The 72,089-nt window shown below is 38.3% G+C and overlaps 1 protein-coding gene across 1 annotated transcript; it reads right to left on the bottom strand.

Moving 5' to 3' along the window:
- Nucleotides 1–12,701: 12,701 nt before the first annotated feature.
- Nucleotides 12,702–48,616, bottom strand: MAL2 (mal, T cell differentiation protein 2). The gene is made up of 4 exons (XM_012753805.3): nucleotides 48,348–48,616; nucleotides 34,453–34,623; nucleotides 26,400–26,555; nucleotides 12,702–23,576 (listed from the first exon to the last, which is right to left on the bottom strand). The coding sequence occupies exons 1-4, from the start codon at nucleotides 48,477–48,479 to the stop codon at nucleotides 23,505–23,507; spliced, it is 531 nt and encodes a 176-aa protein (XP_012609259.2). The 5' UTR covers nucleotides 48,480–48,616; the 3' UTR covers nucleotides 12,702–23,504.
- Nucleotides 48,617–72,089: the final 23,473 nt, after the last annotated feature.

Consider the following 72,089-nt stretch of genomic DNA (forward strand, 5'->3'; position numbering starts at 1 on the left):
CTTTATATATATATATATATATATATATATATATATATATATTGCCTGACATCTTCAAACACCTAGAATCTCTTTCAGACTGTTTACATCAGAGTTTTTTCCTTTCCTAGTCTAGATTTCCCACTGAACTACACTCATCATTTTTTTTTTAACCTGGCTGCTTCCAATCTCAATGTACAGCTACTCAGTTTTAAATTGTCCCCTAATTTATACTCTATAGATTGGCTCTCCTGATTTATTTACAACCAATTTCCTGCTCCATGGAGATACAAAGCCTAATGCTATTTTCATTCATGACACCCAAGTGCCTGTGGGCTAAATCACCAAAGCCTTAGACATTTATTTATCTTTACCTTTTCCTGAGAGATTTTTAAAATAATAAAGCAAAAAAAAAAAAATTAATCTCTACAGTAAAGTTCCCAAGAACAAAACAAGCCTAGGCTGGTATCCTGACCTTTTATATGGCAGCTTTCACCAAGGAACACAAAGCATTTCATGGTGATGTATTGTGGTAATTAGGCTTGGCACTACGGGCAAGTCCTGTGAGGCTTATTTTTATGAAGGGATAAAATATTGAGCCCTGGACGTGGGTATTTCATCCAACACTTACAACCAACTGGCAGCAGCATAGGTGGTGGATTCTGTCTTCTGACCTCCATTTTCCTGCCCTCTTTAAGTGTTCAAACCACTCACCCTTTTTTGAGATTATCTGTAGGTTGATAGCCCAGAGTTGAATGTTTCTGAGAAGTCAGCAGAGAGAAGTCTTTGCCCCCTCTTGCCTTCCCTGACACAGTTGAATGAGGTGTGGCAGTAGGTTATGGAGTTGCTGGTCATTGGCTGTACTCAGAAAGTGGACTACAATTCATGTTTGCAGCCGGTTTGTTCTTGTTCTCAAGGAGACAGGCTATTTTTCTTTTCTCTTCTTTGGTGAAGTGTGCTATATTATAGGCACTACTTCAAAGGGAATAGTTGGATCAGGCTTACCCTGAAAAATCTCTAGTAACCTGTCATAAATTTAAAACTTTTCAGTACAGTCAATATTTTTCAAATGCTAAAGGAGAGGAAATGTGGCAATTTTAAAAAATTCAGCAAATGTATTCCCTAAGGATAACTCTTGCCTTCTCCCTACTCCCAGCCCTGGCTTATTCTAAGGAATCTTTCTTATCTTAAAAATGTTGACCGTAAGAGTGAGCCAATAGGAGCTAGCTCCAGATTGACAAGATGGATATCCAAAGTGGGGACCCTAGGATATATATCTAAATAGACCCACTATTGTGTGTTTCATACCACTTGGGCATACTGGACCTATCTAAGAGCATTAGTGTACCAAGAACTCTGTTCCTGTTTTCTTTTGTTCTTCCTACAAATATTGCAACCTAATAATTCCAAAGCAAATCCCTTCTTATTTTCAGATAGAAAGTGATTAATAACATTTATGTCCACCAAAGCAAAGTGTGTAGGCATGGAGAAAATCTATCAGATGGTCACTGCAGAGATGTAGTTTCTTAAATTTAGGTAAACCAAACTGAGGTTGCATAAGAATCACCCATACCTAGGAATCTTTCTTAAAAATACAGATTCCTTGGCTTCAATATCTAATATTTCAATTCAGTGATTCAAATGCATACCCAGGCTAGAAAATCTTTACCTTTAAGAATATGAAGACTGAATTACACTAATGGTTCATTAATTTCAAAAATATCTTTTGTTTATTCATCCTGTCATCTATCTCCACCCACCTGTTCATTCAAGATATATTTATTAAATCTTTCTATATAAACTCCTTCTGTATGTTAGGAATGGAACTATGTTCTGGGTGTTACATGATTATATATTTTGGTGTTATATAATGATAGGCTGAAGAGATATTCAATTAGAGGAGAAGATGTACAAGAAAATAGGTAATATTTGTGGTCTATTAAAAGTAATTTTAGAGACGTGTACATGGTAAAATGAAACACATAGCAACAGCACTGAATTCAGCTTTGAGAAGTTGGAGATTTCTCAGAGAAGATAAAGTCTGATCCAGATTCTAAAGGAGCTGATAAATCGGAATTAGCTAGGTGAAGAAAAATTGGTAGAGATAAGTGAGGTGATGAGAAAGTGTATGTTAAGGACCCAGCAGTGAAAAGAACATGATGCAGAGAATTCCAGTAACTCAGTATTTATAGAAAAATACAAGAAGGCAATGGAGGAAGTGGCAAAGGGTGAGGTTGGAAAGCTAGGAGAGTCAGGAAAAGTTCTATAATAGAATGATCACATGTCCCTATTCGCCTATGATGGTCCTGGTTATTTCCTATTGACCAGCTTAATTTTAATAGTATTCTCCTTTCACTCTCACAATATGATATAGTTTATGATTGGATGATGCACTGTAAGGTTGGCCATTCATAGTTAATGCCAAGGAGTCTGGCTTTTTGGCCAGAAGAAGATGTATTGTCTTTGAGGAGGTTCAGCAGAAGAGTAAATTGATCTGGTTTCTGGTTTGACAATATCACTCTGGCTGCAGTATGGAGAATAGATAGTAGAGGGACAAGAGTGGAGTCAGGGATATTGTTTGGTGAGCAGCTGCAGAAATTCTGGCAAGAGCTAATAGTGGGTTGAACAAGAAGATAGCAGTGAGGTCGACAGAAAAGAAAGCACTCTGAGAATACTAAGGATCAGGCTGGATTTACCACTTAGCATGTGATCTTGGACAACTTACTTAATGTTTCTCCCTTTGCTTATAAAATAGAGATTAGAAAAATTCCTCATCAAATTCTTCTAAGAACTAAAAGAACATATTGATTAGAGCACCCAGCACACACCCTATGAAGCCCTCAGTGATTGTCTTCCCTTTCTCTACCAAGCCCCTCAAGACCCGTGATGCTCTTTATGTCACCCTTCCCAAATCTATCTCCCATGGTTGGTTCTCCATTCTTCCAAATTACGTGGCCCTAATTCTATTCCCAACTTCCTAGTCCTGCTATAATCACTTGATGTCCAGATCCCAGGTGGATGCCACCAGTGATAGCCTAATCTACTGGAAGATGTGCTTGAGATTTATAGTTGCTTCAGGGATGTGTTGACAAAGCACAGTAACAAAAGGACAATTGCAAAAACACCAGCAGGCTTTAACTTCAAAGCATGTACCTTGAAGACTATACACATAAGCAATGTGGCCTATGGACATAGTGGCTAGGATTTCCTACTACAGTTTGGTCAGGGGTGCTAGTTTGCTTGGTTCAGAAAATACAGTATCTTTAGAAAAAGACGAGTATATATTTGAATCAGCTTCACCCTTCACCATAATCACCTTGGGTTGTTTTTTTTTTTTGTCCACTTTTCTTTATCACCTTTATCAACCTCTTATTCCTCTCTTCCTTCATTTCCTTTCAATATTTTTTCCTTTTTCTCACTTTGCTCTTCTTCTGCTATATGCACATGGCCTCTAATCATACCCTTAGGGACCTTGACTTCTTTAGTTTGGTTTTAAGATATTTTGAAAACCAGCTCCTTTCTACCAGGGTGCAACCTTTGTCAAAATCAACCCCTTTCCTGAAGCATGGCATCTTTCCCTCCTTGTCTCGGTATTTGTTTATCCTGAGACTTTACCCATCAAATCTTTGTGTTCGAGTTGATTCTGCTGAGCTGAATTTCCATCTTCTCCAAGGAGTGCTTTCATCTTATACTCTAGCTTGAATTTGGCAAGCTCCTTCCCGACCTACCCACAATTCCTTTTATTAATAACAATTATGATCTGGGTTTCCTTCTACAGTATGCAATTATGCTTTGTACTGTTATAAGACTTTTGATAGCTTCTGGTCAGGAGATTTTTGTCTTATATACTCCTATTGTACCCACCAAACCTGGCATAAACTTTAGGTACAATGTTATTGATTTATACACTTTTAAGTACATGAAAAAATGTAAAGAAAAGTCTCTTATTACCCTTATTACACAGTTCTACTAGGCTTTTCTTTCCAGTTGGCTTCTAGATACCATTATTGGTCTGGTCTCTAAGTAGCTCCCTTATGGTTTTGGCATCAGGATTCCTAGGTTGAGGCGTTGGGAGAGGTTAATTTCTCACATATGAAATGGGGATATGAAATATCTATTATGCCTGTCCTCTGAGTGGTCTTAAAGTCAAGTGGAACAATGTATTATGGTTGATGTTGGGCTTCTTTTGTGAGTACACACAAATGTAAGCTCAGTCAATATATATTATTTAAAACTTGACCTCATCATGGACAATATCCAGCCTGTTTTTTTATTGTTACTGAATTACTTCTTTTCTGGCTAATTGGTATTTGTCCTTAAATCTAAGGGTAACCTGTATTCCTGATTCATCTCTGAGAGACCAGGAAGAAAAAAGTTTAGAATTCATTCTAATAGCCTAGAATTCTGGATATTTGATTTTTTTCCTAATTTGTAAAGATAGTTAAACAGCTACTGGTGGAACAATTCAGTGTGATGTACTTGATACAGTTCGAATGTGTTCCCTCCAAAATTCAGGTGTTGTCAATGTGACAGTACTAAGGGGTGGGGCCCTCAATAGGTGATTCAGCTATGAAGGCTCCTCCTTCATCAATGGGATTAAGGCCCTTATGAAAGAGGTGTCATGAAATGTTCTACTAGTTTGCCCTTCTGTCCCTCTGCCATGTGAAAACACGGGGTTCCTCCCCTCAGGTGGATGCAACCTTTACTGGACTACAGAACTTGCTGGCACCTTGAATTTTGGACTTCCTAGAGCCTTGAATTGGGAAATTCCCAGCCTCCAGAATTGTGAGAAGATACATTTCTGTGCTTTAAAATTACCCAGTTTTGAGTATTCTGTTATAACAACACAAAACAGATGAATGCTGTATTCATTTTTTAAAATGAGGCTACACATCATAGAGACATCGTACATGCTGCTTTGCTTTTCTTTGTTTTTAAAATACTTTGCGTTTTAGAGCAGTTTTAGGTTCACGGCAAAATGGAGCAGAAAGTACAGAGATTTTTCATATACGCTCTCTCCTCACACATGCGTAGCTCCATTGTCAACATCCCCCATCAGAATGGCATATTTCTTACAACTGATGACCCTACAGTGATATATCATAGTCATTCAAAGTCCACAGTTTACAGTAGGGTTCACATTTAGTGTTTTAAATTCTATTGATTTCGGTAAATGCTTAATGTCATAGATCCATCGTTCTAGTATCATACAGAATATTTTCATTGCCCTAAAAAAATCTCTGTGCTCCATTAACTTATCCCTCCCCAAACTCCCTAAATCTGGCAACCACTGATCTTTTCACTTTTTTGACAGTTTTGCCATTGACAGAACATCATATAGTTGAAATAATACTGTATGTAGCATTTTCAGACTAGCTTTTTTACAGTTAGTAATATGCATTTGAGATTACTCCCTGTATTTTTACGGTTTGATAGCTCATTTCTTTTTAGCACTGAGTAATATTTTATTAGATGTGCTGTACTTTATCCGTTCACCTACCAAAGGACATCTTAGTTGCTTCCACACTTTGGGAACTATGAATAAATAACACTGCTATAAACATTTGTGTGCACATTTTTGTGTGGTCATAAGTTTTCAACTCCTTTGTATAAATACCAAGAAATGTGATTGCTGGATTGTAAGGTAAGTGTATGTTTAGTTTTTTAAGAAACTGCCAAACTGTCTTCCATAGTGGATGTACTATTTTGCATTCCCACCAGCAAGGAATAAGAGTTCCTGTGGTGTTGGCAGTATTTTGAATTTTCACCATTCTAATAGGTGTGTAGTGGTATATCATGGCTGTTTTAATTTGCATTTCCCTGATGACATAGGATGTGAAGCACCCTTTCATATGCTTATTTGCAGTCTGTATGTCTTCTTTGGTGAGTGTCTGTTAAGGTCTTTGGCTCATTTTTAGTTTGATTGTTTCCTTATTTCTGAGTTTTAAGAGTTCCTTGTATATTTGGATAACAGCCCTTTATCGGATGTGTCTTTTACAAATTTTTTCTCTCGGTCTGTGATTTGTCTTCTCATTCTCTTGACATTCTTTTTCACAGAGCAAAAGTTTTCAATTTAAATGAAGCTCAGCTTATTAATTACTTCTTTCCTAGACCATCACTTTGGTGTGTGTAAAAAGTCATTGTCAAGCCCAAGGTCATCTAGATTTTCTCCTGTATTACCTTCTAAGAGTTTTATAGTCTTGTATTTTATATTTCAGCTTAGCATTCATTTTGGGTTTTTGAAGGATGTGAGGTCTGTGTTCTAGATTTTTTGCATGTGGATGTCCAGTTGTTCTACCACCATTTGTTGAAAGTACTATCTTTTCTATATTGCATTGTCTTTGCTTCTTTGTCAAATATTAGTTGACCATATTTATGTGAATCTATTTCTGAACTTTTTATTCTGTTGCACTGGTTTATTTTTATATTTTTTCACCAATATTACATCATACTGATTACTAGCTTCTTATAATAGTAAATCTTGCTGTCAGGAAGTGTTAGTACTCCAACTTCGTTCTTCTTCTACATTGTGTTGGCTATACTGGGTCTTTTGTTTCTCCCTATAAATGTTAAATTCATAGAGATCCATAAAAATAAATTTCTGGGGTTTTGATTGGGATTGCATTGAATCTATAGATCACATTGGGAAGAACTAACATCTTGATAATATTGAGTCTTCCTATCCATGAACATGGAATCTCTTTCCATTTAGTTTTTTTCTTTAATTTCTTTCATCTGAATTTTGTGGTTTTCTTCTTACAGATCTTGTAGATCTATTGTTAGGTTTATGCCTAATATTTAATTTCTTGGGGTGCTAATGCAAAGAGTATTGTGTTTTTAATTTCAAAATCCAATTGTTCATTGTTGGTGTATAGGAAAGCATGTGACCTTTGTATTTTGAAGCTTTGCTATAATTGCTTATTAGTTCCAGAAAGTTTTTTTGTTGATTCTTTCAGATTTTCTATGTAGTTAGTTGATCATGTCATCTGTGACCAAAACAGTGTTATTTCTTCCTTTCCAATGTGTATATCTTTTCTTGTTGTATTTCTTTATATAGGACTTCTGGTATGATGTTGAAAGGGAGTGGTAAGAGGGGACATCTTTGCTCTGTTCCTGATCTTAGCGGGAAACCTAGTTTCTCACCAATATGCTGCTTTTCTTAGTGGAACTTAATGAAAGCTAAACAAATAAAATAAAGCCTTCTTACCCCAACCTTAGCTTGAATAGTAATCATTTAAATACACTGACATTCCTCTGTACATATAATCCTTTAGGTAAAGGGAAATCTTTGTGAAAAAAGATTGTAAAGGAGCATATTTGTATAATAGCATTTCTCATTCCTTCAGCTTCTTATTTATTTTATAGATATCTATCGTTCGTATACTATGTAGTAGGTACTGTTCAAGGCTCTGAGATACATCGGTGAACAAAAAAGGAAATTATATCTGCACTTTAGCTGCGTGTACTCTAAAAGGTATAATGGGGGAAAACAGTAAATAAATAAGGTATGAATGGTCATTGTAACATCTGTAAAGAAAGTTAATAGGATGATATGAGGGAGAATAATAGAACATGGACTACATGAGACTGGATAAGCAGGAATGGTCCCTTTGCAAAGAGCTGTGGAATGAGCTTTCTAAGCAGAGGGAACAGTCTGTATAAAGGCCCTGAGGTAGGAAAGCACTTGACAAGTTCAAGATACAGATAGGGGAATGACATAGCTAAATAGGAATAAGAAAAGGAGAGTGGCATGGAGCAAAGCTGGAGAAGCAGCAGGTCAAATTCAGAAATGAAAATAGAAATTAGCAGGCAGGTGATTAGAAACTAAATTAAAAGTGAAGTTTCAAAAGAAGATGGACATAACCAGTCACTGTCGATGTCTATAAGCAACCTTGTCCTTTACTCCTAAATCTGAAACTCCCTTGTAAGCTTCGGTTTGCCTTATCTGAGCGGCGGTACACAAGCTTTCTTGTCTCAGACCTTCCTCCATTGACTTTACTCAGGCAAACTCTCTGTTTTGGAGGCCATGAGAAGACACTTTCCATATGCAAATAAGGTATTTATTCAACAAAAGTGGCCTAATTTAGTGTCGAAAAACATGTTAAATATTATCCATTCCCCCATGGGGTATTTTACAAATCAAAAACTTTCTCTTTGGTATACAAACTCATGTGGTTCTAAAGGCAAACAATCTGGATGGTTCTGATTCATTTGCACTAGACTCATTACCATGTCATTTTTTACAGTGGTTTGAAGTTTAAGAAGCCTCTTGAGACTTATTTACTTAAAAAAAACCTTATTTAATTTTAAAAGGCTCTTTTAACTCTTTTTGTTCATAAGAACAGGAAATGATGATTTTATAAACACAAATAAACAGAAAAGCCCAATTCTAAAGTTCAGTTTGCAGCATAAAAATTTATGATGCTTGTGTAAGTTTTGAATTAGCCAAATAGATTCACACATTCGTGATAGAATGAGAAAATCAGACTCTGGTAATATGAGTACCGGTGTCTTTTATGTAGAATGGAAAACTCTAGCATATTACTGACAGGCAAGAGTTTCCCTCTGCTTACTTCCTTACTTCACCTCAGTTCAGCAAATGCCGAATTTCAGAGATTCCTGAAATACAGAACTTTAAAGAAAAATAAATCATCAAATCACAAACTGACAGTCCTTGAAGAGACATTATAAAAGGTCATTTTACTGGTTATGGCTCTTTCGGTTGCAAATGACAGATAATTCACCCGGACTGGACTTAAAAAAAACAAAAAAGAAAGAAATTGGTTTGTGTGACTGAGAAAGTCAGAGGGTAGAGGGGGTTTTAGGATGGGAGAATTTAGAGACTTAAAAAACGTCATCGGAACTCTGTGTCTTTCCACTTCTAAGCTTTGTCTTTCTCTCCTGCCTTCAAGAAGTAGCAAAATGGTTTTAGGTAACTTGAAGCCATGTGCTCCCAGGTTCCTCTAAAGTCCAGTGGGGGATTAAAAAGACATGCACAGGCTTCTATCTCAGTAATTATGTCACCCCTCCCACCCCAACCCCAGATCTCTGATTGGGTCAGAAGTTCATTTCTGAGCCAATCACTGTGCTTAGAAGATGTGGTCCTCTCATTGCCTAGGCCTCAGGTATGTGCTACCTGGCAGAGTGAGGGTTTTAGTGAATTTTGCTTTTAACCACTGGGAAAGAGATGGGGAAGTGATATTCCAGAGGAAACATGAGGTATTTTCCCAAGAAGAAATGACAATAAATATTGGATAGTAAAACAACCCAACAAACAAACGAAGCCAACAGAAACGTCCACTACATAACCTAATGCACCCATTCTTCCGATGTCTGAATCCCTTGAATTGGTAGTGAACTAGCAGTCTTAGCCTTTGTCATAAATTACCTAGGTAATGTGGCCAAGTCCCTTCACTTCTGTTCCCCTCAATATCCTTATTTCTAAAAGGCGTGGATTGAACTCAATGCTCTCTCCAAGTTTGCTTCCAGCTCCGAAATGGTAACGATCCCAAGCTTGCCAAATGAGAATGGGAAGATTCTCCTGGCCTAAGATTTCATGGAAAAGAAAACGGAAGCAGGCCCAGGTGCAGGGCAGAAAAGGAAGCCAGCAGACCCTGGGCCATAGAGTGAAGGAAGCAAAGAGAATGCTCAGGGGAGCAAGGTCAGCTCCAGGACAGGACATCTCTCTGCAAGCCGAGGAGCACCCTCTGGTCCCGGCTGACCACTCTGTGCGCAAGTGCACTGGAGCAGTGGTGATAGTTGCCATAGAGAGGGATAAATAGACTGTTGTTTGGTGCAATAACTTAGTTTCTGCCAGAAAGTTTCACACTCAAAATAAATATTATATATGGCTCCAATTAGCAGTGCCTAATCTGGAAAGAAAAACATATATTTTCTGAGGTGTTATAAATGTATTCGTACTACATGTCCATAATTTCTCATCTAGAATCTTTGAAGTCATATGTGGTTGAGAATTTAATTTTTTTATTTTAAAATGCAAATACAAAACATGTATCACATCCAAATGTGGAATATGGTGCAGCACCCTGTAATCATGTATATATCTCAACATTTCTGCAGTAAGCTATATGAATGCTTACATTGAGACATAAAGATTACAAGTAGTCTACCTTTAGTTCAAGTCAGATAAGATTTTTGTACAAACTCATTTTCAAAGCTTTTTGGATTTTGGAGTGGTAGATAAAGACCTGTAGGTTCTAGAGTTGATTGAGATGATTTTACATAAGATGAAGAAAAGAGATAGAATCTAGGATGTCAATGAATAAGTTGAATTTTTTTTCTGTAAAAATGTCAAGACACATGGACTTTACCTCCTGTGCAAGTCTACAGTAGGTGTTTAATAACTGTTTGTGAAATGAATACTTTCTATCCACTTTTGGCTCATTGCCTGTGTTCGCATCTCGTTTTCCCAACCTCTCTACTGAATGATCTATGTCAAGTTTATGAATGGCCTCTCCAGCATTTGATGGTTTGAGCACTTTTCCTGGATCTCTCTTTTACTGATTTTCATCAAGACACCACGTATCTAAATCTCCAGATGGTTCTTCTTGATTTCTTTTTTGAGCTACTACTTTTCCTTTTCTTACTCCTCATGTGTTAGTGTTTCAGTTCTCTTGTTCCTCTGCTCATTTTCCATTAATGAGCTAATAGATCACCTACCCCTTGTATGCTCACATCTCCAAAGCTGTATCTCTGGTTCATATGAATCTTCTGAGATCAGGAGCTCATTTACCAAAATGACTGTGCTTTTGAGTTTCAAATCAAATTTATAATGTCCTCCTCCTTCTTTCTTCCCATCCTCCCTCCCCATTGTCACACACACAGCTTTTTTCCCCCACCGTTTGCTCTGTCACTGTTCTAATTCTGAACTTCATCATCTTTGCCTGGATTACTTAGTGACCTCCTAACTCACTTGTTTCCAGTTACCACTTTTTATGATCCATTCTCTCCATTGCTGTTAGAGAAATTTTTTTCCAAACAAAAATATGATCAAGTCATAGCTGTGCTACAAGTCCATAGCTTTCCTCACCTTCAAGATAAAGTCTAAACTCTAGTGTATTCATACTACACTCCAGGTGATCTGGCCCCTAGCATCTAGACTCGCTTTTGGTTCCCACCATGTGTTCCAATCACAGAAAACTATTTATCATTCTCCCAACATGCTCAAGACATTTTGTCTTATTTCTTTGCACAGGTATCCTCATTTTCTAAAACTGCTTCATCCTCTCAAATACCTAATGAATATATATTTATGATTCAGACTCAGCTTAGACACCTACTTCTCCAGGAAGTTTTTCTGATCATGCCCAGCTGGGATCACTATTCTCCTCTACATACCTATAGCACTCTATGTAGAATCCTATTACAAATATGTCATAATGTCCATTTTCTTTCATAGAATTGCAAGATTGTTGTGAGTGGAGGTCAAAAAGTTCATATCCTCATTGACCCCAAAATTCCTTCAACAAACTGGTTGGATGAAGGAACGAATGATCACACACACATACACACACACACACACACACACACACACACACACACACACACACTTCCCTCTCCCACTATTAAGTCTCCCATAAAGCATTCGATATGTTTTTACTTTTCTAAAGTGTTAGATATTGGCCTGTTAACTCTAGGAAATGCTCTTTTGATTTTTCATGATCCAAACTATGAGTCTATCATTCAGGATAAGCAAAGTTATTCTGCAGTAACAAATAATCCCTAATCTTAGAGCCCATATGGCCTCAACTCATCACATGGGCTCCAGGCATGAGAAGCCCATCCATGCCTGTGCCCAGATCATGGAACGTTTGTAATATTGGATGACCAGCAGAGTTATAATATGAAGACTTTTAGTTTGTTCTTCTACACTTAGACCTTCACATTTACAAGAAAAAGCACACCATTTAACATCACAGGTTGATTTTTAAAAAGAAACTCCTATATCAGTACGAATTTATTTTATTTTTTATCTCCTTCTACATCAGCATCCAAAGCCCTGATTCTTTGAGCCTCTAAATCTTGGACACACTCCTTGACCACCACATACCACATCATCTATGGAATCCTGCCTTCCTTCCTCTCCCCACTCTTCGTATCCTGCCATCATCTGTGCACGTCTAGATTATTGCACTAGCTTGCTGGCTACCCTCATCCTCTCTCCCTTCACTCTGCTCCTACACATTGCAGCTAGAATAATCCTATGAAAATACTCCTTTAGGTTTCAGTGTTTCTCCAGAGCTTGCAGAATAAAATATTAAGCCAATAGCTTATCGTCCAAGGCCTGTTATAATTTGTTCCCCACCTCCACTGTGACCTCATTTTCTCATTATCTCCTTGTGAAAGCCTTTGGCTCATGCAAAGGGCCCCACCTTGAGCTTCCCTTTGTTATCTGTACTGGTTTAATAATGACTGTTCCTATCACAGAGAGTTGTCATGAGGATTGAATGAAACAACATATGAAAAGTCCCTATCATGCAGCCCTGACACACAGTCAGCCTTGATATTACTGTGGCACCAGCGAAAAATACCTGTTACCCTTTTCTGGCACTCTCATTAGCAATTTCTTATTAATTACCAGTGCCTATGCAGTATCCTAGTACTTCCTTTATTCTTTAGGATTCGCTGAGAATAAAGAGTTTACTAACAAACACACCAATGCCAATCATTCATACTGAAAAACTAGATAAAGACTATAACTCAGTTCTTTGCAACAAATAATTCCAGTCTTATCATCCAAATGATGGTGTGTTCTTTTAGTTCTTTGTCTTGCTGAGTTTCACTGTGACTACCAACAGTTAAGCAGCCTATCAAAAGTGTTGCTAGCTTGAAGATCGAAGAATCTGCCTTTTTAGCTGCCAGGGTCTCCTCATGGACTAACTCCATTACATCTTTGACATAAAAATTTGCAGAGATTTTTGGTTACCTCTGGGATGGGATGGTGAATTATAAATTCATTCTACTTTGTAGTATTAAAGGTGGTCAAAGGATATTATACCAGCCACTGGAGTACTTTCTGAGAACAAGGGTGGAGGGTGGTACAGTTGCCAACTCCTTATAAATAACATCCTTATTTAAATTGCTTGAAGTTGGACTCTGAAGATGATGTACTAAATAAAACATACTGGACTATGAGTTTAGAAACCTGGCTTCTGAGATCTGTGTACAACTAATGGTGTGATCCATTAGCATCACTTTATTTTTTGGTAGAAAAGGAATAATATCTGCCTTATTAGAGGACTGTTGTAAATAAAAAGATTATGTTTGTGAAAGTGTTTTGCTGAAATTGATAGTTTTATTTATGCATGAAGTTTACATATATAAAATGCAATGCAATATACAAATCACCTAAGAATAATTTTTTTATACTTGCAGTATTTGCTGAAAATATTGTTTCTTTATGAAACAGATCAGGTTCCTTTCTAAGAGGTAACTGCTATACATACTTGGATTCAGCTGCAACTAAAGTAATGAGAAGATGTTTTCACTACTATTTCTTATTACTTTTGGTGTTGGCATTCCTGAAGGCATATATAAGAAAGGATTTTATATAAAAGAGAGAATTTGAGGACTATGAAAATTTGGGGGAGGGGTTAAAAACCCCAAATTCAAATTCTGATCCTTAATATTAAACACTGGCATTTAGGTAAAAGCTAGAATGATTTGAACTTATAGATATATTACCAGAGCAAAGCCAAGGCTGAGCTACTCCTTGGAGGGCAGTCACTGGTTAGTATCTGGCTAATTTGGTCGAAATAATGATAAAACAATAGCAGCAGCAGTAGCTGCTCTTACTTCATTCTTACTGCTCAGTGACATCAGAGCAATGTATACCTTGCTGGGGGAAAAATTGACCTAGAAATTATATAAGACTTGCCCCAAAACTCACCACTGAGCCAACATATGAAACAAGTTCTACCTGGCTCCAAACACTGTCTTCCTTTTATGGAATGACCTGACAAAACTGGTTGCAGGAATAACTGTGACTTCAATCAAGAAGGCAAAGACAAAAATAGAAAGTTTACTACAAGATGTAGCCTGTTTGCTTTTGCTTCTTGTGTGAAATACCTGACAGCCTTAAGCCTGTGTTGTTATTAATAACTCAAACACAGCTAAAGTTTTTAGCAAAGGGTGAAAAAGCTATGCTCAGCATCAGCAGAAGAAGCAGCCAAGTTTTACAAATGGAGCCCAGTTTATAGGTTCCAAAATTGTATTTTGATTAACAGTGAAAGATATTGCAAGGTGTTGAAAAGATAACTCTTAATTGTAATGTACTGAGTGTCTCAAGGACATGAAAGACACTGATGTTTTGTCTTACAATCCCACCAACCCCTGCTCTGTTCTGATTACCTTTTTGCTTTAATTTAATTCTGATTACGTTTATTGCTGTTGGTGCTTAAAATGATTAAGCTTTGGCTAGTGCCTTAAAAGGGGCCATAGAACTCAGCTGTTACTTAGAACAGTATGTTACATATGGCCTTAAAATTTGGGTTTTCATGTTGCTCCGAGGAAAAGGGCTCAAGACTACATCATATTAAAATGGAAAATCTTTCTGAAGTTTCCCACCCTTGAGCAGCTGCCTAGTCTCTAAAATGTTCTCTGACTGCCCTCTCCTGGTTGAATGCAAGAACAACTAAAGGAACAGTTACAAACACTGGTTTTAGCATTGCAGGCTCTTTGACTCTACTGAATTTAATAAAAATAGATATTATCATGTGATCGAAAGAAAAAAACAATGGGCCAGACAATGAACCGTCATGTGTAACTTTGAATTGCAAACATAAATCCTGACTCACCAGATTCCATAAGGAAGCATCCCAATGTTGGACTGAAGTGTTGTTTTGGGGCTGTTTGATTTGTAGGGTTGTCTCACAGCTATCTATCGTGAGCGAGTGACCAGATTTCACCAGAGTTCTGGAAAGCTTTGGCTCAGGCAGCATAAACTGTAGGACAGAACCCAATGGAAGAGGGGAAACCAATGTTGCATTTGTTTCCATTCATTTATACACTTCATAGCCTCGTGCCCTTTGCAGCATTCCAATGACAGATGAAAAGACTGATACTGTGCTGAGGTGCAAAGCCAGAGGTAGCTATAGTTCCATAGAAATGTTCTATTTTTCATTGCAAAACACTCCAGAATTTCTTGAGCATTCATTTATCAAATTCATGGCTGTGATAAAACCTAAAAAATATATACCTACTCAACTCCTTGCCTCTAGTTCGGGAATTGTGACCTTTAAAGACGCTTTGCATGCCAATATTTCCTGGTCTCTTGGGCCAGATTTCTTGGGTTTAGAGTTTGGCTGTGCTTCTACTTGTGTTACCTTACACAAGCATCCTAATCTCAGTTTCCCTGTTTTCATGTGTAAAATGGTGAGCATGAGAGTATGTCTTGGGGTATTGTGAAGATTAAATTTGACATGTATAAAATTCTTAGATGAGTGACTAGCACATAAAAAATACTCAATGAATGTTAGTTGCTAATATTATTCTACAGTCAAAAGAGGGAACACATCAGAATTGAAAAGCTCCATTCACCAGAGGAACCATGAAATCATTCGTTGCCATCAACATGTCTAATATTCAGACAGCAGAATTACATTGATTTCAAAACACTGTAGATCTTTATTCCTCTTCTAAGATCTGTTTTATATGCCTCCTTTCCTGACTCAAAACCCACAAAACACACAAAGGAGATTTTTGCTGCTGCTGTTTAGAAGTAAATTCTTTAGTATAAATGTCTTCAGATGTGGAAACAACCCAAGTGCCCATCAATGCATGAGTGGATTAATAAAATGTGGTATATGTATACCATGGAGTACTATTCAGCCACAAAAAACAATGGTGATCTAGCGCCTCTTGTACTGTCCTGGATAGAGCTGGAGTCCATTCTACTAAGTGAAGTATCACAAGAATGGAAAAAACAAGCACCACATATACTCACCATCAAATTGGTATTAATTGATCAACACTAATGTGCACATACAGTAGTAACATTCATTGAGTGTCAGGCAAGTGGGAAGGGGGAGGGGGAGATGGGTACATTCAAACATAATGGGTGCAGTGTGCACCATTTGGGGAATGGACATGCTTATAGCTCTAACTTGGGTAGGGCAAAGGCAATATATGCAACCTGAGCATTTGTATCCCCATAATATTCTGAAATAAAAAATAAATGTCCTCAGGTCAAGTATCCAATGAAAAGCTCAAAACATCAGAAGTGATTTGAATTCTTATAGATTAATGGGAAATTGTGTGGAAAGCATTATATATACCTTTTGGGCTATGATGGACAGGAGGAGAAAGCTTCACTTTTCAGACTGAAGGAAAAATACAAATTCAAATTGGCCAGGCAATGTCTGGGGACAAGAAGACTAGGGACATGATTATACCATATATCATTGCTATTGAATCTTTTAGTAAAAATTGAAAAAGAAGAGGGACTTCTGCCCATTTTTCATTTTGGAAAAAAGAAGAGATAGTTGTGAGCTAGGTCATTGCCAGTTTAGAATACCAGGTCACAGAATACCTGGCAGTGGATCAGGGGATTATGAGAGTGATGTAGTAGAATGAGAAAGGAAGGTGGACTTAAAAACAGGACTGGTACCTCTGAGGGCCTGCAGGTGAACTGCTGTCTGCTCTGGAAATTAAGCACTAGAATACTCAGACGAAAGTGATATAACCAAGAGAGTTGGACAAACTCTTCAGGGATAATGGTGAAAGCTTCAATATTCACAGTGCTTAAGCAAAACAAAAAACCAAAAAAGTCTACAGGTAAAGAAAGAGAATTTATGAGAAATAGCTGGGCAGGTGCAATTTGGTTCAAAGTGTCCTTGATCCTCTTAGGACAAAATCCAAACTCAGCATTGACACAGAAGGGTCCTCATAATGAATGGGCTCTTGCTAACAACTGCAGCAACTTCCCTATATTCATCATCATTTTACTCTTCATGCTACAGTTGCATGGAACCACGTTGCTTCCCGAGCACATCATCTCTATTTTATTTGAGTCTTTACAAATGAGTCTCTGCTTGGAATGCCCTTCTCCTTATTTTCTTGATGGCTTCTAATTCATTCTTCAGATCTCCTATATATCACTTCCAACAAGAAGCATTGCAATACCTCTCCCCACCAAGACCAGGTTGGTTAGCCTTCCCCTGTGGTCTCATAGCATCCTATGCTTGTCTTTAAAATGCACTTGCTCAATATTAATTACATATTTACTCATTGGTCTCTCTCTTTAAGGACAGTTGTTGAGTCTTATTCACCATTAATAGTCTCATCTCTTACACAATGCCTGGCCTCAAATAAATTCTCAATATATATTTTGAATAATTGAAAAGACTTCCTTACTTGCTCTAGAGTGATGCAGAACTTTCTTTTGACAAGTTCTTTGAGTGGTGATTTTAGTGATGAGGTCAACTTTTAGATATTGCCTAAAGGAAATGTCAAGAGTCTAAAAACTCTCAAGTGTAGAACTCTTATTTTTTTTAAAGAATCTTCATCAATGTATAATGTATTATTATTGGTATGTATCAGCTGCCCCAAAGCAAGCTGACATTTAGCTTTAAATCTAAACCAGTGATATTCTAAAGTATATTAAAAATATTTGTTCCAAATATATGATTGCTGAATTTAGAGCAGTGGACTCTGTGAGGATCTTTCATTCACATGGTTCTTGAAATTTCCTAGAGGGCTTTTGCATTCATCATTCCATCAACTTCTCACAATGGTCCCTTCCAAGTGGAGATTGTATTTTCTGGTCTTATAGAGAAGGAAATGATGATTGCTTTGTTCCCAGGTTTATCCAGTAAACAAGTGGGTGCCAGAGTTGATAACCCTAAACATTCTTAACTTGGAACTTTCATGGAAACTAAACATTTTAAACTTAGACCTTTCATCTAAATATTTTTAATTTGCATGGTTCATCTAAACAGACTTGTATATTCAACTATTTTCTCAACATGGATGTCTAAGAAATCTCAAACTTGAAACAAACTTGGTATGACTGTTATAGTTTGAATTGTGTCACCCAGAACATTATGTTGAAATCTGAATTCTCAGTAGCTGTGAATATAATTTATTTGAAAACAGAATCTCTGTAGATAATGCAATCAAGTTAAGATGAGGTCATTTAGGGTGACTGGTATCTTTATAAGAACAAGAGACAGAGACATGCAGAGAGAATGCTAGGTGACAACTGAGGCAGAGATTGGAGTGGCACTACTGCAAGCCACGGAACACAAGGACTGTGGAACACCACGAGAAGCTAAGAGGAGGCAAGGAAGGAGTCTATCAGAGTCTGAGAGAAAGCAAGGTCCTGTTGAGACATTGACTTCAGACTTCTACTATCCAGAACTATGAGAAAATACATTTCTGTTGTCATAAGCTACCAGTTTGTGGTGCTCTGTTAAGGCAACCCTAGCAAATTAAAGCAATGTTCTAACCAGCAAAGGAGATAAATCCAGTTTCCTGTCAAGTCAAGGCTCCATTCCTGTGATCTCCAAAATGGAGTGTGTGTACTTTAAGAAATATGGAGGGGAATCTATTACATAGGGTGAAAAAGGAAATATTTTATGATCTAAAAATGAACATGATTTACTAATACTTAAAATAGGTGGAAGACACAAGCTCATGTATTTCACATACATAAATATAGTACTTATGCTCAAAAATTTACACCACTGCAAAAACCCACTACCTAAAAGTAACATACCTTGAGTCAATCACTGTTAAATATTTTTAGACACTTATGTATAAAACAAGATTATTCATGTTCCAAAAAATATCCACACAAAAGTCTTGGTATATTCAGTAAGATATCCTATTTAACTCTTAAAAACATGCCAAATTTCAGGGTGACTCAGCATACAGATGAATAAGAACATCATTGCTTCAGTTAAACTATACACTGACTCAGGACACCTAGCATACTTAGAATATGTTAAAACTACTGATAGGGAATTCAACAACATCCTTCATCTAGACTAACTCTCACACATATCCAAGAATAAAGCTTGGAGTTGGGAGACATGAAAATTAAAATGCCACATTACATATACAGACACCACTACTCCATCTTAGATTTAGAACAATGCCTATCATAATTTCTGATCCAAACTTTAGCCACAGCCCTCACCTCCCATTATAATTATAAAAAAAAAATAGCCTTTAACCCATAGTCCTTAGCTCCCTTCATGCTTTGAAGATTATCCAAGTCAATTGATTCTATAGTGACTTTAGTCATAAAATGTTGGAATAAAGATCTAATGATTTTAGGTGGAATGTCTAATTTGTACATGCACAACCCCTCTGATGGATTACATAGTATTTTTATAATAGAAATATATTAATTAAATCACTAGAGAGGTTGTAAGGTTAGAAATCACCCTAAATCCATCCAGGCTTTGGTAAAAAAAAAAAAAAAAAAGCCCAAGCCATTTTATAGTAGACATTTTCAAGCACAAAGTCAATTTTTATAGACTATATTGGTAGGAACACAAGAGGAAGGTATCGGCACTACTATTCATCCAGTCAGTAATTCAATATGTATTTACTGAGTGCCTGCTATTTGCTCTGCTCTATTTTAGGCATTGGGGAGACAGCAGAGAACCCAACAGAGAATTCCTCTCCACAAATCTTACATTCTAGTGGAGAAGACAATGTAAACATATATATATAAATGCTATATACATATATGCTATCAATATATATAAAATATATAAGTGCCATGGATAAAAATGTAGGAAAGGCGAATAGAGAGTGGTGGTGTGAGATTTAATTAAGTTTAAACATGGTACTCAGGTCAAGCCTCACTGGAAATGTGATAATTGAGCAAAGACCTAAAAGGGATGCAGAAACAAGCCACGTAAGTAACTTGAGAAAAGAGTGCTCCAGAGACAGGAACTAGTACCGACCTTCTGTTAGGACACAGCCTAGTAAAAGTAACGTGTTCTTTTTACAAAACTGGGCTTTCAAAACATTAAAAAAATACATACATTCTAATAAGGAGCAAACTCTGGTCCCCTCCCCCATGAACATGTTAAGTTGCCACCTGAGATGCCGACTCACTGGGTGATAATAATAAATTGAGGCATCTTGTCAAGGATAGAGCTTCTGTGAAAATGACCTGGAATTCCAGGTTCTGGAACACACAGAGGTGGAAATTCATAGTCCAAGCGTGAAGACTCAATGGTGTATCTCAGACTAGAGAACCCTTCTGAAGTCTGCTGCAGGGATGATCAGAAAGCCTGGATGAATCGGGAAAAGGCTGACTTGACATAAGGTAATACAGCAGACTGAAGCCCCTGTAGTCCATGCCAGAATTAACAAAGGAATATACAGGCAGCCAAGAACTCCAGGGACCTTTGCAAACTAAAGCTGTCTAACCTTTTCCTCATCACGCAGATTTGGCCCACATTTTTACAGCTAAAATCATGAATCCTTGGTAATGACAAAATTGTTCTAAAAGATGACATCTATCATCAACAATTATGTTGTTAAACATTCTGCTAAAAACTTTTTTGGTGGGGGTTAAAAGAAGTTCACATTTTTGGATATATATGTAAAATCTAGGAGAAATGAAGCATACACAGCAATGAAGAGCCTGAACTTTGGAACCAGACTGCTGGGTTTTAAAACCCGGCTTTCTCACTCGCTAGGTAGGCAGCCCTGAGTGTTTCTTAAGGTCTGCGTTTTAGTCCCCTAATCTTTAAGATGGGTTAAGAGTATCTACCTCATAGAGTTATCATAAGGATTAAATGATCGAATATTTTAAAAATGTTTAAGACACTGCCTGACACATAGTATAAATGCTTTTTAAATAAAATAGAATATAATTTTTATTTAAACTTTCTTTCCAATATTATTTCCAAAGACTTACCTCTTTTGCCTTCATCAAAAAAAAGATTTACTCATGAATTGACAGGAGAGGAAAGGATATACAATGTAACCAAAATGTCAAAAAAAAAACCAAAAAAAAAACCCCAAAAAACAAGCAAACAAAAAATGGAAAAAAAACCCAAATTTTTTATCGGGTGGTGGGCAGACGGGAAGGGGGAGGAGGAGAGGGGTGTATGCTTACATGGCATGTGTGGCGCACACCACCCAGGGATTAGACACATGGGGGGAGGGAGGGCAGGGGCAATGTCTGTAACCCTAGCAGTATTTGTACCTCCATAATATGATGAAATAAAAGGAAAAAAAAGAAGATTTACTGACATATCCTGGAAGACTCTCTTTCACACAGAAATGTTTATAACAGATCTCTTTTATATAAGTTTAGAAGCACTGTCAAGTTTATATCAAAACTTTAACTGAATTTCAAAGTGAATGGTATAAAAAAATAGATGACCAAAAATATTATCAAATGAATACTTTTTATTAGAGTCATAACACTTATAAAATAAATTTCTTTTTATCATGGAGTTATACCAGATTTTAAAACCAAGCAACATATTCTCATTTTTACACCTAAAATATGTAAAGAAATTCTTAAATGCCATAATTTTTGTTCAAGTGCTTCATCACTCAACTTATAAATCTAGAATGCGATTCATCTACAAATCTAAGTGTTCACAGTTAGGTGAGTCTTAGGCTTGGTTCTTAATGATATAGAAGCAATCCATTTACAAAAGTACCACCAAAGCATGTTATGAAATCATTTAATGCCACCAAGCATAAACCTCATATACCTTGGAAACAAAAATATCTCACAACTAAATTCTAGCAGACTAACTTTAACAATTCCAACTAGAATGGACTATATATCCTTATGGCACATTTCTTACTTCATAATATATAATTCATAATACAGGCTTAGGTGTGTGGTGTGCAGCTAGAAAAACCAAGGAAGTTGGATATCACAGAAAAGAGTATAAAGTCATAGACTGATTTCCTCAAGCCACATATTGAATCATGTCTTTTGTCTTTATAATTTTGTCAAAAACCAAAGTCTAACAAGGTTTCTCTTTCTATGGGATTATTAGATTAACGGCATTTCATCATTGAGCCTTAATCATGCTACTCAGTCGGTCATGGTTGTTCTATGTTCCATGAAATCTAATAGTACAACTTATACATGGCACTCTTAGGGGATGCTTCAGCTATAATGCAAAGGGCTGAAAGAATAGAGCAAGCCAAAAGCCCTAGTGGTGGGAACTATGGCCTAACTCTATCTTGTTCTTCCATTCAAGCCATTTTTGCACCTTTCCATGAGTCTATAGGTGGGTTAAAATACTTTTCTGTGCTATTCAGCCAGAGACAGTTTTTGTGCTGGCTATTGTTTTGAAACTGATTTTGTCTATCTGTCAACAATGCAAAAATAACATACATGTCTGGGCTATCATCAAAACATGTAAGAAGCTACAACTTTATATTTAATACTCTATTCAAATTTAATTCAGAGTAATGCAAAATAATTAGAAGTAAAAAGTTAAATCTTCTGAGAGTTCTATTTGGAAAGTCTAACATATCCACACACAAATATTCATATATTCATGCACAGGGCAAACAACTATATTCTGAAGCATAAATAAATCCGAAGTAAGACCTAAGTGGCTAGATACCAGTGCCAGTAGTGATAGTCTCTGGGGATCCCACTGAAGGACTCTCAAATGAGAATCTTGCTCAGTTGTTAGATCATTAGTTTAATTAGGCAACTAAAGTTCACTTCATAAATTACTTTTTATTATACCCAGGAGTCTGCTTGAGCTAGCTTGAGAAATTATATGCCCCTCCAAGGGTAAAAATTTAACCATTAACACAAAGGCAATGTAGTTATTGCATGAGACTAATGATTATGTGGCCTGTCTAATTAGGTTTATAACCTTTCACAATCAGTTCGATAATTAATGTTTTATAACACAGGTTGACAAACTATAGCCTAAGGGCTAAATGCAACCTCCCCTGTATTTGTAAATAAAGTTTTATTAGAACACAATCACACTCTTTCATTTATGTATTATCTATAGCTGCTTTCATGCTACAACAGCAGAAGTGAGTAGTTGTAACAGAAACTGAATGGCCCACAAAGCCTAAAATATCTACCTTCTGGCCCATTGTAGAAAAAGTATGCCAATCCCTGTTTTACATTAAAAGACAGAGTTTAGTGGGAAATCTATTTGAAATGTGTGTTTCTTAAGGAGTTTTAGTTACCTATTAAAATTAAGGTTTAGGTGACTCAGTAACCAAACGAAAGGGATACTACTTTTTAATAAACAGTATCTTTGTATTTTATGGATATAAGAGAAATTTTTAAAAAAGAAAGAAAAGCAGAAAGAAAAGATATAAAATTAAAGGTCATTTTTCTATTTAACATCATAATAAAATTAAAATTTCATCCATGAAATAAACCACAACTTGCACTTAAGAGTCTCTCTCTATATATATACTAAACAAATTTCTTTTGGAATGTTTTTACATCTGGACAAAATGGTATCCAAATTGATTAGACATATAAAGTAGACACATGGAACTAACACACAATTGTTAGTTTCTAAGGAGTGCTACGGTCGCCATCTTCGTAAAGCCAGACCCAAACTGCAACCATAACAAGCTGTCGTCACAAAGGTAAAAATCTAAAAAAGAAACAAAAATTCACATCAGATTTATAGAACTGACTTAGGAACTAAGGAACAACTATGTGAAGACCAACCTACCTAACGATACTTCAACACTTACAAAAATATTTTATATTGCTCTCTTTTTTGATGATTTGTACTACTGTTTTACTTTTTCATGGTATTATCTATTCCTTTAAAGATTCTAGCCTCTAGTCATTTTATCTTTGGTAGAAAGCTTCACGTTGAACATTTGTCCATATACTGGGGTCACTTATTATTTGTGAACCCCCAGGCACTGTATTTAAAAATTCTGTATAAAGTATCTATTCATATAGTGCTTTTACAACCAAGGAAGCCAGCAACTCTCAGAACCTGAGGATGTATCACATTGTTTCTATGACAATGGAAAGTGACTTTGGAACTCAACAAAGAAAACACATGGGAATGAATTATCAGATTGGCTCTTTCTCATCTGGGAGACAGTCCTCATCCTTAAGGCTGCACTCTGCTGTGAATTACTGTCCTTAGTATTAAATGTGGATTTCTTAGCACTGACTATGTGTGTATCACTATATTTGGTACATATCAACAGATAGTAGATATTGTCCTCACCCTTTTGGGGTTTATGACCCTTAGAAAACTACAAGACAAAGCAAGAGCAGTTCAATACGACAAAACATTGTGACTTAGTACAGGGATTCTTAACCAGGAAACCACAGCTCTGGGAAAGAATATCAGATTCACCTGTTGAACATTTTCACAGTTTAATTACCATTCTGTTGTTCTCCCCACTCTCCCTCTGCTGGTTGTTTCTCCCGTACATTTCTAATCTAGACATTGTCCTCTGAATGAGAACAATCACTTTTGATATTTATTATTAGTGAAAAGGAATTTTCCTCTTTCTCAGGTACACTGAAAGAGAAGTGAAGGATGCAATCTAACATCACAAACGAATGGCTGATACATTTTAGTGGTATTAAAACTCAGAAACTAGTGATTTACTTAGATTGGATGAAATGGGACATAATGCAGAACTTGAAGCATGTGGAGGTTTCCTGAGGTGGTCTCACTTAGGCACAGAGAGAAACGGAAGGAGAACAAAAACAAAGTCACAGAGGAGGGCAGCCAGAGCAGAAGTACACTATGGATGGCCTTTAGGGCAAAGGTATGTTAGTGAGAAATTAACGGCATCAGCCAATCATCACATACTTGAGCACCTACTATTCTTGTGAAAGCAGGATCTGAGGGTGCCTGCCTAGACCAATTTGAGGCTACTTCAATGATCCAGGAGAGGTAATGAGAATCTAGGCTGCACCATTGCAAACAAGGGATTAGAAGTGAGACACGCTAAGGAAAATACTATAGGAATTTATGACTAATAGAAAAAAAAAATCAACTCCAAGTTGCTGAACTTTGCTTTGTAAAATCGATAAAAGCAGTAGTTTTCCAACTGTAACCCTTGTATCACAAAGATTCCATGAAAGTACCTGAGGGATGATGATGTGGGCAGAGACGGCTTCATGAAAAGAGGATGGGCACCATTCAAGGCCCCCTTCCGTTGCTTCAACTAAGGCACGTAAGCTTTTATCTTCTACATTTATTGGATTTTAGGTAAGGATTTCATTAAGTAAAATGGTTTCATTTCTTATAAAAGAAAGGGTTAAAATCACTGAGCTAAACTATAAGCCTTTCAAAGCTAGAACCATGCCTTTTTTTCTGTTGCAATCCTATCTTCAGTCTAATTCATTGTAGGCATTCAATAAATTTTGACAAATCCCCACAGAGACTTGGGAAACTTACAATAGGTCTTGAAATCATCTGTCTTCTACCCTTTAAAATCCAGATTCTAGACCTGTGTTGTCCAATATGATAGCCACTAGCCATTATCTGGCTATTTGAATTTAAATTTATTAGAATTAAATGACACTACAAATTCAGTTCCTTCGTCATACTAGCTAGATTTCAATTGCTCAATAGCAACATGTGACAGTGGCCACTATACTGAATAGCATATATATAGAATATTCCTATCACTGTAGAAAGTTCTACTAGACAGTGCTTCTCTAGACAGATTTCAATGACTATGTGGTATATTGGGTTATCTGGGTAAAACAGTAACACATTAAGGTCACTAACTTGCTACATACTGTCATCAAATATCAAGACATTTCAGAAAATAATTTGGATTTCTGACATCTTAAAAATGATCTATAAAAACAAACAAAATATATATATAATTTCTTCATATTACCTATGTCAATACAAAATGGCAAATTCACTCCAGTGCATAAAAAGGATAAAAACATTCAAAAAGTTCCTCCATGGAATGCATTTAATCTGCATGCCGTCTGTTGCAATGGCTGCACACTGGCCTTCTGCACTCACCTGCACTTTCCTCAGTGGCAGGAACTGCAGCTCATTATCCCTAACACCCAGCAAAGTGCTTGCATACATGGCAGGCCCACAGCAAATATTCACTGAATTAAAATAGGCATTGAATACTAAAGAGCAAAGCTGGGAACAAATGTCCCTTACCATGTCTAAAAGTGATAAGAAGTCAAAAGCCCATTTTTTTTTTTTTTTTGTACAAAAGAGACAGGCTGTGCAAAAGCCAAGCAGTACTACTGGCTTGCTATGATCTTAGATGAATATCAACCTCTTTGTGCTTGGAGCGATAATGGCACTGTGCTCATAGGTTATTATTATACAAATAAACAGCTATTATATGTTTAATGCTAATGGATATTATTAAAGAGAACAACTGTTGCCTGAGGAGTTCCTTGGAGACTTTGCCAATGGAGGGACCGTGCTGGTGAACTGTGCTCACTGAATACTCACGGTGGCTGCTACGTTTATGTTATACTGGCTATCGCTCAGGAGCGGCTGCACAGTCATGGTTGCATTACAGTGCAGATCGTGCAGGGACGTGGCTGCTGCTTCCAGTAAAAAGGCTCCGAAGTAGAAGACAAACACTGTAAAATGGTAGACGAAATCCTGAGAGAGGAGAGAGAAAACATCTATCATTAAAAATAATAATTTTTTTCTGTTCCTTCTTTCAAATGATGAAGTTTAGGTTTAGCAAGATCAAAACATTTAATGAAATGATCTTGACTATACTACATTGGCTATTCATTCTGGCTGCTTTAGCAACAATGTCAGGCTATTAGAATTCAAATGAAAATCAACCAACCCATCTTAACTGGTACAGTGGCAAACCTTCCCATATGCTGAATTTTATCATAAAATATATAATGTCAGTGTAGATTAAGGTGCCATAGATATCAATGTTAATTAACATAATACAAAAAAGGAATAATATATGCCATCTTTAAAATTTAAGTAAAATGGCATTTAAATAACATCATTTTTTATAGTTATATATGTATGCACATATACAGTTTATAATTATTTTGAGTAATTATCATTAGATAATTATCCCATAAACTAAAAGATACAGATTTATAAAATCATACACTTCAATAACATACATCCATATAGTCCATTAAAAACAAATAATAATACTTCTACAAAAAGTGTAAGAACTCAATTATTTATTAGGTTATTTTGCATGTTGGTGGCATCAATGTGAAACAGAATTCTATTAAAATTCACATTGTCTTACCTGAATTAAAATACCATCAACACATTGCTGTTTATTTTTAACAGCTCCCATGTACCAAGTACTTTATGTACATTATTATAACCGCCACTTATTATCTCCATTTTATAGAGAATTTCTTCTTTTCAGTTAAATGACTCTTCCAAATATTAACTTTTGGAGGGAGAACTCAAGACCACATAGCCTATCTGGTTCTAAAGTCCACTTTCTTTTTTTAAAAAATTATTTCAGTTGACAAAAATTATATATATTTATCATCTACATGATGTTTTGAAATATGGAATGGCTACATGGAGCTAATTAACATATGTATTACCTCACATATTTTTTCATGATGAGAACGCTTAAAATCTATTCTTAAGAATACATACATTGTTATTAACTATAGTGACCATGTTGTACAATAGATCTCTTGAACTTATTCCTCCTAACTGAAATTGTGCATCCTTTGATCAACATCTCCCCAGTTTCTCTTCCCCACCTTCTGGTAACCACCACTCTACTGTCTACTTCTATGAGTTCAACTTCTTTAGATTCTACCAGTGAGATCACACAGTATTCATCTTTCTGTGCCTGGCTTATTTCACTTAGCATAATGTCCTCCAGATTCATCCACGTTGTTGCAAATGACAGGAAATCCTCCTTTTTAAAGGCAGGATATTATTCTATTTTATACACACACACACACACACACACACAATTTTCTTTATTCCTTCCTCCAACACTGAGATTGATTCCACATCTTGGCTATTGTGAACAGTGCTGCAATAAACATGGGAGTGCAGGTATCTCTTCCTAATTTCATTTCCTTTGGATAGATACCTAGTAGTGGAATTTCTGAATCATATGGTAGTTCTTAGGACAAGTGTTACATAGTGGCCACGTATCTAATCTATAAGAGAGATATTCAAATATATGTGGTTATTTAACAAATGTTAGTTGATGAAGGTCAAAATCCAAACTCAAATGTCACTACTTTTAGGGATTAAAGGTAAGCTGGATCTTAATCAGTAATAATAATTAAGAAAAATGTATTTGATGTCACTAGGTACTCATTTAACTTAGTAAGGTGGATCCTCAGAAATTGTTTATCTTAAAAAGGAAGGAAAAAATTCGGCAACATGGCCTGCAGCTCTTGGTGTGATCTGGTTTTTGCCTTCTTTACCACCCATGCATCCTTGAATGTCAGCCACTCTGGCCTCATTTTAGTCCCTAGGAAGCACTCTAGAGCATTAGGATGATACTCTCTACACAATGAATTGTTTCTGCCTGGAAAGACTCTTCCCACAGCAATTACTACTTACACCTGACGCTCTCCCTTTCTATTCCTGCCAACTGTGCTTCCTCTCTTTATTTTTAGGAGCATCTGACTTAAACTGTGGTTTAAAGTCTTCTGTCTACTCCCGTTTTTTCCCCTTCTATCTTTTATAGGTGCTGCCACCCAATACACTTCCTGTACTCCTAACTCCATGTGCTTGGGTCATCCTATCCAGCTATCCTTAGGATCCCATATACTCTAAGGCAGAGGTCCTCAAACTTTTAAAATGGGGGGCCAGTTCACTATCCCTGAGACCGTTGGAGAATGCACACTGTGGGCCCGGGACGAGTCAGCTGCTAAGCAGGACAGGCAGCCATGGCAAAATCACCTGGCGGGCCAGATAAATGTCCTAGAAGGGTGGCATGTGGCCTGCGGGCCGTAGTTTGAGGATGCCTGCTCTAAATGTAGTGGGTAAAGACACAGTGTGGACTTTATGGCAATGCCAGTGTGAAAATCACTATGCAGGCTCCTAGAGTTCTAGATCCTGGCATGTAACCTGCAGTGGAGTATTAAGTCTTTGAAAAGCAGCTCCTGGTATACTGCTGGGCCCTGGTAGAGAAGAAACACTTCATCTCGAGACACTAAGTGATTAGGCATCCAGAACTGCTTATTATGAGTTGGGTTCCATGGAAGCCAGCAACTCTCAAAGTCAGGTGGGCCAGCAGCAGTCTTCTTAAGAAGGGAATGGCATATCTGAGACAGATAAGAGCAGGGACGGTTGGCATGAGTCAGCTGCACAAGCAAGTGGGCCAGGGTCCTGTATCACCTACCAGAGTGGAACTGTCCTCCTTCCCTGGCTCATACTATGGCCAAATGGCAGAGGGGCTATCTTATGCAAAGCTGAAGGAGAAAGAGAAAACCCAGGCTTTGTTTAGGAAGAGTTGGTTTGCTATGTGGTTACAGGTGCAAAGGAACAGCAGGTGCATTGTTTATACGGTATAGCCACATTCGGGGTTGGTTTTGAAAGACAGTGGTTAGGGAGTATTTTCCTAATGGGTGGGGCTGAGTGGTGCAGCATGTCACACACTTTGTTTGAAAAGAAAAGTTGCCCAAGGTGAGTCTATACATAGACTCATGGTCAATGGTGAATGGCCTGAGCTTGTCAGGAATGTGGGGAAAAGGATTAAAGGTTCAGAGACAAATGGTTCAGTCTCATAAAAAGAGACACCCATAATAGGTTATTCTCAAAACCCAGGGTATGGATTTGCTTTTCTTTTTCTCAGAACCTCAGCCACCACCTACATTCAGAGATTTACCGAGGCCCTGCTCCATAGGCATCCACTCAACAGCCTCTGACCAAGGAACTGACTTCTCAGCAAAGGAGGAGTGGGAATCGACACAGGGTCATGGGTCACTTCACAACTGCACCATCTGGAAGCTGCTAGCCCATCAGCACCAAGGAATGGCTGGCTGGAGGCACAGCTTGGAGGCACTAGTCTGTGTGGGTCAGTGGTCATCCTTCAGGATGCAGTAGACAGACTAAAGAAGAGTTTTCTACATGGTGGTGTGTCCCCATTGGAACAATGAAAACCTGGGAATAGAAGCAGGAGTTTCTCCACTTACCATAACTCCTGATAACCTGGTTTCTGTCCCTACAACTCTGGGCTCTGCATGGTCAGAGGTCCTGGTCCCCACAAGGGCAGACTCTTGCTAGAGGAGACAGGAAGAGTCCCATTGAACAACAAGCTACAGCTCCTTTGGACTCCTTGTGTCCAGGGAACAAAAGGCAAGAAGAGGAGTCACCATCCTGGCAAGGGTAGTGGACCCTTATCATGGAGAGAAGGCAGGGCTGCTGGAGGTCAGTGAGTACATATGGACCTAGTACATGTGCAACAAGGAAGGCAAGAGGAATTATACGTAAAACTCAGGTGATTGACTTGGGGACTTCTTGGAAGTCTCTCTACCAGATGTGACTATAAACAAACAAATCTAGCAACACTGGTCTGAAATGAGTGACTGCTAGGGGCTCTGACTCCCTCAGGAATGAGGATCTGGATGCACACCAGGTAACTGAGACCAGCAGATATGAGAGCTGAGCAAGAGGAGTGTAAAATGGTCAGTGGAAGAGAGAGCTGATGAATACAAACAGTGGCTCCGAGACCAACGCCAGCAAAGAAGGCTGTAGTTCATCTCTCTAACCTCTCTCTTTTAAGTCTTTCTTTAGAAAGAGATGAAAGCTGGAACACTGGAGGAGCAACTCTCCAAATACGGATGGAGAAATGAAGCCGCATGGTGCAAGGAGTAGACTGTAGCATCCATAATTGTGCACCCCACACATTTTCCTTCAAAAACGAACTTGATGCTCAGCTGTGAGGTGTACGGGTAGTTGACAGCCTCAAGATTTGGTGGATTTGGGATCTGCTACAGTGTTTGAGCCAAAGCCACATTATTCCTAGGTGCCAACTCATGACATCACAGTGAGGATACTAGTGCTTGGCCACTTGTGCCCAACACGAAACTCTCAAAGGGAAGGCTGTGCTCTGCAGTGTTTTTTGGCTAAGACTTTATCCCTCTGTATCAAAATCTGAGACTTTTCAGACTTATCTAACTTCCTCCCTCATTATCTTTTACAGGTGTTATCTCCTCCCTTCTCCTTAAAAAAAACAAAACAAAATTAAAACCAAAACCAAAATCCCAAATTCTTGCACTTTAAATCCATCTTAGAATCTTCTACCCAGTGGAGGTGAGATTATACATATGTTGTTTTGGCTTGCTGGGCTTTCCCTTCTTGGCTATTAAGGTTATTTTAATTAATGCATTAACTGTGTATTGTGTGTGTGTGTTTCTTTTTTACTCCCATTGTTTACAACAACAAACTCTTTGAGAGCTACTACAAGGCCTGTCTTGTTCACCACTTTATTTCTTGGGCCTAGTATAGAACCAGGTACTCAATAAATATTCACAACCACTAGAGAGCTATGCCTACATTTATAACTGGCCATCTTGGGTATTTTATTATAATTCCTGCTACACATAGGATGTGTACAAGAATATACCAAAGCTAGAAAGCTTGGGAAAAAATCCAGGCGCTGCCTATCATGAATATTATTTTAATTCCATGACCAACAAAAACCATAAGAAATATTATAGTCTATATCATAAATAAAAAATACTTCTAGAAAATAAATTTTTGATCAAAATGCATTCTTGCTTCCTTCAAGCATAGTATAAGTTGGCATTAAACTATTATCACAGAGAAAAACAATTATTTTTTGAGCAATTCATGTCTAACAGTTTCAGAATGTAACAATTAAAAATTATTACCATCTGTGACAATTCCATGATATGCATGGCTCAAAATTTTTCTGGCTCAGAGTGTACAAGATACATTACCAAACCTATCAAAAGCAAATCATGAATCAAAATTGACTGCAAATGACGAAAATCACAAAAGAAGAGGGAAAAAGGAACCCTTTCTAAATGGGGGAAATATTTAATAAACTCTTTGAAGGCAAGAGTTGGTTCTTTGAAAGTACACCCACCATATGATGCATCCTGTGCAGTGACAACCACTGTACCATGTGGGGTGTGTTGCTATTACCATTTTTTTCTCAGTAAAAGTAGACTACTCCAGCTAAAAATATCACAGGATAATCATTGCAGGTGACCTATGGAACAGACTGATAGGTCTTTCTAATTTCAATTGTCACTTTTATATAATGATATAATTAAAACAACAACAAAAACTCTAACATTTTATTTTCTAGACTTCAGATATAATGCTATAAATAGGTGGGAAATGCAAATATAGAAAAACAAATTAATACAAATATTAATGATTGTACTCAATATCAAAAATGAGACCCAATAAAAGCAAAAGGAAAAAAAAAGATGGCATAGATATGTTTAATAAGACCAGGAATCATGTCCAAAAAAAATATTGAAGCACTGGTAAAGCCTATCCATCAACTAATTAGAAAGAATGCTGGACACTGGAGGATCCTGGAGACACTACTTTTCCAGGTATTAACCCTTCAGTTGCTGGGCTATTAGGAGATCCAGGAATGTCCCAGAGGAAGAGCCAGGGTGCTGGGTGGCATAGCACTTGGGAAGAGGCAGTAGGTTGGAGCAGTGATTATGCATTAACCAGCACTGAAGTTCCAGCAGGGGTACTGGCCTAATATCATCTGTGAACCTGATACTAAATAACTCAGTAGCCTTTACCAACATCAGGGATCAACTGATTCATTCATATATTGTTATGAGAAAGCCAGGCATTTAGAAAGAGGAATTTAGTATCTATCATTAATGAGAAATTAAGGGAAAAGTGGAGGAGCACACTGTATTAGCAACCTAAAAAAAGGAAGAACTGGCCGGGCGCGGTGGCTCACGCCTGTAATCCTAGCTCTTGGGAGGCCGAGGCGGGCGGATTGCTCAAGGTCAGGAGTTCAAAACCAGCCTGAGCAAGAGCAAGACCCCGTCTCTACTATAAATAGAAAGAAATTAATTGGCCAACTGATATATATATATAAAATTAGCCGGGCATGGTGGCGCATGCCTGTAGTCCCAGCTACTCGGGAGGCTGAGGCAGAAAGGATCGCTTGAGCCCAGGAGTTTGAGGTTGCTGTGAGCTAGGCTGACGCCACGGCACTCACTCTAGCCTGGACAACAAAGCGAGACTCTGTCTCAAAAAAAAAAAAAAAAAAAAAGGAAGAACTTTTAAAGTTCAAAACTGCAAGCCTCAGTGTCTTTCAGGAGTTACAATGATTGCTGATTCCTTACTATAGTCCAGACTAAGCACTTTATAATATACTATTTCCATTATTCTTTAACAGCATCTGATGAAGTAAGTAGTATTATTACCATTTTATAGACAAAGAGATTAAAATTTAGAAAAGTTAACTATTTTGCCCAAAGCTATGCAGATACTAAACAAACCAGGCCTAAGCTGCAAGCCTGTGCAGTATGTAACCACTGCACACCACTTCCTTCTTAGCTTTATGCTAAGCCAGGCCATTTGTACTCAGCCTGGTGTAAAGGACAGCACATTCGATAGACTTCACCGCTGATAACATTTGAGATTACAGTTCCTCTTATGCTCTATAAACGAATCAAGAACAGGTATTTTCCTCTAACATCTGCTTTACAGCTGCTGAATAATATATGAATACTATTAAGCTTGAAAGGAACATACATAAAAAGCCTATTTGAAGGTCTGGTTAAAGTTTCTAAACACAAAAGTGTGATCAGCATCTAACGGTGGTTCTTCATGACCTTCACTAAACATCATCCATCATAGATTAGAACTTGTGATCCACTGGGCCATTCTAAAATAATCTCAGTGAGTGAATGACCACAAGCATGAAAGAGAGGCTCCACATATCACACAGAAAAATGAAAAGTAAGTTGATCTGATTTAATGGTGCCGTCATTTTAAAAATTGTGTTAATTGCAAATTCGTTTTTTAAATCTTACCCATTCTTGTTAATTTAGGGCAGGGATTGATTAGAAATATAAAACATTCCCTTTTCTAAGTAGTTTGAGAGCAGGACATATAACTACTTGTTTTTTCAAAAGGATATATATATATATATATATATATATATATATATATATATATATACACACACATATTTAAATATCTGAAGCAGAAATCAATGAAAAATTTCAGGATATGTGGGACAACATCCATCTCCCAAAGGCACCCGTTCAATTGTTCAATAATTGTAATGCAATTACTTTGCTAGATGAAATGAAACAGTTTCTGAGTAAAAGTCATCTATGTCATAAAGGAGTAACAGTGATTTTTCACCTCTATCAACATGGGAATTTCACAAATGGGAACCTTGCTGTCCAGCAAAGCAATCACAAGACACTGCAGTAGCCCCTGTCGTCTGACTTACCCTCTCTCATTAGCACCATCAAACAGAACAGGGACTCAGGCATTTCAGAACAGAATGAGATAAAAATTTCTCACATTTTCTTACAATAGACTTAAAATAAAAATCCCTTACCAGGAAATTCCAGTTGGCATCAATTTGGGTCACCATGCCAGAGAGAAACACACCCAGGAAGAGAAGGGAAAAGAAAAAGGCTGTCACGGACACAAACATGACCCATCCTTGTAGCAGAGGTAGAGGAACATTGGAGGAGGCAACCAAAATCCAGACAAGACCCCCGAACAGCTGGGGAAAAAAAAAGACAAGGGTAATTGGTTTCTTTAAAAGATATATTTTTTGCAACATAATTAAACATGCTTGTATGACCTTCGCTATTACCTTATTTTCCTCCCCAGACCTTTGCACACATTCCTGCAACTCCATCCATCCTCTTTTCTTTATAATTGTGTGAGACGCCTTCTTTCCTTGGGTGCAAGACCTCTTACTTGGAGGTCTGATCTAACCCTGTACCTGTGTCTTCAGGTTGGACTCTCTTCCTCAGCCCACGGACATGCCCAGCATCCCTTCATTCCCTTCCTTTGACTGCTGCCTAACTACCACCCTTTTCACTATTTTCTTTTTCAGTCAACTATTTTTATAAGTTCATCCTTGTTTGGTCTCCACTTTTTCCCTTTGTAGTTGCTCTTCCCACCATTATAAACCTATAAACCGGCTTCTGCTTTCACTGCTTCTTAGAAAGCTTATTAGTTAAAAAAAAAAAAAAAAAAAAAAAAAAAAAAAAGCAAAAGCTATACCTAATTTGTCATATCCAATGGTCATTTTTTAGTCTTTACCATTCCCCTATTTATGCATTTGATATTATTGTTATATGCAGTTCTATATATTGTATAATAGTTGCAGCTGCTGTACATGATGGTAAACAAAAGCTACCATCATTCACTGAATATCTACTATGTGCTGGACATGGGAATAAGTACTTTAGATATACATGGATCTAACAGTCAATAAATACCTATTACATGTAAGGCACTATGCCAGGTGCTGGGAATTAAATGGTAAACAAGTCACACTTGGTCTCTGTTAGCACAGAACTCAATCTATTAGAGAAAAGAGACAACTAAGCAAGTGATTAAAATGCCGCTTCATAAATACCACAGTTGGGCAACTGAGCACTGAAGGCCTATACGGCAAGGGCTATAAATCCAGATTTGAAAAGTTGAGAAACACATCACAGAAGTAACACTCCAAAGGAAAGAGCTAGGGGGCGAGAGGGGGAGGGGATTCTAGCAGGGAAGATGAGTCTTGGGGTGACCTGGTGGGAGCTGAGAGAGAGCCCAGCACAGGTAAGGAACAGAGCCCCATGTGACAGGAGTAGTATGCATCAAGTGGGGAACAGTGAGAGCTGCAAGGAGACTAAGGTGAAGGACCCTGAAGGTCAGACCCGGAGCTGAACTTCACCCAAGCTAATGGGAAAGCCACCATCATCCTGAGGAGAAACTAGCACGATCAAGATTTGCACTTAGTTCCTCTCTGGCTAGCATGTGAAAATGAACTGGAGGGGAAAGGAGGGCAAGCTGGGGGGCCACGCTGGAGAGTGTTATGCCAACAGAGTGTACATCAGAATCAGAGCACTGAGTACAGCCAGGAGGGAATGGGTTAAAGGGAAATTTAGAAGTAGATGTGATGATGTCGGTGACTGGTTAGATGTGGGATGTGACAGAAAAAGAACAGATAAGGAAAACACCCACATTTCTGGCTTGGGTAACTAGGATTGACTGAGAGAACACAGGAGGAGAAATGAGGGGAGGGGGTTTTACGAACACCACCAGTCTCTGCTATACTACCACTAAAGCAAAAAACGCTATGCGTGCTTTGCATGGCATTCCAGGCCTCTTGTATTCTGACTTGTCTTTTTCATTCTCTCTCTTACCACTATGCCCCTAACATTTTGTTGATAGGGGATAAACAATCCACAGTTCAAAGACAAAGATTTTTCACATCTGAGTGGTGTGGCCCAGAATGTCTTTCCCTCCCCATGCGTATTTGAGAAACTCCCCCTCATATGTAATCTTGAGCACATCATATAAAAAAATTTTCCTGAGTTCCACTCCATGCTCAGTTACCTCTCCCTCCTCTGGGCAACCTCCTTATGAGGGATTTGTTACATCCATGAGACACACTGTAACTGAATCCCCTGGGTTTTCAGTCCATCTGCACTACCAGATCTTGGCAGCTACTGGTTCATACATCTTGGCACGCCAAGCCATTTACTAATCAACATAGTAATCCTTTCCCATCAGTCAGGTACCATGCTGGACTTGGAACACAAAAACTAGATTATATACCTGCCCGGAAGACACCTCAAGCAAAGTGGGAATCAATCTGTCTGTCTGTCCGTCTGTCCCTCTCTCTCTCTCTCTCCACCCACCCCCGACATACACACTCAAATATTTGCTTGGGGAACAAACTCGTATCCATATGAGAATACTCTGAGTTCCAAATATTAAAAATAATCATCTGTATCTTACATCTTAAGTATCTAGATATCCAAATTGCATAAATAACTAAAAGTTAAAAACGCAACTTTTAATTCAAGTTTCATAAAAGGGCCCAGTCATATAATTTTTTTTTCTTTTTAGCAATAATACAGAACCCAGTCATATAATTTGTTATTACTTTGAAGAAACATTTTTGAAAGCATAATAAATGATCACTTGAGCAATAATAACTAAATCACCAGTCTAATAAACTTATAATTGTGGTGTATACTTCAAGTCCTAATTTCAAATAAAAAATTAACTATCGATCCAGAAAGTTTTATGAAATAAATCTAAACATTACAAATGCATATTAAAATTTTAATCACCAATGTATCAGTGACTATAAATGAAATAAACTTGTTCCTGGTAAAAGATCATCTACTTTTTCATACTATTTAATAAATATTTGAAGATGGTAAAGAATGTCTTCAATGGGTCAATCTTTCCCAGTTTCTTCTTGATGGCAGTCTTTTCTTATTATCCCACTATGAATAACCTACATTACTCTAAATACAGTTTAAGAAATGTATGTCATTATTAAATATCTTTTCATTTCACAGTCATTTGCTAAGAACCTATGTACACATATAAGGGATAAAAAAGAACAATTGGCCACTGTTTAGTATGGGCAGGCAAACCCAAGTAGATAAGCATAATAATATGATTTAGGGATTGTGACAAATTCATACCTCTAAAGAAAAGGCTATATGATTCTTTGGAAATAAATACAGCGTTTAATAAACCCAGCCTGGCCCTCAAATAGGCCAAGCCTACTGCTATGGACTGCAGAAGAACGCTCAAGAAAAAACAAAAGAGGCAAGGTTCTGTCACCCGGAGCTCTAAATAAGGCAGAAATAGACACCATTAAATCTGATTCAGGAGCAGATTGTGGTGAGTGCTATAAAAAGAGCTCAGCATAGTGTGCTCTGAGAGGCTGGGAGAGGGGAGAAGAAATAAAACGGGAGGAATCGGGAAAGGTAGGCAGGGGAAGCAGGTTTTAAAGTAAATTTCAGGACAAACCAAGGCTCTGACAGGGTAGGTTATACTGCGAAACAGCATAGATTATTCGTTTTGCACTCAGTTACAGCCTGTCCAATACCTCAAAGGCTTGGAAAAGAAATAAGTGCTATGAGAAAAGTGATCCTCATCTGTGGTGTGTGTGTGGCATGTAAAGGGGAGAGAAGGGGTGTATGATGCCCCCTCGCTCCCACAGACTCATACACGACATCCCTGGGTAAGAGATTCTGTGCAATCCAGGCTAGCTTGGGGAGAGAGAGGATGGGCCAGAGAACATAACGAAGCCCACTTTGGAGAGCCACCTTCCTCATGTTAACAGTGATGGACTGGGTCACTCTGGCCTCAACACAATTATTCTTCCATATTTCATGATTTCCTTTTGACAAAAGCTATCTTTTCTCTCGAGCTTCCCAACCTGGCTCCAACTTTAAAAATTGAGCTTTTAATAACATTACCAATGCTCAGTATTGCTATTCACTTTATCCAATTCTAGGCTTTAGTAAACCCAGTATTTATAAGACAGGGTTAATTATCAGCACCCCTGTTTAGTAGCGATGACTCTGGAAGGCACCCTGTTTTTACAGGTGTAAAGCAGGGCACAAAAATGGTTACAATATGAGGGAGAATAGAAAATAAATTTCTGCAACCACTGCTGAGTATGCACACTGTGAAGAAAGGTATCTGAAATGACATGTTATGCCCATGGTGTTCTCATCTTGGATCTGACTCCACATTCTACCCTCTTCTCTGTCACCGCCTTCCCACTGCTCTCTAGTGTCCCCAAAAGTCCAATAATTATATATAAAACTACCAAATGCACCTCAAATCGGAATATTTTAAGGAACTAAGTCAGGGCTATGACCTCAAATCTCAGGCTCTAACAAAAAGACTACCCTATTTCCAGGCAATGTGAAGATAAAACCCTCTTAGATAGGTAGATATCAGCCTTCCTGTGACCCGGTACTTCTCATCTTCTTAACCCAACCTTAGGTTGTACTAGGCACACACTACAAGTACTCAAATATGTTCTGAGTTGCAGTTACTAAATTGCTACACATTCCTAAAACAACTGATTGTCTTTGTGGTTTAAGATGACTTTGTTACGTTAGTTTGGCCTCTGCAGGCCAGGAGGGTGTGACTTGGCTGAATCCCTCTCATAAGAAAACCACTGACATATTCATCCACAAATCACACTAAATTGAACCCACAGAGCTGAAGTTAAAACATGTTTTCACTAGAAACTGTGGACTGGTAAAAATACATAGTCCTATGGGGAAGCATGGTATTGAGTAAGCAGCAAGTCTTGCAATTCTGGCTGCAGGGATTGTAGCCTTCTCGACTTGTCTCCTATTTGGATGGTCACCTCATGTTCCCAAAGGATTCCTTTGGCAAATACCCTTTTTCTCTTCAAATGTCATTTATTTCCTAATAACCTGCTTTTAAACATGCCCTCTGACATCTTAGCTAATAATTTCCAAACCAATCTGACACCTCCATCTTAGTATATCCACCAGGTGAACAGGCTAATTTCTCACTCTAACCTATTTTTAGTTGACGCCTGGAACAAGAACAGGGAAAGGCATGTGAATCCTGAAGACATAAAGACTACCCCTAAGGAAAAATATTTTATTATTTAGAACTTTCTGTATACTACCCCTCTTTCTAATTTCCTATTATCTACATATCGGACATTTCATTACTCAATTGTAGTGAGAGTGAACAATAAACAGGCCTGGAGGAAAACTGAAAAAAAAAATTGTATCGCAGTCTGGCTTATAGAGTTAGTTTAAGAGGTTGAAGCTAATGGTGATAACAAAACTATTAGCTAACACTTACTGAGCTCTTACATTCCACGTACTGTTCTAAGGGTTTTATTTGTGCCAATTTAATCCTCACAACCTCTGAGAGACAATAATATTTCCACTTTACAGATAAGTTAACTGAGGTCCAGATCCATTAATAACTTGTTCCAAGCTATACAGTTAATAAATGTTAGACCCAGAATTTGAACCTGGCAATTGGCTTCCAGAGTTCATGATTTTAACATTATACTATTCTGCCTCTCTCTGAGCTTAATGTTCATTTGAGAGCAGGGTTTCCATCCATTTTCCATATGATTCCCTAAAATCATATAAAATTGAGTAGATAAGTATATATGCATTTTTCTGAGGACACAATCCACACCTTTCAACAGAATCCCAAAGGGGTTTGTGGCATACCCTAACCAAAGTTCAGAACACCTTATCTACTTGTTAACCCCTATTCTGATGGATGTTCACTTACTGGGTACCTGCACATGAAATATCATGGTTATACAAGTGTTTAATATGTTCAGAAATTTATCATCTAGAAAAAAAGATTACCTACAACTAGCTCCATTTTTATACACAATTTGTATTTTGAAAGATTTCTTTTTTAAAACTGGAAACAGGCCGGGCGCTGTGGCTCACGCCTGTAATCCTAGCTCTTGGGAGGCCGAGGCGGGCGGATTGCTCAAGGTCAGGAGTTCAAAACCAGCCTGAGCAAGAGCGAGACCCCGTCTCTACTATAAATAGAAAGAAATTAATTGGCCAACTGATATATATATAAAAAATTAGCCGGGCATGGTGGCGCATGCCTGTAGTCCCAGCTACCCGGGAGGCTGAGGCAGAAGGATCACTCGAGCCCAGGAGTTTGAGGTTGCTGTGAGCTAGGCTGACGCCACGGCACTCACTCTAGCCTGGGCAACAAAGCGAGACTCTGTCTCAAAAAAAAAAAAAAAAAAAACTGGAAACATATTTCAGTCAACAGATGCAATATAACAACTGATGGATGAATTTACCCAGAGCCCACACAAGTGCGAATTCATTCACAATGTAACCACACTCCAGTGGTAACACAACTAGAGCACACTGCTGCATCCTCCCCAAGCTCAAGCTCACCTTTTCCCTTGCAATGCTCCTTTTCCTACCACCCTCTCTTTGCACTCCAGCCTCTGGCTCTCGTCCCCTGAACACAGAGAAGTGATCACACTTGTCCATGCTTCTGCCTAGCTGACTTCCAGTAAAATTTTTGCTGGGTAACTAAACTCCAGGACCACGTCTTTGAGAAAGGCTTCCCTGGCTGGATGCCATCCCTTGGTGCTTCCGTGGTTACCGATGCGTGTATCCTCCTTAGCACTGACGAAGACTGATTGAAATCATGGATCCACACGCCTGTTTCACCCACTGGCCTGTGAGATCAGTGTCAGTGGCACTGCCCTGTGACACCTTTGTATGCTCCAAACATAGGACAAAATGCTGTCTGTAGTCCTCAATCGTATCCTCCTTGAAATGAATGGAAACCAACCAGCACGTGTCATGAACAGTTCCAGAAGACAATGCTACACAAGTGCAGCTTGAGATGCTAGGAACACACTGCCGTGTGGAGCCCAATTCATTCCCTGGTATGTGGTGGGTGTTCAAAAATAGGCACGGAGACTAGTGAAGCAGGAACATGTACTTCTCAATTTCCAAGTTATTACTGGCAATACCCACCATCTAGTACAAGATCTCAGGAGGCTGAGGTGGAAAGTTAGAGGAAAGTTGGCACCTCTTGCTAGTCCAGTTCATGACACCCAATCTTTAATCTTCTTTGGGCCCTACGTTTGCCCAGATGACCTGTTCTTACTGCAACTGCCATTGGAACACTTGAGCAGGGTAAATCTTGTGCCTTCCCCACTGCCTCCTACTCCCTTCCATCAATCCCCATTTGTCCTCTAACCATGCGGACTTTCATCTAAACTGGTCCTGGACTAGCCCTGGTACAGGCTTGAATTAGAAGGATAGGTCAGCAAGGTTTTTATTTTATTTTAATTAGGGAAAGAAAAACAAAACACATTCTGGGAATTAACTCAAGAAATTTTATATATATATATATCTTATGAATAAAATATACTAATTGCAAAAGAAGTTTTGCTTTTTAGCTTTACATTTAAAAACTTTAAAAAAATATGTTTGGAAGTACGGTAAAGAGTTATAATTTCTTCCTCCTCATCTGACCCAAACTTCCCTTTCAGTCATTTAAATAGAACTAAAACACTAACCCTAAAATGGAAAGTACATATTATAGAGGAGAAATATGTTCTGGCCCTTTTTTGTTCTTGTTTATAATTCCCCTTGATTTTGGAAATACTCTTTTCATGTGAGTAGGTAACTAGTTATCACACAGGTTAAAAATGTTCCTGCATGCCAATGCCCTGACATGGGCAAACAGCACACAAATCACTGCCTCTTTTTTCTTGCTTTTTACCTCTCTCCTTCTGAAAGCCATTACACAAAAGTTAGGAGTGTCACTTTCATATATGGTGTCTACAAAAGGACGTGGTCCTCTCCTATAAACTAGGGCACTTAGGAAATTCAGGTCAAACTGTATATACCTGGAGAAGAATTATGGCCTTTTAAGAGTTGGGTGAGACTTAAGAGGGCATCTACCTGAAAGCTCCCTTTCTCCACTCCAGCCCATTCCTTCAGACTACTTTCACATACCACTAAGTTAGCAGTACAGAACAATCACACAGTGTTTGCTAAGTACTGCCTGTGCACTGTGTCAGGCACACCAACTGGGTTCCCGTCCTTTGTCATCACCCTGTCCCTTCTATTCAGCCATATCCATTTAAATATGCCATGCCCACAGTTCCTGTCACCAGGTACAACACTGCCTGGGCTCTACAAAACAAATCTCTTCTCCTTGACTTTTTCCTTTGGTGCTCAAGGTGAATCTTTCCAGCAACTTGGTTTAAAGTTTTCCATATTTCAGTAGTTCATATTTTTTAATAGGGCTGCCAGTCAGGGCAAACGATTACTGGCCATAATCTTTGGCAGGGATATTGGTTTATTTTCTCTTGTGAAACTTTAAAGGTTCTTTTCATGTGGTTAGAGATTTTTTTTTAACCCAGAGGCAAAGGAAAAAATCTTACAATCTTATAGGATTAAAACTTGTTTAGAGAGGTAAACATGTCTACTGACAGACCCTTGTGCCCACTGCAAGCACACAATATCCCTTTGCAATCAAAATTTATTTTCCAGGCAATAAAAGAAAACTTTATACATCAGAACACATAAGTATTAGTCAGTCTAGAGTTAAAACCTTTGAAAATAACCTGGAGTCCCTTCTATAGATTCATCTGCATGATTGTACCTGCCTTCTCCACAACTCCTTTCTCACCATCATCCTTTCATTTGTTTTTCTGGCATAATTCCTTTGAGTTACATATTATATTTAAGTTTAGTCTAGCATTATTTTAGGGCATGCCAAACTTTACATACTTGGCTGACCTCTTAAACCTCAAATCTCCCTCTGTTCTTTTCCATACTTCTTTTCTTGGCCCCAGTTCAGGGTCTCATCATCCCTTATCTAAACTATTGCAATAAGCTCCCCTAACTGATCTCCTTGCCTTCAATCTCTCTGTTTTACAACCAAACTTCATTGCTCAAAGACTTCTGATCAAGTTTATTCCTGCCCTTCAGCAGCTCCCTAGCACAGACAGAATAAATTCAATGCCTTGGCCTAATATTTCTCAGCAAACCACAACCTGGGCCCTATCTGTTCTTTTTCCTCCTCCTTATACCACCTTTCCATGTGTCATGGCAAAAAACTAACAGCTAAAATCTTCATGCTATGGTCTTTCTTGCCTCTGGGATTTGTACGTGCCCTTGTTTCCACCTGGAATTCTCTTTCCTACTTTCTACTGAAGTGCTCATCACTTAAGGCGAAACTCAAATGTCACCACCCAATTAAAGCTGCCTGACCTGGCCTCTCCAGTAGGCAGATGTACTCTATCCTGCTTTTCCACAATACCGTTCATAAGCCTACTTAGCACTTTATACATAGCACTGTAATTCTTTCTTCACTTTATGTTCTGCCAAATAGTAATTTCTTTTAAGGGTAGGAACTATGTTAATTATTTTATTTCCAGGACATAAAATAATGCCTGATGCACAGTACATTTTTAATTATAAGTTAAATAAAAGTATTGTGGCACCCAAAGCACCATGGTTGGACATATGTGAAAAAGAATCCTAGAATATCTCCCAAAAAGAGAAATGTTGGGTGGGCACAGTGGCTCACACCTATAATCCCAGCACTTTGGGAAGCCAAGACTGCTTGAGGTCAGGAGTTCAAGACTACCCTGAGTAACATGGTGAGTCCCCCATCTTTACAAAAAATATAAAAATTAGCCAGGTGTGGTAATATACATCTATAGACCCCACTACTTGGGAGGCTAAGGTAGGAGGATCAGTGTGAGCCCAGGAGTTTGAGGTTACAGTGAGCTACGATGACACGACTGCACTCCAGCTCAGGTAAAAGAGTGAGACCCTGCCTCAAAAAGAGAAAGAGAGAAGTGTGAATAACTTGGGGAATATATTTTCCTAAAAATTAAAACTGTAAAATAATACACAATGATGTCAATATTGACCTTTAATCTTTTACATGATTAATACTGTTACATTCAGTCTTTTTCTGTGCATTTTACACAGTAATCTCATTGAGGACAGAGACCCTAAATATCTTGTTCAGCCCAATTGTACAGATGCTCCAAAGTCATGTTTTAAAAAATAGACAGACTCATCTGGAAAATGCTTTAGCTGTAGTTCACTTCCCATACTTTTTTTGTCCCTGAAAGGTAGTTATTTTTGTGCATATCCTTTCAATTAGGTTATGAGGTCTTTCAAGCGGGGAAGGGGCTAAACATTGTTCCCAAAAGAATGCCTTGCATACAGTAGGAATGCAATAAATACTTAATGACTTAGAAAAATCTTCATTCAGGAAACATGGAGAGATTTTGAAAATGTGAACTTTTAAAGACGATGTTTTCCATCCTAAACCAAAAGACTTCACTTTGCAATACTAACTTTGTATTAAACTCTTTGTGGCAAGCAGCATTGGTAAGTATAGCCGAGGCCAAAAACCAATGGGCTGACAATTTAGGTATCTATGAATGAAACACACCTATTTCAAAAAAAAAATACACTATTTATGTGAGGTTGTATGAAGCCAGCCAGTGCTTTAATGCTTTACCTGGTACTGGCGGGCTGGCACTATTTATATCTTCTGTGTTATCTCCCTAAGAGATGGCCTATGTCTGTGAGATTGTGAATAGAGTCCAATAATGGGGATTGAGATTGAATTCTTCGAACAAAGTTAAATGGTTAGTATGAGAATTGAACTCCAAGATCATGGTCCCACATTAGCTTAGTTAACTACTGATAGCTCAGTACATTTTCATCAGGTACAGTTTCCACATGTTAAGTTTCAGAAGGAAACAGGACATAAATGAAGAAATCTTTTTTTTGTTTGTTTGTTTTTTTTGAGACAGAATCTTGGTTTTGTTGCCCAGGCTAGAGTGAGTACCATGGCATCAGCCTAGCTCACAGCAACCTCAAACTCCTGGGCTCAAGCAAATCCTTCTGCCTCAGCCTCCCGAGTAGCTGGGACTACAGGCATGCACCACCATGCCCGGCTAATTTTTTTCTATATATATTAGTTGGCCAATTAATTTCTTTCTATTTATAGTAGAGACAGGGTCTCGCTCTTGCTCAGGCTGGTTTCGAACTCCTGACATCAAGCAATCCGCTTGCCTTGGCCTCCCAGAGTGCTAGGATTATAGGTGTGAGCCACCACGCCCGGCCAAGAAATCTTAAAGATACGTGGATTTGAATAGAAAGTCAAAACTAAGAAAGAATTTGGGGGTATCTAGAAATACTGCCAGAGGTCCCTAGAATAGAGAACACCTAGCATTTAGTATTGTACCTGGGAATTCTTACATTTAATCTACAGGGTGAGAAATTTCTGAAGAGGAGCCATGGAAGACTGAACATCTTAAAGGAATCAGAAAATTAGAGAGAAAAATGAGAAATCTAGGAGTGAAGGTGCTTCAAAAATGTTTACTTAGCCCCTACCCATACATCCACTCAAGGTGGGCATTTTAGATACAGGGGTAACAAGGCAGGTTTGACTCCTGCTCTCTTAAAGCATATACTCCAATATCTCTAAGCAGTTCAGAAGAATGAGAGCCATGAAGAAGCTATAGTTTGACTCCAGTGTGATCTCGTTTCTATTTCATTGGAACATACTCGTCCTTTTTAATGGAGGTTTATATTCAAGTAAAAGAGATAAGAGAGATCTAAATTTTAAACCTAACAAGCTATTCAACCATAGAAAGTGAAAAGCAAACTAAAATGCTTTTGGAAGTGATGTTGTTCTATCTAGATAAAAGTCCACGACATGTTTCAGGAGATAAGAAGCCAGAGGAAATGAAGAGATAAAAGGAACAGATTGGATACTTTTGTGAGTCTAGGATGGCTGCTAGTATGAGGAGTGGTGGAAGTATTAGCAGACAGAGCAAATTCACATTTGCAAGAGAAGAAATGTCCTCCTCTACAGGGGCTCCCAGCGATAACTGTATATCAGACTATCCAGGGAAGCTTAAAAAAATAAATAAATAAACTGGCAGACTCAGGGCATTCCCCAGAGAGTGTGATTTAATTAGTCTGGGCTGGCAACAGTATTTTTAAAAGCTGCCCAGGTTTTTAAGTATAACAAGAGTTGAGAACCAGCCACTGGGCAAGATGAAAAAGAGATATGGGGTGAGGGGGAGGAGAAATTCAATAAATCACCTTCTACTTTTTTCCCTCAGAATTAGGCCATGTTTTCCAAAAGTATGACATGGCCACAGGTGGTTCTTGAGATGGTATTTGATTTGATGGCACATAAATAAGCCTTCTTTGCATATAATCCGTGTGTGTGTGTGTGTGTATATATATGTATATATATATATACACACACACATATACATATATACACATATATTTACACACATATATAAAATATACATTCAAATAAATATTAGAAAAATATAAATATCAGAATATAAAATATGAAATGTATATTATTGCTTAAGATGAGGCTAAGATAGGTAATGAAGTTTAGAAAGTGAATAGTCTGTAAATTCTAGCACAGGTGGAATGCAGACATGGATAGGGTAAGAACTTCTAAAAGAGGGAGGCAAAAAACTGGAGCTTGGGGAACATGGAACTAAAGTAGCCCAGAACCTATGAAATCTTTCTTCCCATATCTTCCTGTTCTAAACAAGCCTCCCTCCCACAGCAATGCAGCCAGCCCAATGCCATCCTCTCTCTGCTCTTCCCACATGGATGTCTGCACCTCATCCCAAGCACTCAGATGCTTCTCAACTGGGCTTGAACTCAAACCAGCCTGGCAGTCATGATCTGATTACTGATGTCATAGCCTGGAACTCACTTGCGTTTCCTCTTTCAGAATCAAATCTCAGCTAAACTTAACTTAGGGTGGCTGGGCCACCTGAGCATAATAGGGCAGAAAACCAATGCTCACGAGGTGTTCCAGCCCCAAAAGCACAAAAGTGAAACCAAACTGACCCAAATCCAGGTTATGTAAACTCAAAGGAGAGGGTGAGGGGAGGGCTGAAAACCCCAAACCAAGCAAACAAAAAAAGCCTGCAGGAAAGGTACTAACTCTCTAGCATTTCACTTTTTATTTGCCATTCACAGAGCATGATGCAACCTCAGGTTGCCCAATTCATATTTGCCCATTTTCCCCTTGTCCACAGTAAGCTTCAAAAGCTTCCAACTCCACGAATTCTTTTCAAAAGTTCGTGTCTAGCCCCAAAAGATTGTAGGATAGGCCAGGTAACTTCACCTTTACTTGGGCCCAAAAGAGTGTGCTGAGAAGGTGTGGAGTTGTAGAGGTATTGTAGGACGGGAGGAGGTGCAAAGGCAGGCAGAGAAGGTGACAGCCACCTTTCCCCCACTATTCTCACGCCCACTGGATTAGAATCTGCCAAGGACAACATACATACCTTTCCCCCTGCCCTGGCACCTGAGCCCAGCTCCTCTCCCCAATCCAAAGGGCACTAATGAAGGCAAGGGTGAATGGGGAATAAAAATATGCTCCAGTCTTCAGCCCTCCTCCTCTTCCTGGTGCCTTCCACCCCCGTTTTCCACAGTGTGGCAGCCTCCTGGTCACCCAGTCATGGCTACACCTTTGCACCACCCAACAAAATGGCAGGTTAGCAATAGGCGAGGCCAAGAGCACCCGAGATTGCTCTAGACAAGCACAGCCCCTGGCCAAGTCCTGCCTCTGAAGGCTGCTCCGAGACCCAACACCCTTCTCCCATCAAAGTCCCCAATCCTCGGCCCTGCCTAGTTGCTGCTAGCTCTCTCGGGGCCATTTCCGTCGCCCGCTAGGGAGCAGGTGCCAGCGTAACAGGTGCCAGGCGAGAGGGCCCCGGCGGCTGCGCCAGGCAAGGGGAGGACCCCGGGAGGGGGCGCAGGAAAAGGCCAGGTCGAAGGGAGGGAGGCTGCCAGCGGGAGCAGGGGGACACAGCGGGGGACAAGGATGCTGCTGCCGGTCGTCGCTCCCGGGCGCGACCCTCGCCGAAGCTACCCCACTTACAATCTCCAGGCAGACGAAGGCGCCCGAGTAGGTCCGCAGGAAGTCGGGGCCGGCAGGCAGGGTCACCCGGGGCGCCGGGAAGGACACGGCGGGGTTCGGAGGCGGCGGGACTGGCGCTCCGCCGGCCGACATGCTGCTGCTGCCGCTGCTGCGTCTCCGCGCGCCGCCGCGGCCGCCGCCGCCTCCCGCCTCCGCCTCCCGGTTCCCGCCGCCGCCGCTCGGGTCTGCGGGGTCCGGGTGCGCCGCGCGGGAGTGGGCGTGGCCACGCGGGCCTCCGGCGGGCGACGCCCCGCCCCGTCACGTGGGCCCAGGTGAGCGCGCCTCCGCCCTGGCGCCCGCGCTGGTCACGTGCACAGGTGAGACCGCCTGGCTGGCGCGGTCCTTCCTGCTTGGCTCTCGTCGCCCAGTGCTCTCTGGAGCGTCCCCAAGGCCGGTCCCCGCAGCTCTAGTGTTCGTTTTTACCTCGTATCCCTCTTAGGTTCCACCTGTTCTCTCCACCTGTTTCCCCCCAACTCTCACCGCCCGCCCTCGCCCTCTCTCCTCAATTTGACAGAAACACAGGTCTTGGGGGCTGTGACTGCAAAGGTAAAATCAAGGTCACCAGTCATACCCGAAAAGTGGTGTGTATATGTTTTAAATGGGCCTCTAGTGGCATTTTTAAAACGCCACTCGGGCAGCAACCGAGTCAGATGAGTCAGCTCCAACACCATTGGGGATGGATCCCGGACGAGTAACCGAGGCTTTGCGCTCTGGGGGTGCCCTTGTCTGAAATGGGCATGAGCGTGCCTACCTCTCATACATGTGCGGATTCCACGATATAACATGAAAGGAGTTTAGCGTATAGTAAGTGCTCCTTAAGTGGTAGTTTATATGATGACACCTATATTCCTAATTTTTACGCACTGCAGGTATTCCTGCTTAATGGACACAGGAGGTTGCATAGATATACTCTCTGCATAGAACTTTATTGATTTCACTAGTCTGAAACTTCTTGCTGTTGCCTCTTAAATCCCTGTACTCCAGTTAATCGCCATATATCCCCATTTCTTTCTTGGTTTTAATGTTAACATTTTGTGGGTAAAAGAAAGGAGATGAGCTCAATGTTCTCAAAGATGTGCTGAGGATGAGCAAAACTACACACATCAGCACACACCTGTAGACCAGGTTGGAAAATATATTAGCTCACAACATCAGACATTTTCCACATTGAATCTTGATCTTGTCTGTCAGGTTTAGTCTCTGAGGAATTACGTTTAGCTCTGTGCGCTGATCAGCAGGTTTTAGTTACTCTACCTCTTTATTATTTTAATAAGCGAAACTCATAGGTGTGGTGGAGGCATCAGGGTAAAAACCACAAATCAGGGTGTGGGTGAAACTTTTGGTATACACCTCCTATCGTCTCCACCTCTTAGTCACCACTTTCTGGTATTTAATGTGTGGCATTTACTTGATAGAAATTTTAAAGTTTTCTACATTGATTTGTTTGATCCATGAACTCTTTCTGCTTTTAGACCCTGATGAGCAGGGGATGAACTTTCTATTTTTTAAAATTTTATTTCCTGTCTAAGTGTTCTCAATAAGCACTTTAATAATGTTCAAAGGGAAGACTACTTCAAAGAATTCATGAAGATGATCAGTAACTATGATATAACCCAAATATTCTAGCAAATGACCTTAAATTGACCTTGGAGTTTTCAGAAGTGTTAATGACACACAAGAGCCTCAAGTGAGCTTATGTTAAAAACTGCCACCCAGGAGAAAATGGTTAACTATGTCCCTTCCAGCACACACCTTGCTATACACCATGCACCCCTGGCCATCCTTGCTTTGCCTGTCCTACCTGCTTCCACAATGACCAGTGGAATGAAAAAGATTGTCATTGAGCCCTTTTTTATTGTAACATTATCTGCTTGAAAATGAATCCTTTCCTGGAGTGTTTTTCTCCTCTCATGACCACTACTGATACCTATTTACTCTTGATAATACCAGTTTTCTTCTAATCGAGGCAACATCTCTAGAATCAAAGGAAGAAGCAGCACTCATCCTCACCCCACCCGACATACCTCAGTCTCTTTCCAGAAAACTAACCATGAGCTTTTAACAGTTTCACCTTTCTGCTCTTTCCCCATCTTGTTCCTGTGGTTTACTGACTTCGAGTATGAGTTTTACCTTGCTCATAGATTTCCTTTGGATTCCTATTTTTTGGACGGTCTATGTTCATACTAATGACACTTTTAACAATCTTGCTTCACAACTACTTGCTGCCTTTGAGGGGTTGAAATCACATCTGGACCCACATGATTATTTGCTGCTGCCTTTTCCTTGGATGCTTACATTCTCTCCGATGACTATATCCTATTTATCTCTCTCTTTCTCTTTCATATTCAGTTTGTTGGCCTTCAATCTTCCCCCTGCCCATTCTCCTCTCATTGGCCCTATTCTGGCTTCCCTCTCCAGCCTGTGCTTATGGGAAGGCATTTTAGTAATGCTTGTAAAAGTCCAACCTGTTGCTTTCCATCTTGTTCTTGACTACAAACTTACTCTCACTGCTTTATATTCTTAAGTTTGGATTCATCCCACAAACTACATCTACCCTCTAATTCTTCTGTCATACTGGCCAGAGTTGCTGAAAGAACATCATAACCAAGACTCTTGGTTCCACCACTAGCTCATGCTATCTAACCTTGGTTGGGCCTTAGGGATTCCCAGTTGTCATTTTCCTCTATCCTTTCCCCCTCTTCTTCCTAGTCTCATTTCTCTCAGTTATTGTGCCATAGCTTCTTTTGATTTCTCCATCTTTGTGCCTGGCACAAGTAGACAATATGTTCAATGAATGAAAACAAATTTAGACTGCTTCAACTTTCCCTACTTTCTCTTACTTTATAAGTTTTAAGACAACAAACCTATAATACTTATTTCATTGAAAACATTGTTATAAATCCAGTTATCCAAGATAAACACTTGGGAATTTCCCTTAGTCCTTCCTCCTCATGCCACATGTTTGATCAGTTACCAGGTTCTAGCAGATGTATCATTTTATTGTTTAGGACGTGTCCACTTCTTTCCATTACCACTGTTCCCACTCTACCAGAGGAACTATTCCTTCTCACAATTTCCTTCCTTTGTATTCTCTGCAATGCCATCAGAATGATTTTTAAACACAATATTGTTCACAGTCATTACTTAAAATTACTTTAGGATACCCTACTTTTCTCAGGATCAATTCCAAATACCCTGGAGGGCATTCAAGGTGTGCTTGAAGCCCTGGGGTGTGGCTTCTGAGGAACTCTCCTACCTCACCAGCCCTACTGATTCTCCTAAAGTTGCATACAAAGTGCATTTCTGGGGTGTGGCTTCTGAGGAGCTCTCCTACCTCATCAGCCCTACTGATTCTCCTGCAGTTCCAATAATTCTCTCCTGCCTTCGACTTTTACCCATTTTCTTCCTTTTAATGGAACATCCTTTCTTCTTACCATTCCCATACCCCACATGTATTTCCTGGATAATTCCTTGGGCCATAGGGACAGTCCTTTTTGGCAGCCTTTCTCTGCCCCTTCAAGATCCTGTAGGGCCCACTCCTACCCAATGTGTTTCCTCAACTCTTGTGCATATTCCACATAAAGCATTTACCTCACTGAATTGAAATTGTATTTCTGCTTGTCTCCTATGCCTTAGCTAGTGTTGTCTAGCAGGCTATTACTTTGAAAAGTTCAGTGGAGGTACCAAGAAATAATAGATATATTGTATGCAAACATGAGCTGTGAATTAGATCATCTGAAAGTTTTAAAGTGGGCTTATTGAGAACTCATTAGACTATCTATAAACGCCTTACTATTCTCAAAAATATGAAAAGCTCAGGAGTGAGATAATTTGAAAATAAGTTTTTTGGGGAATGAGAAAAACTGCTGGGAATCACACCTCACTCTCTCTCTTCTCACTCCTCTCCTCCTCATTGGAGGAAATAACTGAGCTTTATTCACATTACATAATAGGAGCTCAAGTAATATCAGCTGACCAAATAAACGCTGCATCTAAATTTCTCTCTTCCTCACTGCTACTGTCCTGCTTCTTGTTTCATAAGAAGTGTTCCTTTCCCTATGCAAAGTTGAGCCCCATCTCAGCTTTTCATTATTTCCCCTTTGTACTTTCTGTAAGAAAATAATCCATTAATTTTCTTCTCTCTCTTCAATTTTAAACTTCTACTTTATACTCAGCCTTTCTTCCTTTATGAACATGTACAAGTTTCCCCTATCATCAAAGACAGGAACATCTGATTTTTGACCAAAATAGAATAACCAGGACTGGATTTACCTTACTTGCATGAAACAACTAAAATTCCAGAAAAATATGTAAAACAATTGTTTCAGACATTGCACATCAGGCAATACAGGACAGTGATCCTTGGAGATGGGAAAAAATCATGCAAGGCTATGATTTTCCCAGCTTGGACAGAATTTTCAGAACAAGGAGAGAGCAGACCCTGGTGGAGGCCAGCAGCAGTCTCTGTGAGTTGAGATGTTCAAGCTGGGAATTTGAGGGAGGCAAAGGAACTACAGTTCACAGAATACTAGAGAGAAAAGAGCTGTAGAGAGGTAAAGATGGGGAAGTCAGTAAGGGAATGCCCTTAAATTTTCAGCTGAGTGCCGATCAGCACATGAAAGTAAGTAACCTACCCAAGGCCAAGGAAGAAACATTCCAAAGAAGCAGGGGAACAACCCCAGAAGTTCATACAGGGAATAGTTCATGTTTCCACCATCCAGAGTTGAAAATCTGTTAATTAATGGAGCACTGGGTAGAGTATTCAGAAAGGTATTGCCTCGGAATACCTTTGACTGGGGCAGAGTCAGCCTTAGACAAAGGCTGCCCTTGTCCTGCCTTACACAGATGTATAAAAAGCATCAGAGAAGGCTGAAATAGCTCAAGTGAATCATAGAACAATACTCAAGAAGATTATAAAAAGACAAAAATGTCTAGCAATTAACAAGACAAGTTCATTCACATTGTCTGGCATTCAATCAAAGATTACCAGGCACACAAAGAAGTAGGAAATTAATATATCTGGATTATTAAAATTTGGTATTTCATTGGTTTACAATGAAATATTACTCAATTCTAAGAAACGACAGTGAGCTAGCACTGATTATATTATCCTGGATTGAGCTTAAGCCCATTATCCAAAGTGAGGTGACACAGATCAGAAAAATGGGCTTCGCATGTACTCACCATCAAGTTGGTACTGACTGATTAACACTATGGTGCTCAAATGGTGATGGTGTTCACCAGGGATTCAGGGTTTGGGGGAATAGACCCACATCTGAGGGATATGGTAAGCATTGTGGAAGGGAAGGGCAAACCTCTAACTCTTGCTAGGGAGAGGAAAAGATATAAAATGCAACCAAAATGTTTGTACTCTCATATTTTCTTGAAATAAAAAAAATATATTATGAGGGTATAATCAATCACTATAAACAGACACATAAATCACACAGATAATTATGTTAGTAAAAAGAACATTAAGAAAATAGTTATAAATATATTTTATACGTTAAAAATGAGTAAATGTGGAGCACATCATGTAGAAACATAGAGGATATTTTAAAAACCCAAACTGAACTTCTGGATATGGAGACTCCAATGTTTGAGATGAAAAATACTCTGCAGAGAATTAACAGCAGGTTAGACACTACAGAAGAAAAAATTATTTAACTTGAAGACATAGAAATAGAAAATGTTTAAAATGAAACAGGAAGAAAGTTTGAAAAAACTGAAGAGAGCATTAGTGAACAGTAAGATAATGTCAAATACTGTTTTTAATATATTATAATTAGTCTCAGAAGGAGAAAAGAGAGAGGAAAAGACAGGAAAAATGTTCAAAGAAATAATGGCTAAAAGATTTCTATTTACTTTTTTTTTTTTGTAAATTATACCCACAGATCTAATAAATTCAATAAACCGCCGGGGGTGGTGGCTCACGCCTGTAATGCTAGCACTCTGGGAGGCCAAGGCGGGCGGATTGCTCAAGGTCAGGTGTTCAAACCAGCCTGAGCAAGAGCGAGACCCCGTCTCTACTATAAATAGAAAGAAATTAATTGGCCAACTAATATATATAGAAAAAATTAGCCAGGCATGGTGACGCATGCCTGTAGTCCCAGCTACTCGGGAGGCTGAGGCAGGAGGATTGCTTGAGCCCAGGAGTTTGAGGTTGCTGTGAGCTAGGCTGACGCCATGGCACTCACTCTAGCCTGGGCAATAAAGTGAGACTCTGTCTCAAAAAAAAAAAAAAAAAAAATTCAATAAACCTAGGAATTGGAAACATGAAATAAAAACCAAGGCACACCATGATCAAATAGCTTAAAAGCAATGATAAAGAGAAAATCTTTAAATGACCAGTGGAAAAAACACATTACATACAGAGCAACAGAGATTAGAATAGCAACAGATTTCTCATAGGAAACAATGTAAGCCCGGAGAGAGTAGAACATCTTTCTGCTACTAAAAGGAAGAAAGAGTAAATAAATACTGTTAACTTAAAATTTCATACACAGCAAAAATATTCAAAAATAAAGGTGAAATATGGACTTTTTAAATGTAGAAAAGCTGGAAAATTGATAGCAGCAGGAAGTACACTATAGGAAATGGTAAAGAAAGTCTTTCAGGCAGAAGGAAATTGAGGTCAGATGAAAATCTGCATCAGCACTAAGAAAGAAAATGGCTAGGAAGGATAAATATATGGGTAAATACAAGACACTTTAAATTTTTTTAAAAAAAATTTAAATTGTAATAATTTTTTAAAGCAAAAATTAGAAGTGTATTTAAGATTTATAATATATGTAAAATAGAATGTATGGTTATAATAGCACAAAGGTCTTGGGAGAGAAACCAAATGTGTTGATTTTTATTATTTGTAATTTATGGGTATAAGTGTAATTTTTTATATACATAGATTGTGCAGTGGTAAAGTCAGGGCTTTTAGGGTATCCATCACCTGAAAAATGTACATTGTACCTATCAAGTAATTTTGCAACATCCATCCCCCTACTACCTTTTCACCCTTCTGAGTATCCATTGTCTATCATTCCACATTCTATGTATATGTGTATACATTATTTAACTCCCACTTATAAGTGAGAACATGAGGTATTTGTCCTTTTGTGTTTGACTTGTTTCATCTAACATGATGGTCTCCAATTCCATCCACGTTGCTGCAAAAAGCTATTATTAAAAAGACAAAAATAACAGATATTGCCAAGGATGTAGAGAATGTAAATTAGTACAAACTCTATGGTAAACAATATGGACATTGCTCAAAAAACCAAAAATAGAACCACCATTTGATTCAGCAATCCCACTACTAACATCTACTCAAAGAAAAAGAAACCATTTTATCAAAAGGATACCTGCACTCCTATGTTTAGTGTAATACTATTTACAGTAGCAAAGATATGGTATTAACCTAAGTGTCCATCAATGGATAATTGAAAAAAATGATATATATACACAGTAGAATATTTTCCAGCTATAAAAAGGAATTAGATGATGCCTTTTGCACACTTAGTGTTCTAAAATCCTTATACTCCACTTTGAGTGGTACAATGATACATGAAGTTAGATTGCAAAAATTAAATAAGTATACTATAAATCCTAAAGAAATCACCAGAAGAGAGTTATAGCTAACAAGGCACCAAAAGGAGATCTAAAGGAATCACAAAAGTTATACAATTAATCCAAAAGAAGTGATGCAATAAAGAAAAAGGGAGCAAAGAACATATTAAACAAATAGAAAACAAACAGAAAGATAGTAGAATTAAACCAATAATCACATTAAATGTAAATTACCTAAACATCCTCAATTGAAATACTGACTATAAGAAAACTTCAAATATAAAGACATAATATCTTAAAAGTGAAAATATGTAAATAGGTATACCATGAGACATAGAATCCAAAGAAAGCCTGAGGGGCTACATTAATATCAGACTAAATAGGTTTTCATGCCAGGAAATTTATCAAGGATAAAGAGGATTATTGCATAATTATAAAAGGGTCAATTTATCATGAGGGCTTAAGACTCCCAAATGTTTATAAACCTTATAATTTTTTTTAAATGAATGGTGCAAAAGTAATAGAATGCAAGAACGACAGAAATGCACAATTAGAATCAGAGATCTCATTACCCATCTCTCAATAATTGATAAAAGAAGTAGAAAGAAAATAAGTGACATTATAGAAGATTTGATCAACATCGTCAACTCTCCATCTTTAATCTGGCTCCTGAGATGTAGACCCTGAGATATGGATTTACATGCAAGTGATTGATTAAGAAGTACTCTAAGGGGAGCCTGGGCAAGTGTGAGTGAGACGGGACAGGGAAGGAGAGGAAGCTAGGAAAGGATGTGATCTCAGGCAAAAGTCAGCATCATCCTGCAGAAAAACTGGAATGTAAGTTAGGTCCCAATGTTGCACAATTCCAATCAAGGCCTTCCTACCACTTCACCTGTCTATCACTGGCAAAGGTTAAGGAGAAAAGGGAGGGAAGAGCACAAACTCCAAAATTTTCCAGGTCTGTGCACATGCAGGCAATGTACTTTCAGAAGCTCAAGGTTGCCTTCCAAAAATGAGCCATAGGTGCTGATGATGGAACCCACACCAAAGTGGAGGAAGTGCACACAGAAATGTTGTAAAGGGGTTTAAAGGGACCCAGGATAGTGATAACATCAACTGCTTCTCTAATCTACACTACTAACTCTAATTTCTCTTTCAAACTACAGACCTCAACTTCCAATTGTTGGAATGTACTTGCAGTTTAAGCTTAACATATCCTATAGGCAATTTTATCTTTCCCTATAAAACTTCCCTTTTCTCTTTGATTTATTCCTTCTGTTTGTGCTATTACCATATTCCCAGTTATTCAGTCTTTAATTTCACTTTTATTTTTTTAAAAAGACATATCTTTGTACTTTCTACATTCAGTTTCCAAATCTTTCCAATCTTAGCTCTTTGATATCTTATACATCTATCCTATTCATTCATTTCTACTACTTAAAACAATGCCCTATTACCTCTCCTTTGTTTCAAATATCTGATTTTGTTGTGTCTAGTCTTTTTATTCTCTAGTAAACGTTAAATAGTTCTGTCACATGGACTTTATCAAAGCACAGCCTAGACATATCATTTTCCTTCCTAATAGCTTTTGATGGTGGCCCATTACAACTAAGTAAATGGCAACTGAATAACTTGCTATACCTCATAACTCAGCACATTCTGATTTCTGTGCCTTTGTTCATCGCTCTATTTGTCCTGACTCTCTTGAATAATTCCTTCTTCAACCTCTGAATATCAAAATTTGGTCTATGCTTGAAGATCCTCCCTGAAAGCCAACTCTTTCATAATGTCCTCTGTCCTTTTCCCTTTTGACATTTCTATCTTTCCAACACTTTTCACATTCTGTCTTACATGATGGTCATTCATTAGTTCACACACACATATACATATATAAGTACATATAGACACATGAAAATGCACACATATATGTCTGTCTATGTACACACACATTAAATCATAAACATTTCTTTTCTATCATGGATCATGTTTATGATTTTATTCCACATTTTAGTGTCAATTTATTCTCCACAAGGTGCCCCAGGTTACCTCTTTAGAGCATGTGCTCCATAAGTTCATTCTTATGCACTGTTCTTTTAGAGTTCCTTTGTATGTTTCCGTGTGTTTCCTTTGTATGCCCTATTGTCCCTCATTCTCTTCACCATTTAGGCACAGTGCTTTACACATATTAATTTATTCTTTCATTCAGCAAATTTATTTTGTATCTAATATGTGACAAGTCTATACCAGGCACTAGAGATACAGTAGCACATATTAATACAAGAGACAGAGGCCTAATCTTCATTGAGCTCATAGTTCTGTGGGGGAAACAGTCATCAGTGAAATGAATATTTATTTAAAATTGTGATAAATGTCACAAAGAACAAGAATATTTTTGTCAGCCAGGGTTCTAAGTTGCAAGCAACAGAAACTGAATCTGGCTGATTTAAAGAGAAATATAATTTATTGAAAAGACAAGTAGTTGTTCATAGATATAGCAGGAAGTCTGGGAAACCAAGCTTGGAAAGTAGACAGGAAAAAAGTCAGATACATAGCCGAAGTCATGCCCAAAATTAAGCTACAGAAGTAGTCTAGTGGCAGGGTGCAGTGGCTCACGCCTGTATCCTAGCACTCTGGGAAGTTGAGGCGGGCGGATTGCTTGAGGTCAGGAGTTCGAAACTAGCCTGAGCAAGAGCAAGACCCCGTCTCTACTATAAATAGAAAGAAATTAATTGGCCAACTAATATATATAGAAAAAATTAGCCGGGCATGGTGACGCATGCCTGCAGTCCCAGCTACTTGGGAGGCTGAGGCAGCAGGATTGCTTGAGCCCAGGAGTTTGAGGTTGCTGTGAGCTAGGCTGATGCCATGGCACTCACTCTAGCCTGGGCAACAAAGTGAGACTCTGTCTCAAAAAAAAAAAAAAAAGTATTCTAGTGAGGACATTACTTTCAACTCCACTAATCACTAGAATCTATCATGTACACTACTTACATTGCCACTGTCACTACCTTGAGACTAAATCCTTTTCAGTCTATGCTTCTTTGAGTCACTAGCTTCTCATTAAAAGCTGGAAGCATGTGAATCTGTCTTTCTAAACTTAGCTCATGCATCTGCAATCAGCTAAAAGGAAAGCCTGGGAACATGGGCATCTACTTTTAGATCTCCATGCTGAGAAGTGGGCTCTATCTCTCACCACAACTTATACTTTGGAAAATTGGCCAAATAAAGACTTGGTCCATATGCTGGGAAGCCAAAAAGAACTTGACAGATGTTTTCTTTGTGTGGAGAATACATGAATGAATAATAGAGAATCTTCACTTAGTGTGGAAAGGTGGGGAAACTTTTGATGGGGAAGTGACTTAATCGTAGGTCCAAAGGATGAATACAAGCTAGACTGACTGAAGCTGGAGGAGGGAGGGGTTGTTACAAACACAGGGAAGAACATATGTAAAAGCCCTTATTCAAGAAGGAGCTTGGTGGTAAGAAACTGCATGAAATCTGTGTACTTTGAGGTGAAGCCAGGGAATCCAGTGAAGATTAGGGCTTTCAGAGCCTTACAGTTCATACTTAAAATTATGAAATTTATCCTAAGAACTCTAAAAGGACAGTGCAGAAGAATGAACTTATGAAGCACATGCTCTAAAGAGGTAACCTGGGGCACCTTGCAGAGAGTAAATTGGCACTCAAATGTTGAAACCATCCAACAACCCTGGAAAGTAGTATGGTGAAGGCTAAATTACAACCTTTGGAGGAAACAGACTTGTTTAGCGTGAACAAATCATTTAAGCTTCCTAAAGCTCATTCTTCATCTGTAAAATGGGAGTTAGACTTCTGTCTTTACCTACCTTTGAGGTTATTATGAGGCAAAAATGAAATAGAAGATGTGAGTTTTATTGTAAAACATTCACAAATAGGATGTTATAATAAATATTTAGTGCATGCTCAATTATTTTTCTAAGAATGGTGGAGGATAAAACAATTATTAAACTTGTGGGAAAATATTCTGGTTTTGCATTTCAAAGAACAACATTTATTCTCATGAATCTCTTGTCTTTATATCTTTAATGACATTGTTGCCAGTAGACAGTGTTATTCTGCAGATAGAATGATATATTACATGTAGAGGTCTTTTTTTTTTTTTTTTTTTTTTTTGAGACAGAGTCTCGCTTTGTTGCCCAGGCTAGAGTGAGTGCCGTGGCGTCAGCCTAGCTCACAGCAACCTCAAACTCCTGGGCTCGAGTGATCCTTCTGCCTCAGCCTCCCGGGTAGCTGGGACTACAGGCATGCGCCACCATGCCCGGCTAATTTTTTTTTTTATATATATATCAGTTGGCCAATTAATTTCTTTCTATTTATAGTAGAGACGGGGTCTCGCTCTTGCTCAGGCTGGTTTTGAACTCCTGACCTTGAGCAATCCGCCCGCCTCGGCCTCCCAAGAGCTAGGATTACAGGCGTGAGCCACAGCGCCCGGCCTATGTAGAGGTCTTATCACAGTACCTAACTCATAGTTAGCACCCAATAAATGCTAAACATCACTATTAATAATGCATAACAATTATTTCTGAAATATATATAATGTTAACTCTTCATTTTGGTGACTGCTTAAATTTATCCAATAGAAAATGGCTTTAGAATCTCTAACATAAAGGTTGGTGTTTACAAATGCAAGAGGGAACAGGTGTTGCTCTTAACTTTTACAGAAGAAGATACATTTCACATGTCCAATTTTACAGTGAACACTTTGTCATACCAAAAGAGAGAAGGAAATCTTTCCCCAGAGAGTTTGTACTATCAACATTCTTCAAACCTTAGACATAACCAGATTTGACCTAACTAGAAAATTATCCAAGGATAGATACAGCCTATTAAGCTAATTTTCCTCTAATCATATCACTTATGAAGGCATAGTCCTTGGTAAGATTATAGCAGAGATTAATAGCTTGTGAGCTTATTTTAAAGACAATTTTTAGAGCAGTTTCAGTTTTACAGAAAAACTGAGGGAAAGTATAGAGATTTCTCATATACTCCCTGCCTCCACACATGAATAACCTCCCCTTACCAACACCCCCCACCAAAGTGGTACATGTGTAGCAAGTGATGGACCTATGCACATATCTTTTATCATCCAAAGTCCTCAGTTTACATTAGGGTTCACTCTTGGTGTAGTACGTTCTATGGGTTTGAACAAATGTATAATATAATGACATGTATCCACCATTATAGTATCACACAGAGTAGTTTAACTGCCCTAAAAATTCTCTGTGCTCTGCCTATTCATCCCTTTTACCTATAACCCCTGGAAATTACTGAACTTTTTATTGTCTCCATAGCTTTGCTTTTTCCAGATGTCATATAGTTGGAATCATTCAGTATGTAGCCCTTTCAGATTACCTTCTTTCACTTAGTAATATGCATTTGTTTCCTTCTTGTATTTTCATGGGTTAATAGCTTATTTCTTTCTGGCACTGAATAATTTATCCATTCATTATCTACCTTGTGGTTTTTAAGGAGATAAACATTTGAAATGGGGAGAATATTTTCCAAAAAGTTAGGTAAAATGACAAATATATAACATGTGTCTTAACACATGTCTGTATACCCACGACAGACATCAGAAATCAATCATAGCACCCTTTTCCTTGCAGCAGTTGAGATTTGGGAGAAAAAGTCTGTCGTCCCTCTGTTAGGGGTTTATACAAGGGATTTTAAGTTGTCAAGAACTGTACTTCTGATAGAACAATGATATATTCTATAAGACGTGAAAAGGCAGCAGAAGACTCATTTGCTTAAAAACAAAAACTCCTTGAACCATCTAATAGAGACTAATTAATCTTCATTGATTACATTGTGTTGTGTCTCATCTACTACATTCCACAAATCTCTTGGAGAATCCAGGCTATGTATCAATGAGAAAGGAGGATAAACTTGTCCAAGAATGATGCCCTGCAGACTGGCCTCTTAGAAATGGAGCTGGCTTTGTGCAAATTCCACGGTAGCTGGCTACGTCCCAGTTCTCAGGATAATCAATCCTAGTTGAATGCAAGGCTGAGGCTCCAACCCCTGACAATGCCAAAGGAAGAACTGATCTGTCTCCAACCACAAACCCTGCTGTTGCAACTCCTACTGCTAGTTTGATGTATCATATAACTGGAACTACAAGGATTACGTACCAGTGCCCAGGGCAGAGACACTTGTTTCCCACCTTTCATAAATATTAAATTGGCAGTATACAGTTGGAGCCAAATTTCTGACACATCACAGCAGAGAATCACATCAGGGGAGGGGGATAATGCTTCTGTAATGATAGGGCTTAAAACTTCACATCACAAGGTTTAGAGTCATCTGACTCTTATGCCTCGTTATGCTACAATGAATGAGCAACTGGGAACCTACAGATCTGTGGCTACTTCTGTCTCCAATAGCTTTTATCAGTGAATGCTATTCTAGCCTATGCGTGTGTGTGTGTGTGTGTGTGTGTGTGTGTGAGTGTGTGTGTGTGTGAACAATGATCCTAGTATTCCGGGATGTTAATCATAATCTCAGTGTAAATTGTTTTAATCTGGTTTCTTTTCCTTTTTAATGTAGATCAGCTATTGCATGTTGAAGAGCATTGAATATAGGGAGAAGAGATAATTTCAGAAGAATAGAGTTCGAAGTGATAATTGTGGAAATCAGTGCCCCTGCTTTTAAATGCTTCTTCCTTGACCATTGCCTGGTACCCACCTGATAAAACCTGCTGATGACTCAGTGAATGATTTTTCTGTGGTTTTACCACCTGTCTACTTCTTCCTGTTTTCCTGCTTTTGTTGTCTTTTCTAAATTCTGAACACCTTTTAGCCAGAGTCTTGATTTATTTCTGCCTAGCTTCCTCAGAATGCCACCTCACTGAGATCACATCTGTTTGGTTTATTCTGTGGACTCACCTCTTATCGCTTTCCTTTGTTCCCACTGCAGCCAGAGTTCAAGTGCCACCATGCAAACATAGGCGTTACCCACCATGGCTCAGTTCCTCATAATGGCTTCTATCCAGTGATGTGATGGTAAATGTTTAACAACCATCTGAGGTGGAGGGGCGCTCTAATTTGTAGCACATGCTGATTTCTGTGGTGTAAATATTTCCACCATGGTCAATTTCAAGCTACAATATGAAGTCATTGAAGGTGGAGTTATGAAGAGGTGTGGTGTGAAGTAGTACATAGTATACATAATCTACAGAAATGATAGATATATATAAACTTGAGAGCATAGATTAAAAAATAATAAAATAATTTAAAATGTTGAGTTTGAATATTCTTTTATTTCTAATATAATTTACCAGCTTGTAGATTTATATAATATGATTTAAATTTTAATGATGGCTATGTATAATAAGCAAGTTACTTAAAAATTTAATGGTTGGCTCTTGTGAGTTGGTACAGGCTGGCCCCAGCACACTACTGCTTCCATCTCACCATTTGGCAGGAGGCAAGAAAAGTAGATGATTCAATAGAATAATGGGCTAAGAAAATGAATCTTTATGGATTTACCCCCAGATCGAAATTTTCTTGAACATGTGTCTGATACACCCACGGGCATACATTATTATATGCACACTTAGGAATCCAAGGCAGAAAGAGTCACATTTTGGCAGCCCTGTATTAAAACTCCCGGTCCTGCTCTCCTCCAGTTGCTATAAATGTTCCCTGTCCACTGAGACATCCACTGAAGTGAAGCAGAATGTTAAAATATGCTGTATCTGTCATTCTCAAATCCCACCACAAACTGGAGCTGTGCAGGCTTCGTTGATATTTTGCTTCCATGAATGGATTTAAATACTGATTACCAGAATGAAACTTGTTCTAATTTTACATTTTTAAAACAAATTTGTTTTTGAATGTATTTTTCCTCAAATTCATATTAAAATGTATTAAAGTGATTCTCATGACTTTCTTTTGTTTCCAAGTACTCTCTTCTTCCATGTTCAAGTGGATATTGTCTTAAGAAATCAGAGAATGTTATATTAAAAGAGACTAGGATTGCTAGCATGTGACTTTAAACTATAATAATAAACAAATATACTTCTCCTTGTGTAAACTTTGCCTGAAGCTTTTATGTGTTTTGTGTTTTACTATCTTTGGGATTTTCTTAACTGTTTTACAGTCAGTATAATCATTAGAAAGCAGATTTCTTTTTAATTAAACATATTTCATTACAATAATTAGTCTGCTGTGTACTCATTAAGTGGAATTATCTATCATTTTCTCCTAAACATTGCATTTGTTCCACAGCCTTAGACTGTCTCAGGGCTCCTCCCACGCTGAGCACTGATTAACCTTCACTATTCAAATGCATCCTCATTTGAACATTAATGAGTTCTCTCTCTCTCTCTCTCTCTCTCTCTCTCTCTCTCTCTCTCTCTCTCATCAATATTATCCAAAGAAGTACCACTCATTCTTTTTGTTTATACCAATATTTCATAGAAACTGGTTTTTCAACTATTGTCACTAGTGAATATCAAAATACCAACTGTGTACATTGAGAATGTAAATACACACATATTCTCAATTGTATACATTTGGTATTTTGATATTCACTAGTGACAACAGTTGAAAAATCCATTTCTATAAAATTCTGCAGTTAAATTTTTTATATAGGGTAAATATTTCTATCTCTATACCTAATCAGTTGTACATTTTTATATATGATATATACTATTCATAAAATGCATGCTATATATTATACAAATGTATAATGTATCTTATCTTTATATGTACTGTCATAGTACTATACCATGGTAGTTAAGCCAGCTATCAAATCAGACTGCCTGGGTTTGAATCCTGATTGAATCCATTGCTTATCAGCTGTTTGATTTTGGGCAAGCAACTTTATCTCTTCATGCTGCAGCTTCTTTTCCAGTGAAACAGTAATAATAATAATAGCACCTTCCTCAAAGTTGTAGAAAGTATTAGTTAACATTTAACTAATATTCATGAGTGGTATGTAATAAAAAAATGCATTATAGCAATTCAAACTTATACAACTACAGGAGGAATCTGAGAAAATAAAATTCTGAAAAAGATCAGAAAAAAGTTTTTACCCAGCCCCTGGTGTGGGTGAAGGAGTGGGAGGTTTTGAGAAACTAGTACATTTAGCTGCTGTGGAAGGCTGTGGAGGGTGGTTGGCTCCTCACAGCTCCTGCCTCTGTGAGTTCTTAGTAAAGTACCTCGAGGTGGACCTGCAGTGGTTCACCAGGGAAGCTACAGGATGGCCTCACAAATTGGAATTTCAGATATACAACAAATAACATACTTTTGGTATAAGTAAGTATGTTTCAAATACTGCATGGGACACATGATTTTTAAAAAATTGCTTCTTATCTGAAATTCAAATTTAGCGGAGTGTCTCTGTATTATTGTCTGCTAAATCTGGCATCCTTAGCCTATAGTAGCTCTTGGTCAGCAGAGCCAGCAGCTGGCAGAGAGAACCAAGCATAGAGCAGGGGAAATCAAGAACTGGCTGAAACCTACCAGCACCTCTGCATCTGTCCCTCACCACCCCTAACTATGATGACCGAAGCATGTGGCTGCCACTTCACTTCACCAAATCTCCCCCAATTCTTCCTTGGGGCCAAACTTAGTCTGGAACTATACAGGTAAGGGAGTCTGGGAAATGAAGACCCAGCTTAGCTAAACTGATCAGTGCAAAATCACACATTGCAATGTAAATAAGGTCATATATGTAAAAACTTTAGAGAAGCCCCTATACACAATACATGTTCATAAAATAGTCATTCTTTAATGTTGCTGTTGTTTTGTTGTTTTTGTGGTTTCAGCAATTTTACCAGATGGAGCTTCAGGCTGAGAGGGTCCTAGGATTTGTTGAAAAGTTGTAAGAGATAGGAAGTGTAGTACATCACTAAGCTGGCAACTAAGAAAAAGATAACTTTGCCTTGTTAGTACAAAATACAGTTCTACTGGGGCAATAGATAGCTCCCCCAGAGAGGGACAGGGGTCTGAAGGGAAATCCAGTGAACAGTGTCGTAAGCGTGGATGTCTGTGTGGGTGTAGATATATTTGGTCTCACCATTGTGATTGCATTGTAATTACTGCTGAATACTTTAATGTCAATTTGTGCCCTTTAATTTTTTTCTGTGCAGACAGAAATGTTTTAAAATGGGCTGTGAATAGGTTGTGCAGCACTGTTTTACAAACACCACTCTAGGTGTGGTATTCCTGGCCAGCTGTGGAAGAGTCCTGATTTGGCAATCTGTTTTCAGATTCCTGTTGTGCACCATACTATCTACATCACAGCAGGATCACTTAGCACTCACTATTTCTTCTCATGGTACCAGCAGTCTAATTTTGCTCTGGGGGAAATACCTTCCTCCCATCCATGCGTCAGTCAATGTTCCTTAGCCAAGGAGTGGCCAGATGACCCAAGTTAGGTCAATCAGATATGTGTTCCCCGGTATATGAATACCAAGCAGAGAGATCAAAAACAGCAGCAACAAAAAGCAGGATTTCATTCACACCACCTGTGATGCTGTGAAGAGACCATCAGAAGTTCTGCCACCTAGGTCCTTGCTGCCAGTGTGGACCAGCAGCCTCAGCATCGCCTGCTTGTTAGAGATGCGGAATCACTGGTCCCACATCGTATCTTCTGAATCGGAGTCTGTCCTTAACCAAGATGCCAGGTCATTGCTATGCATGATAAAAAGGCATCTCTCACAAAGGTTTGACTGCTGCACAGGTATTATTTCCGACTTCCTGGGTGTCTGTCTAGTTAACTGCATTAGGGTAGGCTCTTGTATGCACCTCATGGAATGAGTGATACCCTGCTTCCATCAAACAAGGTCAGCCGTAGAGACAGTGCGAATGTTTGTACAATCTGGCTTTCTGTTTCTCCACCAGCCCTCTTCCCTCTGCTCTTCATGCTTTCACGTCCACTCTCATCCATTATTTACCACATCTCATTCCTGTAAAGTTCAATACAGTCTCCTTTCAACTACGCCTGAAGATGAGGTAAGCTGGTCGCAACATCAGAGGTTAGCCTTTGAGGTGAACACCAGTTTTTTGCTTGTTTGGTGTGCATTTTCCCCTTCTGGTAATAGGACTTTGCATTTCCTTTAATGACTCACATCTCCCCAGTCTCAGTCCATGTAGCTTGCATGGGGCGAATTCCATTTTTGCCTCAAAGGGTAAGAACATGGCAGAGGCTTGGCCAATCTTCACATTATAGTCACGATTCAAATCTGTCCTGTGAGATTAAATCCCAGCGTTTCTGTTGGAATATTTGCGAAAGATAAACTCTGTTTCCGCTGAATTGTTGTTCTAAGGATTTCTTGAACCTGGATATTCCAGGGACTATCTTGTGGAACTAGTCATTCTGGAAAGGAAGACAAACGTAAAGGTAAACAGAATCTGTAATGAGGAGAGAGACTGTATCATAATAATTTCATTTGAGCTCCTGAATCCAGTTTTCAGTTACATGGTTTAATAAACTTTTGTTTGAGCTGGTTTGGGTTGGACACACATATAATGATGTACATTCATTGGAAAAAATATGGAAAATACATTAGAGTAGAAAGTAACCACCCATAATCCTATCAGTCGATGCTTTAATTTTTTACTTCTAGTCATTTTTCTATGTATATTTGCACAGAGGTGGTAAAGGCACCTGGACATCTTTTTTCTTTCTTTTTTTATGATATACTTTAAGCATTTCCCATGCTATTTAAAAAAACTCATAAAAGATTAGCTATTGTGTGTTTTCAGTTTTGCACTCATAAATACTTCTCATGTTGAATATCTTTGTTCATACATTTTTATTTTGTTCATACATATCTTTGCTCAACATTTTTTTCTATGTCTATGGTGAATTTCTTAGCACACATTCCTAAAAGTGATAGTATCAAGTCAAAGGATGTGAAACTATCTTGATATACATATCAAATTGCTTTCCAAATTGTCAGTCATGTATTAGAATGCCAGCTCATTGCATGCTAACTAGTATTACATGATGTCATTTTAAAAAATCGCTAACTTGATAGTCAAAATGGCATTTTAAGTAGCTAAATGGGCAAAACGTAAGAAGAGACTATTCACAAAATAAGGACAAGGATGTCAAATAAACAGATGAAAAATATTCAACTTCACTAGTAATAAAAACTTTTTGAGGTAACGATTTCTAGAACTATTAATATTTCCTAGCTGTATCTGCCTGGGAGGAAGTCTGATAGAGTTTTTAAATAATTAATTAACTTAAGGATGGGGTGTATTTAGGCCCAAATTTATACACTTTTTATTTTCCTTTTTCTTCCAATGACCTTGTGCGGTGTGGATTTGCTCCTTATTTGCTAATGACTCACTGAACACAGTGTGTCTGATGTAGAGAGGACAGGATTTTTACAGAAGAGATTTATTCTTCCAGATTGCATTTATCTTTGTCGGAGAATGATGCCTCACCCCAGCTGTCCTTGTCAATGACAGCAGCCCAACATTTTTGTTGTCATTATTTATTATTTTCAAATATCTTCTCTTTTCTCCTCTTTGCACAGAGATGGCTGGTATTACCAAGTTTTCTTCTTGATGCATATCTGTTGGATTGCTTGATCTTAATGTGAATACTTTCCCCCTATACATTGTACATTTAAAATCCCATTTTTATACATATCCAACTTCTGAGGTTATCAAGCTTCCTATTTTGAGTGTATAACCCTCTTTATCTTGGATGCCTATAGCAGACTGCAGACCTCTTTAAAGCAGATGTCACACACCGGCTTATCATGAGCCATGACTGGATGGTAGACATGTTTGCTGTTTAATATTTGAACTCAAAAGAAATCACCTATGTTTAAAAATTGTGAGGTTTTATTTACTAGTTCAGATTTCAGCTTCCTCTTCAAAAACCAAAAAACCCCTTATTTATCTTGGAACACTGGACCCACATTCATTCATGTCAGGAATGTACCTGATATGATAGCAGCTGCCCTCTGCCCGCATAGTCATACATTCTTCCCTTCGTCAGAAGCTCTACCCGTCCTTTCTGTTATGCATGTATTAATATCTTTGCTGGAAGGCAGTAGAACTTCATTCTCAGGAGCATGTGCTCTCAGTCAGACTGGCTGCATGCAAAATCCGGCTCTATTTACTTGCTAACCATGTGTCCTTGGTGAGTTCCTGTACCTTTGGGTGCCTCGATGTTCTAAAAAGAATCTACTTTAAAATGTTGTTGTGATGGTTAAATAAGTTATTGAACATGAAGTGTTTGGACTGGCACCTGCATATAATATGTGCTCAATAAATACTGCGTGTTATTATTAACCCCCTGGGCCTTGTAGACAATTGAGTTTATAGCCCCTGGTTTAAAATATTCTAATTTGGCTTGAGAAGGCTCCAGAGATGCTATATCTTCAAAACTGTCAGGTTTCCTTCTGAGAATTCTCATTTTTTTCTTAGTGAGGACCTCATTGAGAAGCACGATCTCTCCCATCACAGCACACACATGTGCACACACACAAACACACACACAACTACACCAGGTATCAGGATAGATGGTACTAGAATGCTGGAGAGGTTTCAACATCTCTGAGTAATGTCTCCTCAGCCAGAGCCCAGCTCCTCTCATAGATTGTGAGCAGAACATGTGCTCTTCATTCCTTCCTTCTCCTATCAGCTGAACAGTGACGATATCAATATTCAAGGTTAATCCTTTTTAGTTCTTCAGGTTACATTTCCCTTCACTCTTAGTCCACTCTTTCTCAGTCCACTCTTATTCTCACTCTTCCGTATCTTTTCCTTTCACCTCCTTTTATCTCATTCCCTTTAGTATAAATCCCTCTAAATGCTACTGCGTTTTCTTCCTTTTATAGCTAAACTTTTTAAAATAGTGGTCCACACTCACTGTCTTCAACAATTTCTTTTTTTTTTTTAATTTTAGCAACACACAACATAATTTGGCTTCTACCTTCCCTCTCCCAACTCAACTCAAATTTCTTCATCCATTCAAAGTCACTAATGACCTCCTGCATGTGAAATCCAATGCTAACTTTTTTTCTTTTTTATTTTTTTAACATAGCAGCTTTATTGAGATATAATTTATACCACACATTTCATCTACTTAAGTATGCAATTCAGTGGTGTTTAGTATATTCACAGAGTGTGCAGCCATAATGACAACCAGTTTTGGAACATTTTTTTCACCAGAAAGAAATCCTGTATGCATTAGAAATGACTCGCCATTTGCCTGCAAGCCTCTTTCTGTCTCTATAGATTTATCTATTTTGGACATTTCATATAAATGGAATAATACAATATTGCCTTTAAATGGCTTTTTCATTTAGCATAATACAGTCAATGTTCAATCATGTGGTAGCATACTGTATCACCACTTCATGTGTTTTTATGACTGAATACTATTCCATTATATAGACATACCTCATTTTGTTTATGCATTCATTAGTTGATGGGCATTTGGGTTATTTCCACTTTTTGTCCATTATGTTGTTCCTATAAACATTTTTATGTGGGTATTTGTTTCAGTTCTCTTGGCTGTATACCTAGGAGTGGAGCTGCTGGCTCATAAAGTTTTGGAATGTTGTGTCTTCATTTTCATTCATCTTGAGTATTTTCTAATTATCTTTAAGATTAATGTTTTGACTTGTTGGTTATTTAAGAATATGTTATTTAATTTTCACATCTTTGTAATTTTCCAAACTTTCTTGGTGCTATTAATTTCTAGCTTTATTCCACTGTTGAAGAACATACTTTCTATTATTTCAAACGTATCGGCCAGCATATGGTCTACCCTGGAGTATGTTCATGTACACTTGAGAAAAATATGTTTTGTGTTGTTGGGTGGCATGTTCTATAGATATATGGTATGTCTAACTGGTTTTTAGTGTTATTCAAGTTTTTTATTTCTTTATTGCTCTTTTACCTGGTTTTTCTATCTATTATTGAAACTGAGGTATTGAAGTCTCCTACTATTATTATTAAATTTTCTATTTCTACATTTAATTCTGTTACCTTTTGCTTCATTTATTTTGGGACACTATTGTTAGTGTCATATATGCTTATAATTTTTACATTTTCCTGATGGATTAACAGTATTACCATTAAAAAATGTCTCTCTTTATCTGTAATCAATGGGTCAACATTGTTTAAAAGTTTCCTGGAGCTTGTTTTGCGGGAATATTCTAAATTACATGAAGTTTTAAAATAGATTTATGGTTATTCAGATTTTGTATTTTTTTCTTGAGTCAGTTTTGGCAATTTGTCTTTCAGTGAATATGTCCATTTCATCAATGTTTCCAATTTATTGTCATGAAGTTATTCATAGTGTTTCTCTATTATATTGCTTTAGTCACCTTGGTGTTTATACTGACATCTTCTCTTTTATTCCTCCTATTTGCAATTTGTATCTTTTCTCTTTTCTCTTGTTCAATATATAGAGAGAAGTTTATTATTTTACTGATCTCTTAACATCTTTTGATTTTATGTATTTTCTCTATTATTTGTCTGTTCTTCTCTTTATAGTTCTTTTCTCTTAAATACTTTAAGTTCATATTTTTTTCTAATTGGCAATGAGCTCAGTACTATGCTCAAGCCCAAAGACATAAAACAACAAATCTCCTATTCCCAATTTTGAGAGCCTGTTTCTTAATACCACTCCCAGCACCAATTTTGCATTAGTCAGAGTTTATTAGGCAGTAGACAGAAGTAACATTAGTAATTAGAAGAGAGAAAGTTTAATATAAGGAATAGTTAACTAGTAATTGTGGTTCACTACTGAAAGAGGTACGAAAGGATTCTAAGGATTATAGACGTAGCAAATTGACAAAGCAGGTACTATCAATAAGGCTGAAAGGTATTGAAAAAAGACCCCCAAACTTAAAAGATAAACTCCCACATCCCCCCTGGCTGAGACTCAGACTTCTTTGGGTAGAATGTTGCCTTACAAGAACATGCAGCCTTCCAGTGGCAAGAATATTGTTGGAAGGCAGGAATCAGAGTTGGTTCACAAGAGTGGCCCATTTGTTGGTAGGAAACTGGTCAAGAGTGTACAGGCAAACTGGAGCTTATTGTAGAAGTGGCCTACAGGGTCCTGAAACACTTTCTGGAGGTTGCAAGTAGGCCAGAGCTAGTTCATATGAACAGCCTG

This window comes from Microcebus murinus, chromosome 7 (genome assembly GCF_040939455.1).
Source record: "Microcebus murinus isolate Inina chromosome 7, M.murinus_Inina_mat1.0, whole genome shotgun sequence".
In the NCBI taxonomy this organism is placed as follows: domain Eukaryota; kingdom Metazoa; phylum Chordata; class Mammalia; order Primates; family Cheirogaleidae; genus Microcebus; species Microcebus murinus.

What these genes read in the sequence shown, in the direction of transcription:
- MAL2 (XM_012753805.3), bottom strand. Translation starts at nt 48,479, where the DNA reads ATGTCGGCCGGCGGAGCGCCAGTCCCGCCGCCTCCGAACCCCGCCGTG. An exon ending in CCTTCGTCTGCCTGGAGATT is followed by an intron (nt 34,624 to 48,347) that starts GTAAGTGGGGTA and finishes TTTTTTCCCCAG; the next exon opens with CTGTTCGGGGGTCTTGTCTG. An exon ending in ACATAAACGTAGCAGCCACC is followed by an intron (nt 23,577 to 26,399) that starts GTGAGTATTCAG and finishes TTTCTTTTTTAG; the next exon opens with ATTTTTACCTTTGTGACGAC.